This window comes from Coturnix japonica, chromosome 1 (assembly GCF_054131305.1).
Source record: "Coturnix japonica strain WE chromosome 1, WE-NBRP24, whole genome shotgun sequence".
In the NCBI taxonomy this organism is placed as follows: Eukaryota; Metazoa; Chordata; class Aves; order Galliformes; family Phasianidae; genus Coturnix; species Coturnix japonica.
Window position 1 is genome coordinate 72076391 of NC_140663.1, and position 60948 is coordinate 72137338.

At 40.1% G+C, this 60948-nt stretch overlaps 2 protein-coding genes across 7 annotated transcripts; one reads left to right on the plus strand and one right to left on the minus strand.

The window, feature by feature from the left end:
* Window positions 1-14752: 14752 nt before the first annotated feature.
* On the plus strand, window positions 14753-58833 carry WARS2 (tryptophanyl tRNA synthetase 2, mitochondrial). Of its 6 annotated transcripts, none has more exons than XM_015874134.3 (6): window positions 16623-16751; window positions 34397-34654; window positions 49133-49213; window positions 50983-51068; window positions 53349-53467; window positions 55163-58833. In XM_015874134.3, the coding sequence occupies exons 1-6, from the start codon at window positions 16698-16700 to the stop codon at window positions 55609-55611; spliced, it is 1047 nt and encodes a 348-aa protein (XP_015729620.2). In that variant the 5' UTR covers window positions 16623-16697; the 3' UTR covers window positions 55612-58833. The 6 variants fall into 6 exon arrangements, with proteins under 6 accessions (XP_085400923.1, XP_085400916.1, XP_015729620.2 ...); XM_015874142.3 differs by lacking the exon at window positions 16623-16751 and adding an exon at window positions 31299-31508; XM_085544797.1 differs by lacking the exon at window positions 50983-51068 and having other exon boundaries at window positions 14753-16751.
* LOC146762525 (heat shock transcription factor, Y-linked-like) lies at window positions 42937-44229 on the minus strand. Its single transcript, XM_085510487.1, has 2 exons — window positions 43729-44229; window positions 42937-43092 (listed from the first exon to the last, which is right to left on the minus strand). Exons 1-2 carry the CDS (start codon window positions 44227-44229, stop codon window positions 42937-42939), a joined length of 657 nt encoding a protein of 218 aa, XP_085366613.1.
* Window positions 58834-60948: the final 2115 nt, after the last annotated feature.

Below are 60948 nucleotides of genomic sequence, written 5' to 3' on the forward strand. Positions count from 1 at the left end.
GGGAAAGAGAATTAAAAAGCTAAACATTTAGCAAAGTGGCTGTACTAAGAGGAAGGAAAGGCAGAGGAACATAAGTACTATCAGAGTTTTTCAGACAGTTCTTTCTAAGCTGTGTATGGGAGCACTGATGCAGAATCAGGGGCAGAATACTTGTATTTCTAGTACGTGTGTGTCTGCTGTGAGCCCCAGCTACCTGAAGTCTGCGTGGCAGCTCCTCCTCCAGCAGGCTGAGAATAAGGATACTCAGTTCCCTATGAGTTCAATCCTCCTTGTCCACACAGCCACCACAGACTGACCAGAGCAACCTGGGTGCACTGTCACTTTTTGTACTGTTAGCATTACAATTTGCTTGCCCCCCTTGACTGATGAGACAGTGGCTGCCAAAGGGACAGGTATAGGCAGGGCCTAATTCAATTTGTGATGTTGAAGATCCGTTCTTTTTGTTTGGAGACTCTAATAGGCCTGCCTGATTGATGGAGTCTAATTCATGTAGCTATCGCAAGGTTGCCTCAGTAATGTCTATCCTCGATCAATATGGCTGTGACAGTCTCTGCTTCCCTTCATGTGTGGAGCAGCTGCCCTTGTTTTCTAAGGATGTGGGGTGGAACTGACACAATTAAAGGTCATCCTCCATCTGGGGAGAGAAAGTTCTGGTCTACAGTGAAGCACAGGGGCTGGTTTCCATTTTGTTAGAGTTATGTAATCTCTAAATAAAAAATAATTCCGTTGTTCACTACAAGATCTCATTGCCTAATGCTCCCTAGAAATGGCTGCCAGATTCCTGTAGGAATGTAGCATGTACACAGCATTTTAAAATATACGCAGTTGGAGAGTTCTTTAAATTGTAAATAAAAAGCATTGTTTTATGGAAATAAGTCCACTTTTCCAACTGCAAAAAATGTTAGTGCCTGGCTTTCAGAGGTTCTATACTCCAAGTGAAGCCAAAGGCAGCTGCTTTTGGTTTCGTGCAGCCTCTCCTGCTATTAACAGTCCAGGTTAATAGCAGGCATGTTAGGTGCAGGTGAGCGAGACATGGAAATAAAAGAAAGATGTAAAGGATACACACTGAAGAAAAACTAAACATCCAAGACTTTAAAGAAAAGCATCAACAACAATAATTTGCCCCTTCAGATTTCATAGTTTTAGATTCATAATCTAGCTGAAATATGTTGCAAAGCCTGAACCCACAAGTTTTGAGCTTATCCATTCAAATGCGTATGCCTAAGAGGCATACATATGATAACATACATACATACAAAAACTACACTTCTACACAGGATTGGAAGAGTGCAACCTTTCTTACTTTGGATAACAAAATTTAACTAAGTGTTATCAGTCTATTCTTGCATTCATCAAAATGCACTAACATTCAACAAAATGGCCAGGTTGCAATGTTGCTCCCTTATTCTTCATATTTGATTGTTAAACCCAGACTCACATCTTGAGGACCAACTATTTTCCTTTACTCAGATGAGTACCTTTTAACTTACACTGATATCTTTCTGAGTCTGAGGAACCAGGACAGCTTAAAGCAGGGGTCATCCATGCACAAAATAAAGGTTGTATTTCACTTCTTTGAGGTGTTAAAGAGGGGAAACTGATGGCCCTTCAGAAATCCAGGGCCAGGTGAAATGCAAAGCCAGCAAAAATAAATGTTACTGCACTGAGCTCAACTTGTCCAGAGTAGAATGGGTCAAAAGAAACAAGCCATTGTCCAATTTCAATTCAGTTTGTTGATCTATACTCAACTAATACGTTTAACTAATGCGTGTTAATATAAATTACTGAGCATTGTTGAAAGACAAATCTGGTCCCATCAGAGCTGGTTTTAATTAGTTTTCAGCGTATATCTTTGTTTCATTTTGTACATATCCAGCATATAGCATCTGCGGATATTCATCATCACTTAAGGTATCTAAATTCATAAACCAATAAAATCATGGTTTTTTTAGTGGAGAATTATGTGCATCTTATTGTATGCGTCTCACAATATCTGACATTCTCCTGCTCAACTGCAGAAAGTCACAAGAGGCTTTTTGGAAGGAAACAAGCACAAAAGAAGAATGGCAGACAGACTGGAGTCTGTCAAAGACCTACACAGACGTCTGCTACTAAAAAAAAAAATCCTTCATCTGGCTCTAATCTTATTAACAAAATGCACTTTTTCTTAGGCCAAAATAATGCAACAGTGTCAACAAGACACTGAACCTGCACTAGGTAGGCTGCCTGTGTATTCAGAATCCTTTGCTGGCAAAGATTCACTGATAGAAAGGAAAACAGTCATCTGTTTCCTCTCTTCAGCAACAGAGATAATTACGCTGTTGACTTTACCGGGGTTTGCAAGGAAAAGTTAAGATCTAGCTACAGGTAAAGATGCATGGAGGCTTTTATTGTTACATCCATTGTGCCTGGCTGTCTTTTATTTTAAAGTGAACGCATAAAAAGCGAAAGAAATAGATGGCTTGGGCTCTGATGAAAAGGGGCTTAGAGGTGCTGAGGATAAGGAGTAAACATCCTTGCTGAACAAACTATGGTAGGACCAAGAGATAGAAGAAAGAAAACACAACTGAACATATTTCAAAGGGATTAAATAGAGGTCAAACATAAAACTGTGATTTACAGTAGTTTCTTCAGGATCAAAGAAGTTCCCCCTCCTGACCCAGGGCACATTTGTACCTGTGTCCATCCTGTCAAGGAGGTGACTTTCACACTTTTCTGTCAACATCTTTCTAGTGCATGGATATCATGTCCAAAATGTCTTCACATAAGAATTTGAGACAGGTACAGTATACTTCAGTAGTGGGGAATCTGTTAATAATGCAAACATCTCTAGTTTTATGCAGCCTCTCTCTGCATATGAAGGACACATCCAGGAAATAAATATCAACCAACATGGTGATCCTGAAACAGAAAACTGAAGGAATCTTAGGATAAGAAAACTGCCCCAAGTTTAGGATTTAATTCCCCTGTTTCTTCCCTTGTGAAAAACTCATCTTACTTTCCTGCAAACTCCAATACATGAAACATTCAAATTCAGGGTCTTTTACAAGACCTTCTGCAAGAGAACATACTGCCCTTCCAAATGAAAGAATCTCATCAGCATTTGTTCCCCCACTATTACGCTTAACTCTAAGCACATTTAGACAACATGATGCTTAAAATGCCAGGGATTCTTCAAGCTTCAAGCATGAAGGAGTTTCCGTGGCATGTAGCATTACCTACACAGTGATAAAACAGTGGGAAATTTTGGGAATGGGGAAAGAGAAAAAGAGCATCCTTAGATCTTAACATCATTTCCCATTAAGGTACGAGAAAAAAAAAAAAAGAAAAAAAAAAAGGTAACATTAAGTCACATGGAGCAGTAGTTGAAAAACACTGATTATTTGTATTCCTAAAAATAATTTCTTGAAGACATGCTATGTTCCTTAGAATTTCACATATGTAGTTTACAGCACAGCATGTATAAATTGCTTTTCTTTCCCATATCCTTTAGAAGAGGTCCTTGGATTCCCAGAAATCTGTGGATCAGATGTTAAAAATCACTGAATGAGGACACCACACTTAATTGGGAAAGATGAGAAACACAATGGATTAAAGATACAGAAAATAAAGTTAAGGTGACCCAGTTGTGTAACAGTTTGGTAATCACCAGGTTTACTTTCACATCAAGGATTGCTTGTTTCTATGTATGTGTTCTTACTTATTAACCCAGGGAAATTGATTAGTAATTGCTAGCCTTTGGGTATAGGCCAGAGGGTCCAGTAATTCCCTCTTCAGGCATGCGAGCCCATTGGAATGGTGATAACTGGGATCAGTTTTTGCTTGTTTGTAACACACTTTGCCTTGTTACACCTAAAGTTAGGAAAGGCTAAAATGCTTAGAGGCTATTTTGGCCTTTTACACCTAGAACTCACGGATATCTAAAGTGATGTGCATGTGCAAGAACCTTGAAGTTGCTGTAAGTGCAGCATTGTAAGCACAGCTCTGCTTGCACACCACTTGATATTAGACATTCTCAGCAGCTAGCAGTCATAGCCAGGAAAATTCATTTTCCTTGCAACACTGAATACTCAACCCCTCACCTTATTTACTGGAAAGGCCACAATAAGGAAAATAGGCTATGGCTACAGAAGAGAACAAAAGCATGTGGCTCTCGACAAACAAATTACCAAGACAGTCAGTGTCCAGCAGTATAGAGGGAAATTTCAAGAGTCTTTAGACAGCTGTACAGTGATCGTTAATGAAAAGGAAAGCAAACTTTTCAAAGTGAAAATATGCCCAGATCTGCCCCTGTCCATTAAAGAAGCAGAAGACATGAGCATCAGTTTTTAATGAAGCAGAGCCTGAAAGGAATTTCACATATGTTAGGTGATGTAAGAAGCATTCTGTCACAGAACAAAAGTGTTTTAGCCATGTCTCACTGCATGAATCAAACTACTAGAAATACAGTAAGAATCCAAATGTGGAAGGTATCTCATCATTTAAGTTTGTTGAAACAAAGCATGCATTTAGTTGATGCTTGAGTTCTCATTTATATGCATCTGTATTTGCATGGACAGCATATTCCTAGACTGGATTTGTCAAAGAGCATCCTTTTATTGAAACTTCTTAGCATCACAATGTAAACTTCACCAACCAAGATCAGTGTGATTCATTTACCCACACTGCAAGTATGATGCTTTAAAAGCAAGTAAAGAATCTATGGTTTACGATCTTTACTGCAGCATTTCAGCATCTTGTACTCCAGCATGTTGCATCCTTTAGGAACATCCACTTCTGATATACTGGACTCAAAATGAGACAGTTTATCTTAAGGGGAAAACAGAACAAAACAAAGTGCAGAGGCCAGAGAAACAATTTGCCCAGTTTAATTATGGACATTTACTTCTCCGTTCTGACAAAGGATGAAGTATCCAATACATTGATTGCACTGTCACTATAGGAGACTTCCCTGTCTGATTAAAAGCACAGGTGATTGTATAAGTTGCAAGAGACAGACGTTTCCAGCTGGGTCTTAAACTCTCTGGAGACACAATATTAGGAATCAAAAGTACTGAAGACATGGCCCCTAGCTCGAATGGAAGCTGCTCAGTGCTGCAGCACAGCATTCCCATGAATAGCTGACTGTAGGTGTGCCTTTCCTTTGCTCATGCAAACAACTGGAAGCTCTCCCAGAGCACAATATTAGCAAACGGCAAAACAAAACCAAAACCAAAACAAAACCTAATTAAAGAGTTTATGGAAGGTGAAAACAAAGCGTGAGCACAGTGCAGGTACACATTTCTCTTTCATACAGACCTCCGGTGGCCACACAGTGTTCACACCCCAGCATCTGACCCAGACTTACAGCCTTATCCAGAACTCGGGGAAGACTGAACACCAAAGCTCTGTTATTGCTACAGCTCTGATGGATGTGTTAGACCATGTCACCAGCAACCTGACAGTCCTGTTCCCCACAGGCATCCCATCTTCCAGCACCCGAAGGGTGAAAGGCAACTGCCATTCACTCCAATAGCAGCTGGAGAAGCCACAGCAAAAGAGTGTGTAAAGACACTCTGTGTAAAGAGTGTCAAAAGTGAAAGCCTCAGGGGCGAAGAGGGAAAGAAATGACGTCACTGTAATGGAAGCCTTTTCTACTTGTCTGTCTGTCTGTCAGCAAGGACTTCTGAGTCAATAAATACCAGTCAGAATGCACAATTCCTGCTGACCTGCAGTCCCCCCTTCATCTCTGGAGAAAATAAACATGGGTTGTGGGTGCTGAGCAGCTCTGCCTTCTTCAGAGCTTCCATTGTATTTGTGTTTGTGGTGTTTCAGCCAGCAGCACCAGGCAGCGTCCATTTGGTAGTCCCAGGAACTTGGAGGAATTCCCCAGTTATTATGAGATTATCCCTTCACTGCAAAATAAACGATTCTTCACCAATTCCATCTCAGGGGTGTTCTCTCACAGATGTTTGGGAGTCAGGAGGGGTCAGGACAGGAGGGACTTGACTTGATGTATAAATCCTCCTTGTGCAAGCTGAAGTTCCCAGAACAATGCCCTTCACTGTCCAAAGCATTCATGGAGCAGCACCAGGAGCTGCCTCTAGAAAACCCAAACCCTACATGCCTGGAAACTCAAAATGAAACATCAGATGCCATACCCCAGTGTTCCTGGTAGAAAGTGTTCTGCTTTGTGTTTCCCTCCCTGCCTAATTTCCAATCTACACATAGAGCAATTTGTCCTATCAGTAGCTGTAGTTGTTAAAATGCTGATAAAAAAAACCCAGCATCCCCTATGCTAGCTACTTGCCTAGGGAAACAGAGACACAGAAATGTCTTTGTTACTCAGCTTACTAGAAAGCTGCCATTTCATATGTGGTCTGACCACCAAAAGGGGGATGTAACATACTTCATCCATGAGTTTTACAGGTACTTGATGACAGTAGAGTGACTCAAATGCTTCTGTATTGTATTCCACTTCCATCATTTGGACACTAGTAGTGATAGACCCATCCAGCTCTGTTCTCTAAGACCGTGGTGCTGCTTGCTGCTAGCCCCATTCCCAGTTTCTAGTTCCAGATTTTCTGTATTTTGTTCTTTGGAGCTTAAAGCACACTAACAGCTGTTTTTACACAATGCCTGGAAAACATCTAATAAATTGTGACTTTCCATCAGCAACTTATTCAAGACTATTTTCTCCTTCTTCCCCCCACTCTCTCCAAATACTTAGTTAAAAGCATAAGACTTAGAGATATTTTTATCTTGAGGTTCTGGATCATTTATTTGCCTCTTCAGACTTCAAGAAATAATTACTACTGACAATTTCTGACATTTGAGAAAATAGAGGATTTTCTTTAGAAAAGAACAGGTTGTACAAATATTCTAGCATGCTTGAGGTTGCCTGTCTTCTGAAGTATTTATGCCATTCTAAAAGCCAGAATTTGTTTCCTGTGTTTTCATACAGAGAGCTGTTGTTTACAAGGCAGTCTTACCAGCCTGAGAAACCATTCAAACATAATGCCACAAGCCTGAAGATGAGTTAGTATGAAGGTGAGACATGCTTCACCAAATATAGGGCAGAGACCCAACAGGTCACAAGGGTGGAGAAGATGTGCATGAGACTGTGTGGCATAAGGTGTTCAAAAGAAATTTTTGGAGGAAAGTGCAGGACAGCAATCAGGTGCTAAGAGCTACACCGCAGGACACCACAGTAAGTGGAGCTTTGTGGTCAGAGACCCTGATTCCCACAGCTCTGGAGCCCAGTCATGCTCTAGAAATCAAGCTAATGCTTTATAAATCATTTGCAATTGCAGCTATAGAAATAACTGTGAGAACGTGAACCAAGAGTAAACCACTGTAGCAATGAAGAGCCTCCTTACATCTGGAAACAATAGTTATCACTTCACCTTCTTCAAGCATTTCAGTCACAGCCTCATGAATTCATTTACTCTTCAGCAGTGGAATCTGGCACTTTCCCATAATGTGAAAATTCAGTATTTTATCAATAGTTGTGGTAAGATATCTGTTATCAGTTTTTGACCAGCGCAAAGCCAGAGAGCAGGCTCTTCATGGCAGGTGAGGCAGTCCTGACACACGGCAGCAGCAAGGCTGAAAACTGTGATCTGATAAGATGTTGAAGCCATCTACAAGATAACTGCTTCCCAGGCACATACCAGAAAAAGAGTGTGCTGGACCATACTTCTTGAAGCAATACTTCATTAAGCAGGGCCCTGACAATAGAGATAGATCGCCTGGAGACATTGTGAGGCCAAAAAAAGATAAAAGCTTTCTTAAAAGAATGGTTGAAAATATTCATTGCCATATTGTGATGATGACTATTTTCAGCAGCGATGGGCCACAGCTGCACATGTTTGTGTGAAGAAAGGAAGATGAGAATGAAAGGATGTTTTTTATATCATTACAGTTTGGCCCCATCTCACTATATCATACACAGAAGCTGGCTCAGCAAAGGCTGTGTTCTTTTGAATCCTCTTAGCTTGGAGAGAGCTAAGGTAAATAGTTGTTAATTAATTTCATTTAAGCCATTAATGAGATTCTGAATCTAACTTGCTTCACAGCAGGATAGGTTCTGGCCCATATGCTTCTCTAGGTCTCTGTATTCTATAAATAATACTGTATTAAGAAAAAATTAATGTGCAAAGTGAAACATTCAGATGTTAAGGATCATCAGCAACAAATCAGACCTTCTTTCAGGCCTATCTATGAGCTACCCTACAGTCTTTAATTATATATTCACGTAACAGTTTTCCACTGGATCAGTGCTGCAGATACTTTGCATTTGAGATCTTTTTTTTATACTTGTAGGTGGTTCACATCTTACTGCACATAAACCAAGCTCTACTCTGAAGCCTGCATCACTAATTATTATTTTCCTGTCATAAGGATTATTCTCCTGTAATATTCCATTTTGAAACTGCCAACTTGAATTACCTACAGCGTGCTCTATTTTAGTTAATAAGCATTTGAAGTATGTGTCGCTCTTCTATCATGTTTCCAGTCCTACCCATAAGCCCTTACTTGAATATAGGACTGTTCCAATGTCCTTTTTTTCCCGGTATTTTAGTCCCAGCTCCTTACCTCAGCAGTCTTCCCCCATGTTCTGTCAGATGAACACTGAAAACAGAGCAGATGCAGCAGTGCTGTTCATCTCCTGTGACCTGAGACAGCAAGGCCAGACTATGTACTCCAACAGTTCTGGTAGGAGAGAAGATTGCATTTCACTCCTGGGTTTGAGAATACAAAGCCATCCTTCAGGGAATATGCATTTCTAACATCTTTGTGCAAAGCGAGTCCTTCTGAGGCTCATAACTTGAGTAAACGTAGGGAAATTTTCACAGAAATAAGCAAGCACACATTCCTGACATCAGAGGGATCCCCGCCCAACTGCTGATCAAAACCCATGTCTTTCATCAAAATTAGGTGGGGATTATGAATTCTTTCTAATATCCCCTCCAGGTTTTTTATTTTGTATATGAGAATAAAGTCTCCCTAATTTTTCCCTGAAAACCTGATTAATTATCCTTCTTCCTTTCTCAACGGAAGGGAAAAAGAAGGATGCGAGGCAGAGACATCAATCTCCTACATGGGAAATTTCAGCCCAGTTGTTTCAAATGTAGTGAAGTTCAAACTTAACTGAAACCAAGCTATTATAAAAATGTCACACAAATTTTCAACATACTTATTTATAAACGTTTACTTTTATGTAAGTTTCCTCAAAACATTTTATTTCTGCTAAGTGGGAAACAAAACTCTGTTTTCCAACTATACTGACTAGAAGGTACAGAAAGATCTTGCAAAAAAAATCTTGTAAAAAAACTTGTTAATAATTCTTCCTGTGTCACACTGAAAATGTTTGGTTCTGAGCAACCTCTTCCACTGATTTCCCACAGCCAGCCCACAGTCATTATAAAAGCAAATTTTTTTCCAGGAGACCTTCTTGTCCCAATTTACGTGACATGGATAAAAACAGTCAAAGGACAGATTTGATTTTGTTTAGAAGCATTTAAAAGCCGTAAGTCTAAGCACACCCAAGCATTGTTCAGGTTTTCTTCAGGGAGCCTCCCTTAGACCTAAATTTAATATCAGGACAGCCAGGTTGAAGGTAAAAAGTAGTTGCTGGAACTGCTCAGCAGCAAAGAGACAGAAACCCGCTTCCATGTAAACATTAAAACCGGACAAGACAGAGCAGTACTGCAGGGTGCCCAATACAAATTATCAGGGGATCATGAAAAGATCCAACCTATCAGCCTGAAGTCTTGCCTTCCTCTCCTCCTGCCAGCAGCTGACCTACCTGCCCAAGCACCACTGCCACTCACACTCCACTCCTTGCCCTGCCACCATGGCACCTCAGTCTCTACCTAGGGTAGGCATTTTACATCCCCCAGCTTGTACTGATAGCAGGGGTTGTCATGATCCAGGTGCAAGACCTTGCACTTGGATGTAATCTCATAAGGTTCACCTAGGCCAACTGCTTGAGCCTGTCTAGGTCTCTCTGGATGGCATCCTATCCCCAGGTGTGTCAACACCACACAGCTTGGCATTATCTGCAAAGTTGCTGAGGGTGCACTTGATCCCTGTTGATGTTACCAATGAAGATACTTAAGAGCATCAGCCCTAGTACTGACCCCTGAGGGACACCACTTGTCTCTGAGCTCCATGTGGACATTGAGCCATTGACCACCACTCTCTGGGTACAATCTCACAACTACTTCCTTGTCCATCTAACAGGTTATATCTGTCAAATCCATCTCTGTCCAACTTGGAAAGAAGGATATCATGAGGGACTGTGTCCAAGGTCTTAGTGAAGTCCAGACAGATAATATCAGTGGTTCTTACCTTGTTTACTTATGTCCCTGACTCCTGTGATGCTATTAGCTCTGACTCATATTTGTATCAATCCTAGCACCAGGGTTGAGGCCTGATTAGGAAACTGAATTTCTTTCTCTTCAAAAAGGGAAGAGAAGAAGGTAGTTTTTTTGACCTGAGTAAGGTGCTTATAAGGGAGCTGGCTCGGCTGCTTTGGTGGTACCTGTTTTGTGGACAAACAAATGACCTCAGTTTCCAAGGCTGTCAATCTGGAGTCATCAAACATCAGCACCAAATTAATAAAAATCTATTTAAAAAGTGAATTAAAAAAAAACATGTAAGGAGTGCTAACTAGCCAGCAATCTGGAGCTTGAAGACCAAGATCAGATGGTGGAGAGGGAGCAGGGGGTCTCTTTCTCACCTAGGTAATGATTATACGAGCCCCATAAGGACATAGTTAAATCAAGTATTAAGAAGACTGCACTTAAGAGGGGGAAAATATGTCAATCACACTTTGCCTTTGACAAAAGGAAATTCCTTGAAACTGAGAATGGGGAGAGAGAGGGAGGGAGAGTGTCTCGTCATGTGGGTGGCCAGGAAACTGGAGGCCAGAAAAGTATGAGAGAGAGAAGGGTAAGAGACAGGGGGAGGAAAAAAAACCACCAGACTGAATTCTAATCCAAATGCTGTGAGGCGTTCACACCAGGCCTTGTGAGAATATTAACAAGGTTACAGGAGAGGGGCCTTTAGCCTCGGGAATTATTAGTGAATATGGAATTATATTTGCACAAACACAACCAGATGCAAGTAGCTAAATGCTCTGCAGATGTGAAAGGAGACGGAGTGTGTTCCAAATGGGCAGCAGCTTCACGTGTTTTAACCCTCCATCATGACGCCTTGTTGCCTGCCTGAGAGGGCTAATTTTGTGAAATGGCAATGGTACAGGAGAGACAGGGTCTTCCGTTTCATCAGAAATTCAAACTAGGGGATACCTTAGAGATTAATCTCTTCCAGAGCCACAAGCATCTCCCAGCTGACCGTCACACTGAAGAATACGTACTTGAAACATACTTTTTATCTCTTTGTGCTTTATCTGAGAGATTCATTTCCTCCAGGTTTTCATGTTCCCTCCATTTTGCCATGTCATTTTCCAAAATCTCTCTCCATCCTCTCTTTCTGGTTTTCCTCACTGTTCTGTTTTCTCTGTTTTCGTTGTCCAACTTCATCATGGCCTGAGCAGTCAGCCAGTCCTCAAAACATAGCAGGCTGTTTCCTTTAGAATGAGAAATTGATTACAAGAGCCAGGTATTTCTTTGAAGTAATCCTGTTTTACTACAAACAAAGTCCCACTTCTTGAAATATGGCAAGATGCAATAAGAACCCATGGCTTTGCTCATGATCCAGTTCTGCTTGCAGTCTGCATGTTGCACTAAATGCTCCCTCCTCTGGCTTTCTTTCAAGGCCATTGTGTATTCACTTCATTTCTTGTATCACGATTTTTGTTTTGCTCCCAGTTTTCTCCTGCTTTTCACTGTTTTAGTCACTCTAATTCATTCAGTGTTTACTTTGGGCACGGCCTCCCCAGTTTAAATTAAACGCTAAACACAGGGACACCTGCTTGTTCCTTCACATAGCTGGCAAGTAAGGCAGTAAGCACACCTAGCAACCTCTCTAGGGTCGATGGCTGGTCCTAATTCAGAAAGCTCAGCTTCCAGCAACACACTGTTAGGTGTATCACACTAGTAGATCTCAGTGTTTCAGTTGAGAATGCAGCTTCATCATTCTAGATGAATAACTTGTTCTAAACAATAACAGCCTCTGCTCTGAAAAGGAGAGAATACATACTGAGTCTTTAAATATAAACATTACCAGTTTAAATACAAAACAACAGAAATAGCCATAGACCTTAAGTGTATAATGGTCTTCAGTATAACTATGGCAGGGTTAAGACTTGTGTTCAAGAGGAAATTCCCAGCTATGAAGAAAAATGTCTGCTCATCCTATAAAAGTAAAGGTATGAAACTAGGGAGAAATGGATACTTACGCAGGTGGGATTTTAACAGATTGCATTAACAGATTACTTGGTTGAGTACGCTACTATGATTTTAATGACTTTAAGAGTTTGAACTTCTACTAAATAGCACCTTGCCTATTTCTGTGAATCACAATGCTATGCTTTTTTTCCTCTGCTGTGTGTAATCTCATTTTCCCTCCCAGCAGGGCCTGGAGGCTGCTCAGAGGCCAAGGCCCTCCATCAACATGGCTGCCACTCCCCGGTGCTGTGGACAGGCGGCAAGCAGCAATGAGCCTCAGCTGGTGGCCACGCTGAGAAAGCTCTTTCCCATTGTTCCCAACAAGGTCTGTGTTTTATGAAGCCTTACAGTATGGCCAGTCACCATCTCCCCCAAGGGCGATGGCAGTTTTTGTTTCACGGAGAACAATGAACGATGATGGGCAGCCTAAAAACAATTCTGCATGTGGAAAAAACAACAACAACAACAAAAATAACAGTGAGTGTGGCCATTCATAATGAGCATCTGTGAGGAAATAGCCTATTGTGCCAGACTCTCTATGGAGAAGCAGAGAGGGAGGTGGGAGGCAGCATGCTTGTTTGCCACAGTGAATGGGAGGCCAGGAGCACCATCCTTGGAGGAGAGATGGAGAGGAAAAACGGGCACGTGCTGAAGGATGGCTCCAGGATCACAGCACTGTGGGCAAAATACTGGTGCTAGGGTCTGTCTATCTGCCTGTCTGTCTACCTATCATCTATCTGTCTGTCTATTTTATTATTTGATGTTACCCAGTTGAATTTCTTTGTTTTTCAGAGATACTGTAACAAATTTGCCTGCAGCCTTCTTAGCGTCTCAAAATACACTTGGCCATGCCACATTAATATTGGGATATTTTGGTCTCTCACCACAGTCTAATTTTTAAGATAGACATAAGATGATCAGTGAAGTGTATACTGAGCAAAATGGATGTTAAATCACTACCAGTTCAACAGGTGTTAAGTCTCTTAGTTAAGTAATTAGTGTATTCATTAACAGCGTGGAAGAAAAAATGAGGGCGCAGCTAGTAAAGTTTGCGGATGATGCACATGAATGATAAACAGGACTGAGAAACAGCTTGTTATACACAGATGGATTCTTTCGTAAGGAAGGGAACTATCAAGAAGCGTGTCAAGTCACACACCTGAAAACAAAAACGTTGTAAGTCACTTACAGGTTGGAACACTGTGGAAACCACGAACAGAAAGTGGTAGACATGCAGGAAGAAGAGCTTATTAGCTCTTAATAATGTTACTTATTGTTCCAGCAATCTATGCATTATCTGCAAACTTTCTTAGCAACATCTCTCTGATGTTTTATATTTGTTTTTCTAACGCAGACCGTTGGAAGCAGGCAAATTATATCGAGTATTGCCATAGTATTGCGGCACATTTTGGTACTTAATGTGAAGAAAAGAGGCTGAAAAAATATGAAGATCAGGGAGCTAAAAGTGACTTAAAATATGTAACGCCTATTTTATGATGACAGTTCTGAAAAAAAAAATACTATGCCACTTGCTTAAGGAAAAAGATATATTCTTCAGTTATAATGGGAGAGGATTTATGAAAGTAAAAAGCAACAAAGCTTAAAAAACAACCAAGTTCTACAATCTAAAATTGGAAAGTGAAGTTACACCAATTCAGACTGTTGGAAATAGGGCATACGTTTTAGAAATGGGAACAATTTATACAAATATATGGTAGGTTTCACATCGATGACTTTTTAGAAGTATCTGACGCCTAATGACCCCTGATTTAAATGTGAATTGGGTTGATCAGATCTCTTCATATTCTACTTTCCCAATATCCTTATTCCAGAATCAGTCTAAGGGACTAATTTCATTTTCTTTGTAGCATCTAATGAAACTTTTGGATAGATATATTAAGACACAGGAAAATTCTGTTCTGCTAATTGCCATTGTTACAATAGCAGCTTGGAGATTCTCTTACCTTAATAAACAGAGTTACAAAGGAGAGCTTCAGAATGTGTGTCTACAATTTCCAAGGCTGACTGCTTAAAAGATTCTTTTTTGACAGATAATTAGCTAACTCTGCCATGTTGGTTTAAAACTTTTAAGTATGCTTCATTTCTCTGTTAATTCTAGTAATAATAGTTGCAGTCTTAAGAGTCATCTGGGCAGTATTCACATTGAATGAATATTGGCATACAAAGGTTTTGACAGGAGAGCATTTATGTATGAGATAGGAAGGTCTTGTGGCACCATCTAAACCAATAAATTTCCTTTTTTCTTTTCCCAGTGCTAAATTCCTACGGGAATATCAGGTAATATGAGAGCTTACTGTATATCTGACCCCCTGTGGATCTTGCAACATCTTTTCTAGTCTTGTGTTCTTTCAAAGCAGACAGATACATTATGATGATACATTAGCACTATTTTTTTCTTTATGAAGTTCGTTGACAGAGGCTTTTTTTCTTCCTGTGGATCTTATTTAATTTATGGAGGACAAGAGCATTCATTTTCCATTTCTAATAACAGTTCCTAAGAACACTATCTAGACAAGCAATATTTGCATACAAAACTTAGGTATTAAAAGTACTGGTTGCATTAAAATATGTTAAGCATTCGGTTATTCTCTCAGATGTAGAATAAAATAGATCTCTGCTGGGAACGATGACTGAAGGTCTCCTCAGACATTCAGGCTTGATTAACCACCAGAAACAATAGCAGATTTGGGTTTTCTAGTTACTGTGGTAAACCAACCTTGTCTATAAACTCCTTATTGCTGCAAACTAAAGGTGTGTGTCTGGGGAGGGCAAGCTTTTCCCCTTGATGTTCCAGGACATGGAAATACAATCCTTTTTCAGACACAGATGTTTGCAATAGAAAACTTTCACTCTGCTCTCTTCTGTTTTTAATCTGCTCATGACAGGAAACACAGATTCAAAATGAATGTAAAGAACACAGCCACCATAACTGACGATAATACAAAAGAACATGTAGGAAAGATTTCTTTTTCCCCAATACATCACAGGAAGAAAAGGTTTTCAGATTTCAGAAGATTCTAGATGTTTTTGTTTCCGAGTGGCTACCAGTACAATGTTTTTCCACGAACTTCACAGAAAATAGTTTTCTGCAATGTTATGATACTATCAGCAGATTCAGCACACAAAGGATAATATCTCTTCATTCACTCTGCCAGATCTTCAGCACATGCAAATGGTTGTCCAGCTAAAGCTTTGTTGAGCAGGCAGGTTTATAAAACTGAAAAGACTCTTCTATAGCATATGTAAAATGAAAAAGGTCAGAGTAATGGATTCATCCAGGCTTTCCAAAATTTCAAAGATGTGCTTTTAACCACACCAACCTACATGTCTGAGATGAAGGGGGGGGGGGGGGGGGGGGGGGAGTTTGGTATAGAAATGTGGGACTGGACTCCTTGTGCTTCTTATCTGCCTGTTCCAACTTCACCTCTGATTCTGTTTTCTTTGGATTCCACCCTATCTGGCTCGGTTCTGGCTGAAGAATAAAAAAAAAAAACATCTGAATTCAGGTTTTTATTCTGGTTTCAGGATTTTTTTAAATATATTTTCTTTTAGCATACTCTATTTATTGGAATAAACTGAGTGGTAGCCAGGTTTCTGCTGTTACTTGTATCAAGGGCAAATTTCAAATATGAATTATTCAGTATATTCTAGACCACCGGTGACCCTACTGAGCAGGGTAAAGCAAGGTTTGCTGTAGAAGTACACCACAGAATTACACTAAAACACCACCCAATTAAAATTTGACATGTACTTTTGGAAAGCTATCAGCTAATCAGCCCTTAGTATATTATATGTGTGCTTCTCTAAGCTTAATTAGAATGCTTTGTGGTATCCTTATCAAAGATACTAAAAAGGCTAATACTAAAAGTATTGCCTTTGTACAGCTACATGTATTAGCTCAAATTCTAATAACCTTGAAATCTAATATCTCATATCTATGATCTGTACCTTCATTCTTCATCCTGCTATCACTGAAACCCACAAAGCTTTTGTCTTCACCTGATATATTGGTTGATAATACGACTATAGCGTTTCTACTTGGGTGTTGCAAAGCTTTCCCCTTGGTATTACAAACACGCAAAGTAGATACTTGATGCTTTATATTGTAGCACCGTATCAGGAAATAAACGTAAGTTACGACCTAAAGAACCGTAAAAGATACCGCTTTAACATGAAAAAAAGCGCTTTTAATCGCCTGCAGGGCCCTGCCCACAATCTGCCCCTCAGACCCTGCGCATGCGTACGTTATCCAAGCACCACACTAGGACCCCAAGCGCATGCGCCGGCCTTTCCACACTTCAGGCCCTATTCACCCCCCCGCCCTTTTCCGCCTTCGCCATGGGGACACCGGGCGGCGCGATCCGAGCCCTGCACCGAGGGACCCTCGCTCAGGTACCGGCCTGCCAAGCTGCCCGCAGCCCGGGCCGCCAGGGGCATTCGCAGCCTCTCAGGCTGTGAGCTCGCAGCACGGACCCTCCGCCATCAGCCCACCATGAGGCCGGCCCTCCTCCGGGCTCGCTTTGCTCATGCGCGGGGGCAAAGGGGCGGTGCGGCCTCTCCCGGCAGCCCGCCTCCAGCCTGGGGGTGTGGGTTACTGTGGGGTTTTACACATGGAGGTGGGATGTGGGAAGGGGATGAGCCTGAGAGGGAGCCCTGGAGGTATCTTGCTTACTTTGCTTGCACTCTGTCGATGGTCTTGGGTCTCTCCGGCTCTGGAGTGCGGCATTGGTCTTTCCGTGTTCGGCAGAGCAATACCTCCGGTTGTCAGTGTACCCAAAGGCAACGAGTTCGTTTCTAATCCAGCACGCACATGGAATATTGGTGTCTGAGCATTACTTAGAGGATGGGTGTCAGCCCTCCCATCTTGGTATTGCACGGCTCTGGGGAAGCGTAGCAGTGCTCGACTCCAACAGAGTCTGTTTGTGAATGGGTTTTGAAGAAATTATTTCAAACTAAAAGAGGGGAGACTTAGATTGGACGTAAGGAAAAAGCTTTTTGCAATAGGTGCGGTGAGGCAATGGAATGGGTTTCCCAGAGAGGTGGTGGATGTCACTCAGGGTTGGGCTGGACCTTGAGCAACCTGATGTAGCTGTAGGTGTCCCCATTCATTGCAGAGGCCTTAGATTAGGTGATCCTTAAAGGCCCCTTCCAATTCACATGATTCTATGACTCTGGGCTTAACTTTCTTAGTGCATTTTGAGTGTAACCATAAGGAATTTTTTTCTTCCACCTATATTAATTTGGTATATAGGAGTAACTGATTTATTTGGGAAAAGAGCAACCGATCGCATTGATCGCATTTGGAGAGATTCCCCAAGCAATCATCCAGATATACAGGAATGCATCCAATGAACATGTAATTTGGAGACATCCTCCTTCACAAAGTTTGCCATCTATGAGCTATTTGCTTTAGCAGTCTGATTCTTTATGCAGCTTGTTGTCTGACGTTACAGTGAGTGGAAGAATTAATGTATTAAAATAATCTCATGGGTAATCATGTTGTTGCCTCATCTCAGGGAATATTTGTTTTCTCTTGCTGGACATTTGGCTTTTTCATGAAAATCATGTATCATTTAATCCTGACTGATATTCTGTGTGTCCAAAATGGAACACTTCATCTAGAATCGCTGTCAGGGTGGATGCATTTCAGGTTACTTGTGAGGACAAGTAGGAAAAGTGGAAGATGAAATATGACTTTCATTTTCTCATTGCTGATGCATCTGTGGTTTTGCAGTGAGTGCATCTATTACTCTCAATCATAAAACTGTAATTCTGAAAACTTCAAGTGAAAAACACAGTAATATACAACAAGGTTGTGTAGACTTGGTAAGTCTGAGTAAGTTACAAGTTGCAGGGATGTATGAATTATTTCTGAATTAGCATTGTTAAGGTTACACTTCAGAAATGAGAGCGCATTTCAGTTGCTTATTGACACAGTTAATAGTATGCAAATACCCTTGACTGCCCTATTTTGAAAGGATTTGTCTGTGATGGATGGAAAAAAGAACCTGTTATCCCATAGAAAACTTCCATATTCACAGAATCACAGAATGACCCGGGTTGGAAGGGACCTCAAGGATCATGTAGTTCCAACCCCCCTGCCTGGCAGGGCCACCAAACATACACCTTTACTAGATCAGGTTGCCCAGGGCCCCGTCCAACCTGGTCTTGAACACCTCCAAGGACGGGGCATCCACAACCTCCCTGGGCAGCCTGTTCCAGGGCCTAACCACTCTCCTAGTGAAGAACTTCCCCCTAACATCCAACCTAAATCTTCCCTCTTTCAACTTAAATCCATTTCCCCTTGTCCTGCTGTTATCAGCTCTTTTTTGAGAGTATACTCCCCTCCTGGATATAGGTTCCCTTCAGGTACTGAAAGGCTGCAATGAGGTCACCCTGCAGCCTTTTTTTCTCCAGGCTGAACAAGCCCAGCTCCCTCAGCCTGTCCTCATAGGGGAGGTGCTCCAGTCCTTTGATCATCTTCGTGGCCCTCCTCTGGACCCTTTCCAACAGCTCTATGTCTTTCTTGTACTGAGGGCTCCATACCTGGACACAGTACTCCAGATGGGGCCTCACAAGAGCAGAGTAAAGAAGGAGAATCACTTACCTGTCCCTGCTGACCACCCCTCTCCTGATGGAGCCCAGGATACCATTTGCCTTCCGAGCTGCAAGTGTGCACTGCTGGCTCCTGTTAAGTTTCTCGTCCATCAGGACCCCCAGGTCCTTCTCTGCTGAGCTGCTCTGAGAGCAGCTTCCATAAGTAGTATTTCACTTAGTAACTGAAGGCTTTCTATGGTTTACTGGAGGTTACTGTAGTTGAGAAATGAGGTTTTCACATATATTTTAGATTTTTGTTGTTTCAAAAATGGGTTACGTGTAAGACTACCTTGAAGAGTCTTGACGTGGGATACTCCATAAGCTTGTTAGTTGTTTCCATTCCTTTAGCTGTTTTGATTTTACATAAATCTTCCTAGGTTTGTAACGCTTCCAGTTTTGAATAGTGTCCCTGTAACTTGCCAAAGCAAGCAAATGCAGGTCTTGCAAAGATGCCTCAAATGAATCTTCATTTTTAGAAAAGGAACTCCAAAGCTGCATGTAAAGTAGTAAAAATGTTTATGTGTCTTTCCAACTACTGGTCATAGCTCTTTGGGATCTACTCTGTATCCTAGCAGATAACCTCTCCTGCTGTCATTCCTCTAGCAAAGGCTTCTACATAGTAGACAAACATGCTCAGAGCAGACTTGGCTTTGTGATAGCCATTCTCTCTGACTTGAATTTCTTCTCTAGCTCTAAGCAGCTCATCAGGATTCTTATCACCTGTTTGCTGTTATCTAATTTACATGTGGTTTCTGTGCGAGAATGTACTTCCTTTGTATTACCCTTTAAATCTTTTAATTTAAAAGCCAAGAAGCTCAAAGTTAGTGCTGTGTTACTATTTGTCCCCAGACACTCCCTCAAACAGCAGTGGAATTTTAAATTGCTTTTCTGTTTTCAAATTTGCAAGCCCAGTATGCTGTGGGCTTTTGTCATTTTCCTCTCACTATAAGTGCCCTCTTATGGCTATCTGGATTGAATTGCACTCTATTATGAAGGAAGAAAAACTGTCTTCCTAATTTATGCTGTTCCTATTGCCAGACTTCGGTGTAGTTCAACTATTGACAGCTTGGAATGCAACATGTATTTGCTGTGTTCAAATTTGAAGCTGGAAATGTGTTTGTCTTCAAGTTTCAGCAGTATGTACTTATTGTCGCCCTTAAAGATTTGATGTTTTAAGCTTTTGGCAGTCCAGTCATAGTTATTAGAAAATACAATTTCTGTGATTTCAGCTGTGTTTCTCTGCAGTGTGCAGTTCATCAGGCTGGATTTATCTGGCTGTGGAACAATTTCTCAACCTAGTATATATTTCTATGTATTTCTACTACGAAACTAGAATGTGCAACTAGTATATGTGGCTAAGAAGAAAATACCATATGTTGCAAAGACTAATTATAGTTTGAGTAGCTTGAACTCTAAGGCCTTTTCAAATCCCTTGATTTACTTTTCATCACTGAGAAGTCATTTCATCAAGGTTGTTTCTTTGATAAGGCGCTCTTAAAAATAGTAACTAACAGCTACATCAAGGAATTACAGGTAAAATTCTTAGAAATCCAAATAGACTGTCGCTAGGAAAATTTAATGTAAGGTAAGTCAGTCGGGTGTTGGTGTATGACCACATATCACATGAAGTAGCAGAGATTTAGTGCTATCAGCAAAGCTCTAGTTGTTGCTATCAATGTGTGTGCAAAATCGCATCAAATCAAAAGAAATGGCCAATGGATCAAATCTAAAAGGATCTTTAGACCTTCATTCCTAACCATAATGGCTATTGATGAAAAAAAATTGAAGTATGTGAATGACATAAGCATATGAACTGTATGCATACTTAGGGAAGAAGGTCTCATTTGTCAACGGTACTGCCAATGCCTGTGGCTAATTGACAATATTTTTGTACAGGTGTGAACTTAAGCCATTGAACAGTTCTCTCTTTTATTCCCTATATCCCACAGTGGCCTTCTAATTTAGTCAGAGATAAGTCCAGTACGTGTTGTACATGACTCCTTCATGTACTGGCACCATTTGACATTTTGATCTACGTTAATCTTGCTACAGAGTGTGTTTGAAACATACAATTTAATGCTGATGTTAACTAGCAAAGTCGAAGAGTTAGTTGGTCTTGCTTTTAATTATAGGTTCTCATGCTTCAGTAGCTGGCATTCCAGGCTCTCAGCTGGATTTATAGAATCACAGAATGGTTTAGACTGAAAAGGACCTTAGAGCCCATCCAATTCCGCTCTCCTGCCACCCATTATATAAGGCACTAAAATGCCTTTTTTCAGATCACAGATTTTATCTTTAATATTTTTATCTATAGCACCATACGGGTTATAGAGAAAGGCAGTAACTGAAATCACCACATTCTCTTTGAGGGCAGGAAAGATTGAATTCAAAACTGAAGTGTGATACAGCATAATTTTTAATATCATTCAGAATTTTTCAGAATGAAATGCAGTCTATTTAAAGGCATTCCCATCTTGAATTTGTTGCTGTCACAAGGGGGTCGCTTATCCATTGAGGAAATGAGTCCCCAGATGCATGTAACAAGCTGTACTTGTACACAGGTTACTGCAGCAGATCAGCTTCAGAACAAAGAAGAACTTCATCGAAGAAGAAGTTGTACTCAGGTTGATGGATGAGCGGAGAGCTGAAGTGCCCACCTTGGTTTTGTGGTTGTGACAGTCCCTGGTGTAGCATCTGTTTCTTCTGGAAGCCTGGAGGCAGTGAAGTGCTTTTGATTGAGAAAAAGAGTAGTAAACACCCATGCTGTATCCTGGAGTCCAGTATGAGGCTGTTCAATATGTTGTGATCTATGGGGTTATTGGAAAGATCTAAGAGACCCGAGGAATGCCTTCCAAATAGAAGTTATTCTATGTGGACTCATGCACAGAAATTGCTACTTTTTCCAGTCTTATTTCCCATTTTCCTGACTTGTAAACTGTTGATTGTTGCTGATGGGCACAGATATTTGGAGTTCAGTTACTCAGTTTCTCCTAAAACCACCTGGATTTAGCAACATGTTTCAACCTCTGGTTTAAATCTTCAGCATCTCCTATCCCATTTGGAAAGGAAGTCTTTCCTAATCATTTGTTTTTATTTTAATCAATAGGTAGCTTGTACTGAATCTCCTTGTGTTCAGTTTTGGGCACCTCAGTACAAAAAGTACATGGAGGTACTGGAGCAGGTCCAGAGAAGGGCAGTGAGGCTTGTGAAGGGCTTGGAAAATCAGCCCTATGAGGAGATGCTGAGGGAGCTGGGGCTGTTTAGTCTGGGGAAAAGGAGGCTGAGGGGAGACCTTATTGCTCTCTTCCAGAATCTGAAAGGTGCTTACAGTGAGAGTGGGCAAGACTCTTCTCACTGCTGACAGGATGATGGGAAATGGCCTCAAGTTGCACCAGGGTACATTTATTTTGGACGTTAGGAAACACTTCTTTACAGAAAAGGTTGTTAAGCACTGGAATAGGTTCCCCAGGAAGGTGGTTGGAGTCACTGTCCCTGGATGTGTTCAAGAGCCATTTGGATGTGGTGCTCAGAGATGATTTAGCAGAGGGTTGTTAGAGTTAGGGTACTATGGTTAGGCTGTGGTTGGACTTGATATTTAACATCTTTTCCAACCTGAGTGATTCTATGATTCTAGGAAAACTGACTTATCTTTCAGATAGTATTGGAAGTGTTCTGTCTGCTAGAGTGAAATATTGAGGTTGTGTGCCATTTTCAGAGTGAAGGGAAGTTGGTATGCAATGAGCATTTTTTGGGTCTACACTGGATTGGAGAGAACTCAGATTTCCACACAAAGCTATTAGGAATATCAATTGTAGAGAGACTTTTCCTAATTTGCCTTGCTTAATTCTTTGTCTGTAGTAGATTTGGCTACTGTTATAGCTGCACAGGAGAGAGCCCCCCATTGTAGACAGAAATGAAGGATCTTTGAGGAGTGAACAGGCCCTATTCATTTCCAGAATGGAGTTCTAGCAACAAAGTCTGGCAAATGTAGAATGTTTTAGCAGGAAACGGCCCTTTATTCTTGTGTCTTGGCAGAGCTTGGGTTGAGTCCCACCATTCTTTCCCCCTCTGGCTCTTGCTTTGAGTCTCTTGTTTTTGTTTTATTTTCTCTTGAGAGACTTCTGTTTTTATTAACTTGTTTTTGCAGAGTGACTTTAATGAAAGATGCTACACTGGCAGTCCTGGATGTTGAAGTTGTGCATAAATTTTTCTGGTGTATATTGGACGAATGTTTCGTTAATTATACAGCCTGTGGTGGATCACCTCTGTCTCTAGATCACAAACAGGGTATCTTATTTTAATGCTGTTTCTTTGGTGGATAGAATTTCCATTTACTAATAGGGCAAGTGCTGTTCTAGACCTTCAACAATTACTTTTTCCATGACACAAACTGTGGTTTATCCTGGGACTCTAGGGTTCGATGAACAAACATTTTTGTGGAGTGAAATCAAACTACAGCAGATTCAGATGCTGAAGAAAAGTCCAAAACATTAAGTCAGTTAAGTCACCTTAGATTTGCTTATTTATTTACTGAGTTCCACAGCTTGGAGCTGTCATAGACAGTGCAGAGTATAAAGCTGACCTCATAGTTTCAGTGATGTCTGCACGATGTCTGAATAAAGAGATAGTGTTATGTGCATAGACTACTGAGAGAGGTTTTCTCACGTACTGTAGATTGCACATGGGTTATGGTGTGACAAACTACCAGTGTGATGATTATACCTTGGTCTTCGTAGTGTTATCCTCACAGTTTAGACACTTAAGTGTTGATCTTGCTTGAAAGGCTGTTTGCCAGCCTTCAAAAAATTTGAGTTTCTAGTATCTTCTCCTTTTGCCAGGTGTGTAGTTTGACATTTGCCACGTAGCTGTGCCTTGGAAACAATATTTCAATGTCTTCATGTTGGTAGGACTCAAGACTTCCAAGCCATCTCATCAAAGAATAATATAACACATATTATTTTATATATATATATATATATATTTATATATATATATATATATATATATATATATTTATATTTATATTTATATTTATATATATATATATATAAATAAAAATATATATATATATTTTATATATATATATATATATCACATAACAACTATTTCAGATGCTTTTTTTTCTTGCTTGTAGATACTCTTAATATTTCTGGCAGCAAGATTGCTAAACGGCCTGATTTGAGCTTATACAACAGCAGAAACAGCTCTTTCAGGGATTCTTCCTTAATCCTAGAAGGTCTCATGGGCATTCTATTTTCTGCTAACCAGCATTGCTTTTTACATTAACATCAGCAAAGAATTACAGGGAGTTACAAACTTTTGATGACAGAACCACATTATTCTATCCTTCCTAAACGTAATCTTTTTATAGCCACATCAAAGTTCCTTTCAAAGGTGGTCTTTGACTTCTGCTTGAATTGGGTTATCCATTTACAAATATTTTTCTTGAAATCACATACTTGCCAAGATGTGGAAAGACTTTAGTTAATAGGCATCCATAGGGTGCTTTCCTTTTGCATGGAAGAACAAAACAGATTCAGACATTTCAAAGCCTCTTTGTTGCTTATGCAAGGGGAATGAAGGGTTCAGCCCCCTGAATTCCTAGCTGAATCTCATTTTGCATCTCTGCTGGCAACAAATTAGCCCATATAATTGCTACCACCAAGGATGCGTACACTTCTTATTCTCTATACGTTTATACCGTTGTTTTCTTTGTTCTGTGTTAAGAATATATCCAGATTTGACATCGCTGTGGAGTTAAAGCAATGTCAGCACTTTGCGTATTCATCAAGCATTGAGCCAGATCAGAACAACCAAAGGTGGCATCTCTCTTTACAGCATCTTTTTTACGATTGGCCATGAAATGTGGGTTGTAAGTCTGTGGTAGGATACATACAAGAACTTGAAGAAGTGTTACACATCTCTGGGATATCTGCAGTACAAACAGTCTACTTAATTTACACTGATGTACAAAGAGTATGTTTGAATTGGAGAGTTGGCAATTTGTTTGGTTTCCTATGGGCCAGTTTGAGCAATGCATTTTAAGTTAGCAGGGGAGATCACATCTTTAAAACAAAGGGGTGTCACACAGACTTGGGGATCTTTGCACTTGATATTTCTGGGCTCATGGTGCATCACAAGTTGGACTGTGACTACAGTATGCTACAGCATGGTTGGTGTGTGCTGCAGCTATTCTGATCTCAAAGGCTATGTCATGCAAACTTCTATGCGCTGTTGTACTGCTACAAGTCTTTATTTCTATTGCTTTTGTTTTACATTCTTTAAATGGTTCATTTTAGGTTGGATGTTAGGGGGAAGTTCTTCAGTAGGAGAGTGGTTAGGCCCTGGAACAGGCTGCCCAGGGAGGTTGTGGATGCCCCGTCCTTGGAGGTGTTCAAGGCCAGGTTGGACGGGGCCCTGGGCAACCTGATCTAGTAAATGTGTATGTTTGGTGGCCCTGCCAGGCGGGGGGGTTGGAACTACATGATCCTTGAGGTCCCTTCCAACCCGGGTCATTCTGTGATTCAGTGATGACCAAGAGCAGACTGTTTTTTAAACAGTATTTGATTGTACTAGTGACAAAAAAATGCTAGTGCACATTGGATGTCAGTCCTTCAAGTGATCAGATGATTTTAAGCCATTTGGATACTACTGTGATCAAAACCATAAAACTTCTCAGTTTTCCCTGAGAGGGAAGCATTTAGTTATGGGGATATTCTTTAGCTTTTTTCTTTGTAAGACTGCAATGGTTTTAATAATTAAAATGGTTTTGTCTATTAGAAGCAGATCAACATTTCATATATCTAATAGCCTGTATTTATAAATACAATATGACCTTTCATTTTGATTATGATGCCTGTCTCTTACAGCAAGTCAAGTGTTAATTCTTGACTGGTTGTTATCACTTTTATTCTATTAAAGCAGCACACATTTCTGAATATGGGTGTCTGTTAGACTACAAGCAGTAAATGTTAACTGGTATTTGGCATCTTGCAACAACATACAGTGTTTTTTCAAGGCATTTCAGTGTTTTGCTGCTACTTGTGACAAGCCCTTAATTCTCAAGCTTTGTTAAATGTGAGTAGAAAGACTTAAAGCTTGAACTACCATGATATTTAGCCTATCTAAGTAGAACTCCCTAGCTCCTTCGTCATTAAACTTCAACATTCGCCATCCCTATATAAAATAGGAGGATTGTAAAAGGCCCATCTAGAAGTGATTTGGGGCTTCTTCTGGATCAAAGTTAAAATGAGCTGCCCCTGCATTTTTATCAACATACCTCGTGTAGTATTGAATTTTTCTTACCACAACTTAAGCTCATTTTTTTCTCATCCTATTAACCATGATCCCGAAAGTAATATGTTTAATACTGCATATTCAGGGCTTGCTTAAGATCTTGCCTACCTTTGTTCTTCCTTTCATTAAACCTCAGTTCTTTTAAGCTTTCCTCCTTAGTCTTATTTCTGAGGTCTCTCGTTAGACTTGATCGCAATGATGTGGCCTTATTTATTTATTTTTTCTGATTGTCAGCAAGTTGAATCTGAGTCAGCAGTGTGCCCTGGCAGCCTGAAGGGCCAACTATACCCTGTGGTGCATCAGGCCCAGCACTGTTAGCTGGGCAGGGAAAGTGATTGTCCCAGTCTGTGCTGTGCGGCCTCACTTAAGCACTGAGTGCAGCTTTAGGTATCACAACATAAGAAAGACATAAAATTATTAGAAAGCATCCAGAGGAGTTGTAGGGCACAGCACCCAAAGAAATAGGACTATAATCAAGCATTGTCCTTGCTGAGGAAGACTTTGAGGGTGAGACTGCTGACAGCAGTTGGTGATGTAACCAACGTACACTGAGCCAATTGCTCATAGAACTTTCCTGTTCTGCCATTGACGAACTCCATTTCTTATCCTCAGACCTCCATGGCCAGCTCTTCTGTAGGCTCAGCATCCCCCCAGCAGGAGTTTGTGTCACCTGCTGAACTCGATGCTGGAGGGAAGGCTCTCTGAGTGCCCTGGGCCCAGATGTACCCGCTGTGGAGCAGCGGTGGGAGCTGTGCTGTGGGCAGTCAGTCCTTGTGCCTGCCAGTACAGCTGCTGCGAGCACGTTGAGCGGCACGTGGGGCTCATAAAGGCAAATGGGAGAATATGGCTGTGGGACCCAGCGTACCACATGAAAGGATCTCTTTGCTTAGTCATCTTTAACGAGGCAGCATGAGAGGGCAGCCTAACCCCAACGCAGTTACGCTGCACTCTTTTGCTAGCCCTAGAGGGCAGAGTTAAATTTATGGAGTGGGGTTAGTTTATGCTGTAAATGTTTCTCCATTAAATGTGTTTCTCATTTTAAATATAAATATTAAAATCTTGCTTGTGTTTAAATATAAATACGTTTGACATTCACGAAAAGGGTACCAGGCAGTGCTCTTTAAATCTTAAATTTGTTCGGTTTCTGAGCGCTGATTTAATCCCTTCTTAGAAGATACTCATCTGAAAAACTTGGCCTGGCATAAATATGTTTTCTTTCTGATTTAGTGTTAGCTCTTTAATCCCTGATTTTAAGAATTAAGCATGATGAAATGGCATTTGTACCGGATGAATTTGATGTATTGCATTAAGAGATCGAGATAAATACATTTTAACAGCTTCTGCACCACGCTTGTGGAGAAGTAATTGCTTAAGAGGCAATAAACCAAGAAAAGCCTGTAGTATGTAGAAGTTGTAAGGCTCCCATTTTAATTTTTTTTTCCCATCTCTAATAACATTAACGCTTAAATTGACCCAATTAGGTTTTAAAATATATGTTTTAACCAGTAAAATCCGACTCTTCTGGGTCCCCCTGCTTTTTGCTGCCTAATAGCTGGCTGTAGACAGGTTGTTGCTATGCCAAGATTAACAGGCTGGTGTATCGCTTCAGAAACGAGAGCTTTGAAGTTGCAAAGTATTAATGAGAGGAATAAAAAATCCTAGACAGATGCAAGAGTTGCAGTAGTTGGGAACTTGTGTCAGCCAAAAGAATTTCTTTTGTCTCCGAGGCCGAGGCGAGCTTTTCATTTTTGTTTCTTTTCCTCCTTTTTGATCCCTGTTGGGAGGATCTTCATGTTTGAAATTTGGAAATACCTAATTTGTGTGTTTTTACTCGCGTCTGCGTTTACTTAATACCGCTCTTTCTTCCCTCTGACTTTCACGTTTGCTTTTCCTCTGCCAACTTTGAACTTGCTTCAGCTCAGGAGAATGAGAGCTAAATGAACCGCCGCGGATAAAACTATAACAAGAAGAGCAACGTCTGCGAGTGATCCTTTGCTGTTTCCTGAGTCGTTCCAGCCTCATTAATCAGTGCTCGGCGCTGAGGCGGCTGTGTAGCGTGTTATGTCGCCGGCACAGCAGCTTCTCCGTCCCTTTCCCCCACCCCCTGCGTGCCTACCCAGTGGGGAAAACTAGAGAGGGAAGCCATCAATCTTGCCTGTCGTTTGTGTCAGCAGTGATTCTCCTCTCCACTTCCTGTTCTTGCCGTCCTGCCCACCACCTGTGTTTAGAATTAGCTCGGATGCTCTGGGCTGCGCTTGGCTCTTCACCTGTTCTGCCCCGACAGCGTGGCTATCAAAATAAAGCAGGGGGCTAAATGCTATAGCATGTGAATGGACACCATTCACAGCAGGGTGGGTTGCAGAGGGATTTCTGTTGCAGCTGTTGTTGTATTACAGCTATTGTAATGCTACCATTGTCTTCTGTCATAGTGAAGTTTATAGGCCTGAAATCTCTTGCTTCTGTTTCAGCTCAAAGGTGAGCTTGTGAGCAGATTTATTTTTTTAATTAAACTAAATAGAAAATATTTATTAAATACATTATATAGCTACAGAGGTGTATCTCCCATCAGTTGGCATGCTGGGCTTTATGAACAGAGACTAAAGAAATCAGTTACTTAAAAACTTTGTCCTTACCTTCAGTTACCTGGAGTGAACAATTAGCAGAAGATTCTTGAGGAGTTGATTTGTATCTCTCTACATCTGTCCAGTCAGGGGTCCTGAAGATGTCCATCTCCCCCCTCATTGAGTACCAGTGGACTGAAAAGCTGAGATGTATTGCCTCTATTGTTCTGGGTTGGAAATAATGTCATAATCTCACAGTCTGTTGTATTTCCCTATACTGAATGAAAAGAAGAAAGTAGTCCTATCAGCAGCTTTCTCTTATCTCCTTGAATGGATACTAGCTTTTTAACCTTTTAAAATAAGGAAAAGGTGAAAGTAACATGAGCTTACCTTATCATTGTAGCTGTGTCCTCATCTGATGTCATTTCAAGTGTGCGATGGCAATATTTATGTGGACTTATAAAGAAGCGAGTCTTAACCCATGTGAATGCTTTTACTTGATTTTATTGCGTAACTCCTTTGAGAAGCAGATGAACTGATTCTATGTTAACTATGAGAAGTTATGACTGATTCTACAGCATGTGTGAGAAGAAATTGTCTGTTGACCATGCCAGATAGGTATATCTAACTTCAATCCAGCTCTCTTAGAATTCCTCAAGCTAAACCTGACAGGTGTAGCCAAGATAGTAAGAACTAGCTTACAAAAATTTTGTTCATCTGCTTGAATCTTTTCAGTCTGATTCTCAGCACTTTCACAGGCTTGAATTGTTTTCTTCTTTCAGATGGGTGCAGTTTGAGGCTTCCCAATCTGTAATTCCATCATTAAACCACTGGATTTTGTGTCCGTGCTTTGTACGATGACAGTTCATGTTTGTCTGGGTCTTATCCTGAGCAATTAAAAAAATAACAATAAATTCTTCCTGGTGGAGGATCTTAAAAATAATAAGTAAAAAAAAAAAATAATAATTAAATCAAATTAATAACTTCCTATAATTTTAAAAGAGACAGAGGTAGCTTCTTATACTAATAAACAAAAGAAGAATTGCCCTTTTAAGCATTGCAGATGTGGTGCTGAGCTCATGGAAAGAGCCCTTTATCGTCATGGTCAGTGACAGAATGAAATGTTTGCAGTGATGAACTCATCTATTGCTTTCCAGTTGTTCTTTAGTTTGGTTAAAAACAATTATAGGCTGTGGTTAGTTGTATATTTCCGTGCTTGTTTCTGAAATAACTTCTAAGCTCTTTTCAGGGTCTGCAATGTTTAATTCCAAAGAAAGGCTTGTTTCCACAGGTTCTTTTAAAGAGATGACAAAGTATTTAAGTATGAATTTTTGAGTTTGTAAATGTTTCACGTGGGCAATCTAACTTTTTTAAAGGTATTCTGTAACTGTCATATTGTCTAGATATCAAGTATGAATACATCTGAATAACATGCATTTGGATTGTACAGATGTCTAAATTAGAGGCTATTAACAAAGTAAATTTGAGTCAGCTGAAAGTCATGGAATGAAATTGAGAAACTTTTTGTCAAACTTCTTCTACAGCTGCAAATAGTTTAAGGAGCGTATGACATCCTGCTCTGGAGGTTGCAAAAAGCTTTTAAACACAATTGGAAAAGCAATGTCTGCAGCTACTAGCATCCAAAGCACTGCATGGCTGCACTGAGTGGTTGTGCTGCTGGGCTGCTTGAAGGGCTTGGAAATGTCTCTGTGGGCTCATCAAGAGAGGCCCGTCTCTGCTTTCTAAGGTGTGCAGCTCAGCCTGGAGAAGGAAAGGGGGATTTACTAGAATTGTGGAAGGGATTTTGCTGAGTTCACGAGTTCTGGCACTCTTGCCTGATACATACAGGGAATGAGGATGGATTTGACGGCCAAAGTGAGGCCTTGGCTCCTTACTGCAGCATGGCCTATTGAGAAAAGCTGAGCTTTGATCCAAGACAGCAGGACTGGAGTTTGAAGCAACCATCTTTTCCAGTATGGCCTTTTGCTTTCAAAATAGGTGTTGGGCATTTGGGCTGTTATGCTCTGGGACAGGAAAACAATGCTTAGTCCTGGTAGTTCAAGAGCATTTCCATATTGCAGGTTTTCCAATAAAAGGAGCTCCGATAAAGAGGAGCAGCTCATTACCTAGTGAAGAAGTAAGAGAACACGTGAACTTTAATAAGTTTTAGGCCAGACTTAGTTTAGAAACACTGCTGGGAAAATCACTGGTGTTTGGAGCTGTCATGCAGAAGTCTTACTGAGAGAAAACAAGTAATACATGTTAAAACACTTGTTGGATACTATGCTTTTGACAGGATTGTGTGTTAACATAAAGCACTAGTGGAATAGGTGTGCACACCATACAGTTAAACAGCAGGCTCACCCTGTACTCACTACAGATATCTGAATGAGTGCCTGTCGGCTGAAACTTCATGTCTTGTGGCTTTCACTCTGCCCCTTTGGGAACTCTTCACTCCTTTTGTTTTCATCCTTTTCCAGCTTCGGTGCACATAGCTCCCATCTCTTGACATAGCGGCTCTGCTGAAGCACATTCCAGTGCTATGATTTCATGGTACCAGGCAGCCCTCCCCTGCCACGCTGCTCAGCTGCCCGCTGCTTCTCACGGGATGAACAAACAGCGAACGTAAACTCTCTCCAAAGGAGCAATGTTCTCTGTATATTTTTAGTGCTAGAAATTCAAGATTCATTTAAGGGTGGGTATTTTTTAATATAGACTTCTGCTAACGCAATTTGCTGAACATCTCATGTTTTATGTTGTTGAAGAGAATCAAAGGAGTTAAAGATGAAAGACTCCTAGTCAACTGGTCCCTCAGCTGGGAGCCAGTATGGATTTGTTCTTTGTAGTGGATTTGCTAGAATAGCCTAGCTCAGGTTTTATTATTGGATTTACTTGTTCCTGCAAGTTCCATACTTTAAGTTTAAAAATTGCTGAGCTTTGACTTGCTATAATGCTTCTACTGTTTGTTTCTCGTGCTTGACTGATTATTTATTGCCCATGCACTGAACAAACCTTTTATAAGTGGTTGTTTACCATTTTTCACAGAGGCACCATTAAAATTGTTGTGTTTGCATTCACAGGTAGGCTGTTTCCTGGGTAGACAGAAAACTTTGTTCTGCGCTTATTTAAAACTGCATCCATTTTACATTGTGCATGGGTGTTTTCTTTCCTACTTGTAGCACCTTTTGGGAAGCATGTTTTGCAGACACTGAGGCTACAAGAGATCAGAGGCTGAAAGGCTTTGGGCCTGAGGACATTCATGGGTAGAGCTGCACTCCATGGTCTTAAAGTGCCAGCTGTGTTTGAGTCAAGGCATTGGCATGTAAGCAGACCCGTGCAGAGTGCACCATGAGCCCAGCTTTTTGGTACAGCAGACACTTACCCCAAGGGGTAGAGTTGTTTATGCTCTGGAGCAGGACGAGCTTCAGAGTCCCAAGGGAAGTGAAGCAATAACAAGGGGACATCTCACATTTGTCTAAGCTACTGTCAAAAGATGTGCAAGTTTCTGCACATCTTTTAACAAAGTCATCTAGATGTACTTTATTTGGTGTATATCCACAGTAGATTTCTACAATGTCATAAATTTTCTTCAGTATTCTAACAGTGCAGCTAGGAATCACTCTCTATAAAGTCACTGCAGTCAAGGCAGTAGTGACCTCCTTACTCAATGCCTCCTTACTGTGTTGCTGTGCCATGCCATCTGGGCAGCAGGGCATGAGGAAGAACAAGCAGGAGAAGAAAATACTAGGAGAACACAGGAGGCACAAAACTATGTGGAGAAGAAAATGAGAGGGGCTGTGAGCAGCTGTAGCTTGTGTAGAATAGCGTGGTTAAACAGGCATATAAAATGGCACTGGAAAGCAAGCAGCACTGTGGATAGAAAGGAAGGTGGGAAGGAGCATCAGGATTTGAGCTGAATGGAGACAGGAACATGAGAAGAGGGAAATGTGCCCTGAGAAACAGCCAGTTGTTCTGGGATCCCTGTGGGTCCAGAACACTATCTCAGTAATCATCTGTTTATATCTTGCTTTCTTTTCTGTGCTCTTATTCTCTTGGTGAACCACTGGAACATGGGAAGCGAAAGACAGATGTTATGCCTGTTTAAATACCTGTCGCATTGCTTCAGAACTGCTGTGTCCCTAACAGCATAGTTCTGAACCCTAGTGAATCCTGAGTTTCTACTAAGTTTCATTTCATTTACTCATGTTGGGCTTCTTTATGTCTCTTGTTCTGGGTGAGCACCTGGTCTCACCAACAGCAAGTTACCTGCAGTCCTTGGCCCAGGTCATAGCTTCTGCCAGTGACAAATGGGCTGCTACAGGTTCATAGGTAAACAAGAGGTGTAAGGACTGCATATTATGCAATGTGGAGAAAAGGAGTATGGTGGTCAAGGGCTGCATCATAAGAACTAGGAGTTAGAATTGCTATGGGAGGAAATGATGTGATTTTTTCAGAGTCTGTCTGAGTCAAAAAGAATTGAGGGAATGCAGTCAATTTGAAGTCCTGTTTTTAATAGTTAAAAATACTGATACTTGTCCTTGACCAGAGTCTGACAGTTTGTATTGTACAGCTTTGTAACTGGGACTGCCCGTTGAGGTTGCTGAGACCTTCGTGTATAAGTCGAGCAGTCTTGCATACTGTCATAACTTGGCATGTTACAAGCATTTTCTTATAAAACATTGCTGAATTACTTTCTGAATATGGTGGAATTCTTTGGAAAGGTCAGAAGGTAATTGATCATACAGTGACAGCTTAGGGCTCTGAGAAATGGTCAGATGGAGTGCAAAGATGCAGGAAAACAAACTTTCCAAGATGGTAATTGTCACTTAGCCAAGTGATACATTTTTTAAAAAAGCTTTTTAATCTTAGATCGCAGCCTCAGCTTTTTAATCCTTTTTCTTTCTCTTTTTTTTTATCCTGTGAACTCCCTTCAGATGTTCATATTTCACTGGTGCTGGTGTATCCATGTGATCCTAAGCTGTGCTAATGCTTCTTTACAGTGCCCTTTAGAAACTCTCTTGCTGCCAAGATGGGCAGTTTCAAGACTTTGGTCCTGACTTCTGAGTCAAGAAGTAGTTTTCTTTCAGGAACCATTCCAAATGTTCTTTGCAACCAACATAATAAGACTGCAGTGTTCATGGGAGTTAAGATGGCAATCGACTTGGATATTACATGTGTTTATAATAAAAATGTTCTCTTTGTTGTGATCTTAAGTATCAGTATCAGAGTGGACAATGTACTAAACAGAAACACAAAGCGGAAAAAAAAAGGTGGAAAAAAAGATAAATCTAACACGTGGTTTCTGAAACCTCGTGTTCACTGATCTCGTTTATAGCTGTGTTTGTTTGCATATGTAGTCTGATCTCTTAAAATTGTGCTAATTGTTGGTCTCTGGGGTAGGATAGGATATTTTGACTGACTTTTTGCACTTACTTTTAGGCATCCATTGATAGGGCTTTCTAGAACATTGGGATGCAGAAAGAAGTCTAAGTAAGGCTTTGTTACTGACTTAAAATATAGAAGAGCCTTTAAGTGTATATATATATTTATGCTTCTGTTAATTTTACCACTGCTTTCTTACAGAATATGGTAATGGATCGAATTTTCTCCGGTATCCAACCAACTGGGACACCTCATCTTGGTAACTACCTTGGAGCTATTCAGAACTGGGTGAATCTGCAGGAAAGGTACAACTCAGTGTTATACAGCATTATGGACCTGCATTCCCTCACCATGCCCAAGGAACCAGCTGTCTTTCGACAAAACATACTGGACACCACTGCTGCCATCCTCGCCTGTGGGATTGACCCAAGGAAGTGCTTCCTGTTCCGACAGTCACTGGTTAGTGCTTGTTATGTTCAAATTGTTTCTGATTAAGTGGCTTTCCAGATACGTTAATGAATGAACATGGCATAATTACTAAATTCCTTTATCTTGTCTGTGTTCATGGTCTTAGGAAATCTTAGCTGAAACTACCATCAGGAAGTCTGTTTGGAGAGAAATAAGTTTTAAATTTCTCAGACAAAGTAAGATGCTTGTGCATGTGTGATGGATACCAGGTGCCCACCACAGTGTTCTCATTCTTCTTCCTCAACAGGACTACTAGCTGCTGTTGCACAACACTGAGTTTTCCCTTCTTAAATCTTCTCTCCCAGAGGAACACCCAGTGTCACTTATGGCTCAGCTTTGGATATTTTGTTCGAGTTCCTTTTGGAGAAACTGGGGCTGGCTCTGATCTAATGTGGGGCAGCTTCTGGCAGCCCCTCAGCCAACAAAACCTTACCATGCAAAACCAATACAGCATGTTTTGAATAACACACAGAAAAGACCTGATAAGCAGTAATTTAGCTCCATAGGTTTCACTTTGGTCACAAAAGGTTAATGTTTAAACACATAAACAGTCTGTACAACCATAAGGGCCAGTAAAACACGTCTTTGTTTTTGCACTGGCACTTACCACTCAATCTGCTAGCAGCACAGCATCTACTATGAGTGACTGGCAGATGTGTCATAGCTTCTGCTGTATCTTTAAACAGCCATCCAACTTGCAGTAGTACTGCAAAGGTGCTATACACATTTTATCAATGAGAGATAAAACCCAGCCATTACATTTCTCTTTTGAACATGGTTACAAACAGCTCTTTACCAACAGTTTACTGTTGTTGTTAAACTGCGAATGATAGTCATGACTCCATCTCCTTGACTGGATTTTGAATTGATGAAGACAGATCCACTTCATGCTTTGTTTTCTAACACAAAGGAAAAAGCAAATCTCCGTACATTAACACAGAATTCCTATGGAAGATGTGATTAATTTAACCTTTGTTCAAATCTGTTTGTCACTTTAAATTAAAAGTTTGAATTTTTACTTGGCTCTAATCTATCTTAATCTCATCTGTGTTGATGCTGACATTAACTGGAATCTCAGTATGAGTTACAAGCCAGTAAATAGTACAGTAAAAACCAGTCTGGATTGTTTTTTCTTGTTTTTTTTGTTTTTTTTTTTTTTTTTTTAAAGCAGCTGAACAATTCCTTTAGTTACTGAACTAACTGGTCAGTAACTAAAAACACAGCCTAGGACTCTTCAGTGTGAAAAACAGAAGAGAAATTATTTGCAGATTGTGGTTAGAGAGGAATGATATAAGGTTTATAAAACTGAAGGTGGTATGGAGAAAATAGATAAGGAAAACCTTTTTAACCATTGAAGCACATAAACTAACATATCAAACTGAAGTTATTGAATACAGTAATGAACAGGTGTCAAAATAAGTGAGCATCATCTTAATTCAGCACAAGCAGAAAAGTATTGCATTTCTTGAAGCCCGTAGTTAGGCTGTGGAACTTCTTGGCACAGGATGCAGTGCAGTCTGAAATGTATTCAGGAAAGGACTGAATGAATTAACTTCAAAAATCTGCTGGGCTCTTTTACGTACCCAAGGTGCCACTTCTGTAGAAAGTGCCACCAAAGTTGATTCTGTTTTATACTGTGGTGTGATGGCTTGTCTTTGTTAAATGTACTGCTTTTTCTCCTAATTTTTCTGGGCTTTCTTGTTTGTCCAGGTATGTTTTTTTCTTGTTATTTAATCTAAAGCATTACATATTTGCTTTCTATGGTTTGATGCTTTGAACCATGTTCTTAATAGTACTCACCACAAGTGTATCAGTACAGCTTTCAGAAGTGGCTGATTTTTGCAGACTTTTGTAAGCTTGTTGTCGTACTGCAAATAGAAGGACTATGCCAGTTGTTCATGAATCCAGATCATTCTGTTAGGTTCAGGCTGCAGTGAAGTTGCCTTCCTAAAAGTCTTGAAGCTATGTGTGGGGGTCAGGTATATACAGAGATGCACTTTGGCCTGTTACAATTGCATTAACGGGACCAGACATATCTCTGGAAGCAATTAAAAGGAATATCTGCATGTAGCTGCTGATGTGAGGAGAGGAGACAGGAACATTGCTGATGTGATAATTGCATTAGTATGATAAAGAAATAGTAAGCTATGGAGTGACATAATATTAAAATGACTGTTCTGCATAAAGTTGTGAGATAGGTTGTAGCTATTGCTAATTAAGAGTTTCTTGCTTGACTTTTTGATTGATAATTACTACTTTAAAAAGAAAAGAAAGATAGTTGCTCCTTTTCGGCAACTGTAGCAGTCCCTAAAGATGGTCTAAAAAAGAACTGATTTTGTTTACAAGCATTTGGCCTACGTGTAAAAACAAAATGAGCAAAACTGGCTGGATACTGACATGGCTGTGCTTTCAGAGGACAGCAAAAAAAATAAAGAAGAATTTAATCTGCAAATACAGAATTGTTTAACATATTTGGTGTGGTGTTCTATCAGTTCAACTCAGTATCAAAAAGAAGGAGATCCCAGTAGATTAGCATGTTACAGTTCTTGGTGTATTTTCTATTCTATCTTGAAAATTGTGCTTCTGTAGTTCACAGGGTGCTGCCACAGTTACGTCTGATTAAAACTTCAGTTCATTTTTCAACAAACCCTATGCAGTTATGCGATTATGAAATGCAAACTTGGTTTTAATCACTGAAACGAGCTACAAGTAATGACTGGAAGCACCCATCTTTGTTAGCAGTAAAAGCAGAATGAAGTTCTTGCACTGCAGAAATCTGCAGTAAGGGCAAGCTCCTATTAAGAGAATTGGTCGTACAGTTACTATTGCAAATTATCCTGCATCCTTTTATGTTCTCTGGATCAAACTGGGCAAGAATGGTCTAGAAATGCTGAAGAGAGTTTTTTGTTTTAGCTTACTCTTTCTGTTCTTGTTTCTTGTTTCTTGTGTTGCTTCCCTTGAATATGTTTGCCATATGTGAAAAAAATATTGATTATCTAGCTTCTCCAAAACCTTGTGCATTTGGTAAGGGTTTCACTGTCAGTAGCCTTTTATTTACAGCACAGTTTACGCAGATCAAATCTTTAATCCAGAGCTATTTGAAATAGCTCTAAGGATTTCCCATGTTTTATCATGATTTCCAATCCAAGCAGGAAACAAAAGGCTGAACAATATTAAACACAAATTGGGGATAAAAAAAGTATAATGAGAAGAGAGTGCTCTCAGTTTTACAGCAGATCCAGAAGGTACTGCAGTGGTGAGGATATAGGTTACCTTTGAGTCCCAGAACTGATTTCTCTAATGTCCATGCTTTGCAAGTAAGTGAGAGGAATGATTAGGTGATTTTTATATTACTTTGAAGGCATGTGGCATCTGTTCTTGTTCATCTTGTATACAGCTCGGTCATCTCCAAATGAAAATTAGCTACGTATGCTTCAGGATTTTGTAAATTACTGTTTTTCATGACACATGTAAACAGAAACTAAATAGCTGTCTGAATATTTGTCTATGTACATATACATATGTGTTCTGCGAATGCCTCATATACTTCATACTAATTTGATCTCCATCTTTTGGAAGCAGCAGCTAGAATGAACAAGTGATGAGAACTTGAAAGTATTTAGAAACTATGAAGACAATGGTGAATATTTAGGGTTGTGTTTGGAGCAGTGCTATCTGTGAAGAGCTATAAGCCAGCATATCTAGATAAAGAGTCTAAGAAAACATAATCATGGTATATGGTGAATACTAGAATGGCCTCCCAACAAGCAAAGCACCTTCATTACAATTTTCTTTCTCAATTACATTTTCCTAGGTGGGAAGACGAGTCATGGAAAAGAGACAATTTCTGTAAAAATTAAATCGCATATTTCAAAATTACAAATTCTGCTTTGGACCACAGCTGCCAGATATAAAACCCTCTTTCCTCTTGGAGAAAACAGTGTCAGGATACATACTGAATAGCTGCCTTCGTGTCTACCAGGCATGAAGGAGAAGTAACAGAATAATGACTTCTGCAACATATCCTGAGAATACTATAAAAAAGAAGAAATTTATTCCTTAAATTGTACCATAACTGATAAAAGCTGTAACAGTCTTCTTTCATAAAACATAGGATGTTTTATTAAAAACAAAAAGCAGAGTGAGGGGAAGAAAAGAAGGCAGTAAGCAATCTGCACACATGGTAAGCGTGTATGGTATAACCCATTTACTCTGATTTCTGGTGGATACAATACATGTTTAAGTTCATACCCATAACCATCTTGTGTCTCATCTGCTTCACAGTCAAAACAATTTTAGAATCTGCTGTTGCTTTAATGTGGTCTCAGACTGTTCTTCCTGTCCACCTACCTATCCTCATCAACACATGCTAAATATCCCAGGGGAAGCTAAAATTCCATCAGAGTTGATTGAGCAGACAGAAGTTGATATGCTGCCCTAATGCTTCTCTGAGAAGTCCTGCAAGTTTCTGGACAACATAACATTCAATTTCTGGGCGGAAAATTGCAGTTTTCAGCCATTTGGATGGGGTGATTTATTTTTCTAGTATAACAAACTGAGTATTCTTGCGATGTGCGAGCAAATTGAAGCAGTAACTCTGGGAGGTGGGAATTTGCCAATTTGTCTTAGCCTTAACTCCAAAAGCCAAAATACGACAGTTTAAATATGTGCGCTAACTGTTGTACTGCTATTATTTTCCAGAAACATCCATCTGCTTTGTATTGTGGGCAGAGTTTGAATGGATTCAGGATACTTCTTGTCCAATTTTCAGAGAGGCTTAAAAGCTTCCATTGCATCACAGCTTATAAATTCATTAAAGTCCATTTAATTTAGAATAATCCATTGAAAACTTCCTGTTATAAGAGGAAGTATGTAACTAATTTAGAAAATTATTCTGCTTTTCTCATATCTCCATTTTCTCATTCATAGGACTGGGCTAGACGTAACTAAAGCTCAGTGGGAAGAAATCATAGTTAAATTCTTTTTTTTTTTTTTTTTTTTTTTTTCTCTTTCAAATTTAATCTTCTTCCACTTCCTCTCTTCTCTCTTAGTTTACTTGGTTTATTTCTTGGAATCATAGAATCATAGAACTGCTCAGTTTAGGAAAGACCTTAAAGGTCATCAAGTCCAACTGCAACCTAACCTTACTACCCTAACTCTTAACAACCTTCTGCTGCTAAATCATGTCCCTGAGCACCACATCCAAATGGTTTTTAACCATTTTTAACCCTGGGAGTCTATTTCAGTGTTTAACAATCCTTTCTGTAAATAGGGTTATCCTGATATCCAACCTAAACTTCCCCTGGCCCAACCTGAAGCCATTAATCCCCTGTCACCAGTGAGAAGAGACCAACCCCACTCTCTTTGTAAGCATCTTTCAGGTATTGGAAGACAGCAATAGGGTCTCCCCTCAGCCTCCTCTCCCCAGACAAAACAGCCCCGGTTCCTTCAGTCACTCCTCATAGGGCTTATTTTCCAAGCCCTTCACAAGCCTTGCTGCCCTTCTTTGGGCCTGCTGCAGCACCTCAATGTCCTTTTTGTATTGAGGTGCCCCAGACTGAACACAGTACTTGAGGTGAAGCCTCACCATTGCCAAGTACGGGGGCAGGATGACTTCCCCTTTCCATCAGGCAGGTTTCCAGCCACTCCCCCCAAAACATGTAGGATTGCCTGAGCCTGTTGTGACCAAAATGTAGGACCTGACATTTGGCTGTACTGAAACTCATGCAGTTTACCTTGGCTCATCAATCCAGCCTATTCAGATCCATAATGTTGCTCTTTATACATTCCTGTCTCTACAAATCTTATAAACACATCAGACTGATTACTCAGACAGTATTGTTGGTTCAACGAAGAAGATGTTTCTGAAAATAAATTCATTTGGCAATGAACAAAGTGAGGAAAAAGGTTTTCTGGGCCAAGTAATTGTGTTCTGTCTGATTTTATAACTGTCTGACTCCAGCAGGGATATTCTTCAGATGTTTGGGACAGAAGAACCTGATCTTACTTTATGTCAATTTTAACCAAATATAAATGAGGATAAGTTATTACAGTGGTTGAAAGTAATAGTGACAGCTGTGACAACTAATTGATTTATCAGTAATAGCTTATCACCTCTCCCTCACAGCTTGATATATTTCTTAGCTTATACTCTTTAAGACAGGTGTTGCCTTTGTAACTGTGAATTTATTCCACGCTAAAATTATTTCTTTGAACGGAAATTTGGGATGCCATGTCATATTTTCTATCATGTAGGTTTTTTTCCATCATGTAAGTTTCTCAGTGGGTGCTTCAGTTGTTGTGTGCCTTTGGTTCAAGAGCAGCCTAATTTGTCTTTTTCATGGCTCCTTTATGCTCCTTAACTGCACAATATAAAGGTGCATTACCAATTGTTTTGAACATACTGCTTTCAGCATTAGGCATTAATAAAATCTTATCTCTTCTTCTAGAAAACAAATGTGGGGAGCACTTCCTTATAAAAGACCTCTTTAATTTTTTGGGAGCACTAATTGGTATGTCATGGAGTGATAAAAATCCTTAAAAGATGTTTCCTTTCTTTTGAAGTTTAGGTCATGTTCTGTCCTCTGTCCACACTTCTTTTAGTACACAGGTATCCAGATTACCTCCCCAGACCTGTTTGTTTGTCTTCCATGCTGTCAAGAAGAGATCTTTGAAGCTCTGTGCAAATTTCAAGTATAGCTCTTAGTGAGGTTATGCTGTTGCAATGTAACAGATATGAGGCAACTTTGAAGTCCCTTACAGAGAAGGACTTAAGTTGAAATTTAAGGAAATCTGTATTCAAAATGAAAGAATGAATCTCTGCAGGAAGGCACTTCAGCTTCTGACGCACAACTTTCTGATGCCCACACTCAGAAATGAGTAAAAGCTAAGCAGGAACGGGCAGGCTGCAGATATGCCCAGGGGCCTTATCCAGAATCAGGTGAAAATTAGTAGGGGAGTGCTTGTTAAGAACTTTTGTAGTTACATCCTTTAACCAGATTCTCTAGATTTCACCCTAAGTACTGAATCATCTTCTGGAACAGTCCTTCTTACCAACTCTTGTTGAGTGGTCTCATTTGTACCTTGTTTACACTCAGTGCTAGGCAGCCGTTGAAGAGTCACAAACCAACCCTATAGCAGACTGTGCTGGTAACATCACCTGGGCCTGGATGGAAGTTAAATGATCGCATGGAATGCAGAGTACTTAACAACTACTAGAGTTTTTCCTAGGAATGGAGAACAAGTATCAAATATCAATTTATAAAGCCAAGAAGCCATAAAGATGCACCAGGAATCCAAGGCAAGTACAGTCCTCAATAGGATTATCTTATAAGCTTTTCTTCACTCGCAAATCACCACACTCCTAAGCAAAACTACCAGACAAGAGCATAAGATGGGGAAAAAAAACAACCATATGAATTACATTGGAATGATGAATGTTAGATTTTATTCTTCTACACAGTAAAGACTACACATTATCAAGTTGAAGTACGTCACTTAATTTCCAGCTAAACTCCACAGTACCAGTCCAAGACTGGAAAATAAAATAGAAATGTTTTTTGTGTTAACAGTGAAATGTCTACTGCAACCAGCTAACTGGATTTCTACTTTTAATGAAAGCTAAACAGCAAAAGAGAAAGCATTGCAGAAAAGGCAATTTGTTAGCAAAAGTTCTTAGTGCTAGTAACTGGACTATATCCATCATTTGAACAAGACTTAATCACACTTTCCTTTGATGAAGAATCCTTCCTCTAGATGTAGAAGGCTACCAATGCAAAAACAAAGTCTATATCACATCAAGACGTTATTCTGCTTAATGGTATCACATCAAATTCGACTTCTGGCTTCATGAGCCAAAGTATAAAAATAGCAGCCCTCATAATAGCTAACCTTGCTTGCATTTTTGCATGACTCAGATTGGTAGGTATAAGGGCAGTGCCAGTTGCAGACATGCTGCTCACAGGATCAGCAAAGGCCCCACACTCTTGGACATAAGAAGAGTAACTGAAGAAACAGGACAGGATAATGGAAAAACAGTCTAAACATTTATTGTATAAACTACCCCATCTACAAAGTACTATTCACATCGGCAGTGCTTCCTGGAGCATCAGTCGTAGGGACATCCAACTCTATCACCTCCAGCTCTGCTATCTGGTCCCAGCCCTGGTGAAGGTCCTCTTGGTACTAGAGATGTGCCATTTGCAAGAAGCAGCAGGAGCAGCATCCTGGGTGGTAACAGGGAGCTCACTGCCTGCCAAAGCAGCAGCACCTGACTACATCTCCAGCAGTCTTCTCTGTGGGCCCTCCCTCAAATCCTGAGCTGGTGAGGATGCAGCTGGTCTTCTCCTTCTAACACCAACACTCCTCTTGAATCTTTTCTGCCGCAGGAGATAATCCCTCTTGAAATAGGGGTTATAGTAGCAGAGTAACTGCAAATCACAAAAGGAAAGGGTTCATTACCACAGTTCCATGACTGGAAAAACAAAGATGCAATAACTAATAATTAGAATCTTGAGAGACTGAGATGGAGGACTCTCGGGCAATTCAGACAGAAATATGTGAGTTTGAAAGTTTATGGTATTGTTAAGTACATAGTTCTCTCCAAAATTACTGCCTCCTATTTATTTCTGTGGAAACTACAACAGCTGCTAAGTGCCCAGTAGTGTAATTTGATACAACAAGTTGTCAGCTACAAAACGTTCTTTGTCATTTCTCAGCACCCTTCTGAACCACCTCTCCATGCTCACATCCACTCCTTGTTCTCCATAAATGTTCAGCAGTCATCACTGTACGTCGATGGGTATCATTTCTTTCCACGTGAAAGAATTCAGTTCCGCCTCTGTCACCATGGGCCAACATATAACAGGACTCATTACATTCAGAGCAGCCCTGGTCACAGCCACCCTTGCTTGCATTTTTGCCATTTGCGAGCCACAGAGAAATGAAGGATTTTTGAAAGCGTAAGTGCCAAAATATCACCAGCCATCAGCCACCTCACTTTGGACTGACTGGCCACCAATCCCAATGTCCCAAGAGCTATTTGACATGTTGGGGGTACTACATACCTCACAAGGAGTGGAAATTGCTGCTCCCTCTGCTCCTGAGGCAGAGGTTGGAAAATCCCCTTCCGTGATGTAAAAGCCGTGGTGGTGAAGGTGATGAACAAAGCTTTTCATGCTGTCAACATCAAAGATTTTGAGAGGACCTGTCCTGGCCAGTACTTCCATTCTGAACAATGGTTCCTCGATCACTATGAAGTCTCCATCATCATCCCAGTGAATGGACTGGAAGTGATTGCTTTCAGTAACCTTCCAGAGACTTTTCAGAAAGTAGCAGGATGACAAGTCGTTGGCTTTGGCAGAGCACCTCTCAGAAAGGTCATGATGTCGTCTTTTGGCACATGGTTCCTCACGAGAAAATTCAGAAGCCTTTTCTTCTTGGGTCGGTCCTAAGGCAGCATTGTGGGCTGCTCTTTTACGATGGTTTCGTTGGGCAGCAGAAGCTGAGACTGCCGAGTTGGTGTTTTGGACAGAAACACCTGATGTTTCCGATGAAGGTGTCTCCATTTGAATTATTATTTTTTCACCTTGACAGAAATTCCTGTCTTCAACAGTTTCCTCAACCAGCAAGGTTGACCTGCGTCCAGTAGGAGGAAGCAGAATGGCACCCGTGCTGTGGGGAGTGGAACCTCCACAAACGTCCCCATGGTGACGTTTTGCTGCATCACAGTAACATCATAGACCAGAGAACGTTTGCTGGCAAAATGGGGAAGTGAGATACACGTTTATTAAGGAAATATGAGTTAAGAAATTGGTGCTACCCAAACCAACAGATAAGAAGATATCTTTATTATCCCCGAGGAGCATTATTTTAAATAAGGACTTCACTGGCTGTATACATATACGTATATACACACATACAGCCATCATAATAGTTACCCTTGCATGCATTTTTGAATAAATAACATTTAGAAATTTACAAAAAATAAAAAAGAACAAGGAAAAAGTCATTTTGTCACTGCACAGAACTTGAGTGTGTTCGCATCTTGACTACTGAGTTTATTTTAGTGTGTGCTCCTCAAGAAGGATGCGGTGCATGTGTGGCGATGCGGAAAAGGGAAATTAATGTGGCAGAGCGACAGAGCTGCACCCTTGAAATGAAAGGAAGATCTAGAATAGTTCAGAAGTAGAGAAGAAGGCTGATGCTATGGAGCAGGCAGTATAACAAGGTTCAAAAAGAGATTATGTGTTTATACAGGAAGTATGGATTCTAGTAGGACTAGGCCAGATAAATTAGCTTCTGATATTCCCAACTTATTATGGGTGCTGGTAGTGTGTGAGGGGAAGACACTTCAGGAAGCAATATGCTCATGTACTGTATAGACTAGATGTTGCTTTGCTTTGCTGTAATACAGTATGGTACTTCTTATATTCCTCTATGTTTCCATTGCATAGCGAAGGCCTTCAGTAGAATTTTCAATTGAATTAGGTGGTAGCAGGAGGCTAACTGAGTTTGTCCAGAAAAGTGGTTTGTCATAATTGTAATGCATTGCATTCCTTAGTGCTAGAAAGGGTTAACTGGGCCTGTAATTTTCTTGTATCGTATACATATTTTCTTCTTCCAGTTTCTTGGTATACAGTTATCCAAATCTAACTGGTGTTGTTCTGTGGCTCTAATTTAAACATTTAAACTGATGCACAGTGACTGACCAAATGCACCAATTACCTGCCCTTCTTGCCAAGTAAAACACAGCAGCTTAAACCATGATTTAGCCTGACAAATGATTTGTTGTTTAAGCCTAATACCTCTTTATTCACAGACTGACACACATTCAGTTACTGCAATCTGGGTGATAAATGTTTGCCCATTAGGCTTCAGTACTGATTTTTTTTCCAGCTGAAATCATTACCCTTCTGAGCACTCTTTTGTGTTTTCTCTCCTTTTTGTTAGCCTTTTTTTTTTTTTCCACAGTAATCAACACGCTTCTAGCCTTGCTTAGGAAAGGACTGTATTGTGTTTAAAGATAAGAAGTAAATATAACTTGCTTGAACACAGAACTGCAGATTTGACTGAACAAATGTTATTTAGATCACTTGGAGTTTTGGTAACTGGTGTAATGTCAAAGCCACTGATGCAATGAAATACACATGCAGGCTTGGCTGTGGGAGCAACAACTGCCAGAGAGGGATCAATGAGTGCATAGTTTTTAAAGGGAGTCCTTGTCAACACAAGTGCAACAGAGCACCATCTCCTCTCTATCCGTGACTAGAAGAAAGGAATCAGAAACCACTTTGAACCAGATGGTGATTCCTTCTAAAAGAAATAGAGGTCTGAGGTTAGAATTTCCAATTCGGCACAGTTTACTTCTTTGCGAAATGCACATTTGGTGCATCTTGATGCACTTTATCTTGTACACAGAAAATAGCAAGTCTTATAAGCATGGGGAAATTTATATTAAAACAATCACTGAGCTTTTGTCTTGATGTCAGATAGCTTTATGCAACATTGGCAACCAAAATAGTCTAATGACTGTTAGCCAGGAAATGACTAAATATAAGATGTGACAACAAAGGAATTGCAGTTAATAATGCTAATTTTTACTTGTTAACAAACACTTCTTACTGCCTTCCATCTGGAGCAAGCATGATGATTTGAACATCTTTGAGGTGGTTAGCATGCTCTTAAGCATCCAAACCTGCCAATATTGAAAGAAGGGAATAGAGCGTGTAAGCAAAGGAACAGAATATAGACCACCTAGTTCTTTTGATGATTATGTCAGATATAGCTAATTAGCAACAGAACAAAAGGGCTGAAAGTAAATTAGAAAACAGAGTATACATCAGCAGTGCTTGCCTGTTTTGCTAACCTTGAAATGAATATTGTAAAAGCTGAATAGTGTAAATAAAGGTTATTTCTTGGCACGTTTCTTGTCTCACCCTGTAAAATGTCTTCCTTTTTCTCTTAGAGAGTGGTCAGGCACTGGAATGGCTGCCCAGGGAGGTGGGTGAGTCACCGTCCCTGGCAGTGTTCAAGAGGTGTCTGGATGAGGAGCTACAAGATATCATTTAGTAGCTTGCTGTAGGAGTGGTAGTAGGAGGATGGTTGGACTAGGTGATGTTGTAGGTCCTTTCCAACCTTGCGATTCTATGATTCAGGAAGAGGGGAACATCCCCCTCTCTAATGGGATTCAGAAACAATTAAAATTCATCTGTTGTGGTGTTTTGTCCAATATGAATGCTAAATTAAGGGTTTGTTACACAGGATTGCGCTTGATTGTCCTTTTCTCTCATCTTTTTATCACAGAATCATAGAATGGCCTAAGTTGGAAAGGACCTCAAAGATATTCAGTTTCAACCCGCTTTTAAAACCACCCTTGCAGAAAGCAGAGGCCTGAGGCCTGGTCCTTCACTTTCACCTTCAAATGAGCATTTGTTTTGGTAGGACTGCAGAACTGCCAAGCCAATCTCTGTCATATCTGAAAAGTCATGGGTGTCAGGTGACATCCTTCATGACTGGAAGAAGTCACTCTCATTCTCAATAAAAGGAAAAAGGGAAACTACCTGGGAAACTAGAGGCTGGTAAGGAACACAGGGAACTACAGGCACATGTCTGTGTCTGGGAACACCATGGAGATAGTCTTTGATGATTTGGAAGATAAGTTAAAGCACTTACAAAACAAGGAGATGATCTATGACAGCCAGCACACCTTCAACAAGGGCAGATAGTGCTTCACCAACCTCAAAGCTTTCTACAAAGGCATTGGTGGACAAAGGGCAACTGAAGTTGCCTAACTGTATTTCTGCAAAACCTTTGATATGGTCCCATGCCACATCCTTATCTCTAAATTGAAGAGACATGAATTTGAAGGCTGGACTGTTTGGTGGATAAAGAATTGGATGGTTGCAGCTGCTAGATTCTGATAAATGGTTCTGTGTCCAGGTGTAGGTAAGTGATGAGTAGTGTTCCCCGTAGTTCTGTTTTGCTATCAGTACTCTTCAATTTCTTTGTCAGTGACATAGACTATGGGATGGGGTACACCCTCAGCAGGTTTGCTGATGACACCAAGCTGAGTGGTGCAGTTGACACAATAGAAGGAAGGGATGCCATCCAGAGGGACCTCAACAAGCTTGAAAAGTGGGCCCATGTGAACCTAATGAGATTCAACAAGCCAAGTACAGGATGTTGCTCTTGGGTCAGTGCAGTGCAGTCCCAGATACATGTACAGACTGAGAGCAGAACACGTGGAGAGCAGTGCTGTAAAGAAGGACTTGGGGATCCTGGTGGAACAAAAGCTTGACTTGAGCCAGCAGTGTGTACTTGCATCCTGGAAGGCCAAATCTATCCTGGGCTGCATGAAAAGAGGGATGGCCAGTGGGGAGAGGGAGGTGATTGTCCCCCTGTCCTCTGCCCTTCTGAGGCCTTGCCTACAGTACACTGCATCTAGACCTGGAGCCTCCAGCATGAGAAAGATGTGGAGCGTGTCCAGAGATGGGCCACAGAGATGATCAGAGGGCTGGAGCACTTCTCTTGTGAGGAAAGACTGTTGGAGATTTTTTTGTTTAGTTGGAGAAGAGAAGGTTCTGTAGTGGCCTCGTTGCATCCTTTCAGTACTTCAGGGGTTTTGTTCGTTTGTTTGTTTGTTTTAACTGGTTCTGATAGTGACAGGAGAAATGGAATAGCTTTAAACTAAAAGAGGGTAGAGTTTGTTTAGGTATTAGGAAGAATTTTTTTACTTAGAGGGCAATGAGGCACTAGCACAGGCTGCCCAGAGAAGCTAAGGATGCACCGCCCCTGGAGGTGTTTGAGGCCGTGTTGAATGTGGTCCTAGGCAACCTGATCTAGTGAGTGGCAATCCTTTCCATGGCAGGAGGGTTGGACCTGCATGTTATTCTTTTTCATCTGGTATTATAATTTCAGATATGCTGAAGTATAACACAGTTCAGCCAGAGAAATGGAGGTCTGACTTTAAATGGGACTTCTGGGCCTGTCCTTGGAGAGCACTACTGAGGCAGGCCAGGACAAGTAAAGGAAACAAGTACAAGTAGGTCTGTGGTGCAGAAGAAATGTAGTTTGGGTGGCTTTTGGGTTTTTCAGTAGATTCACACTGGAAATGAGAAAGGCAAAGACTTTGATTATCTGAAGATGTGAGGAAGCTGTGGCACAGTGACTAAAATGCAGTTAGTTTTTATGCAAGTTCAGATCTGTTACTATTGCTAAAGCAATTTATTTCTTTATTGTACTGTAAGTTGTCCGAATCAAGAGCCTTGCTCTGCTGCTAAATCTGTGCTGCATCCAGAACTTTCAGTAACTTTATCACTGCTGGCTTTGCTATACAAAAAGAAGAAAAAAATAAATAAAAATCCACACAAATAAATGATTTTCTGATCTCAGATATTATCTGTATTGATTTTGAGAAAGTGGGCATAAAAATGCAGAAGTTTAGAATATGTTTTGACTTTGTATTTTCAGGTTCCTGAGCACACAGAACTTGCCTGGATTCTTGGATGCCTAACTAATGTGCCACGATTACTACGTTTGCCTCAGTGGAAGGTATGAGCAGTTTATTAAGTTATAATAAAATATATGGGAATTCAATACAATTATTGTCCTTGAAATACTTGTTACTTGTTGAGTATAAGCTGTATGTTTGCTGTCCTTGGTTTAGGGTTAAGAATTCTCTAGTACAACAGTAAAAAGAAGAAAACACATCTTCTTGGGCAGAAACTTACAGTAGCTGTACCAAAATGGGAAGAGTTGTATAATCCATTTTATTAAACTGATTTACGTCAAATGTTTGGAGTTATTTTGATACTTGTTTAATAGTGCATAAAACTACAAGATATTGTAGTGGAAACTTTGAGCCATGTTGATTAAGGAGTTCCATAAAGGGAAGTGGCTGTTCTGTAAATCTTATGTCCCAAGAAATGTATGTTGGGGAGGAGTATAAAATTAAAATAGTAAAATTGTTCTCAATTATAAAGTTAATGACCCTTGATTGTTTGCTTTTATAAGTTTCATGCTCATCTTAATCTTGGTACTGTATCAGCATTACCGCATCAACTGCATAGGTACATTTAATTTCCTTGCATTTTATTTGGCATTTAGTAAGCAGAAAAAAACAAAAGGCAGGAGAGAGAAGTATCAAAAAAGGGGAAAAAATCCTTAAGAGCAGTTTGGCTTGCAGAGTTCAGAGCCGTCTTAAATACCTCCAGATGTTTTCTTTTTTCCTGTTTTTCTTCTTAATTAAATAAAAACAGTAAAACTTAAATACAGCAACCAGTGTTAATGCATGGCATAAATTAAAGCCAACCTTTTCAAACCCAAGGTTCTAAAGTTAAGCTCTTAAATCCTACTTCGACTGGATTGACTTTCCAAATCCGTAGGTAAGTGTTACAGGTGCTAGGCTTTGCACAGTAGGTTCCCTGAGTCCAGGCACTTGGGTTATAGAAGGAAGACAGGATCTGTATGATACGATGAGAAAAACTGAAAGGTATTTGTATAGTCTTAATGAAATAGTACAGATTTTAAGGGTTTTAGTGTAGTTAACTATTGTTAAAAGGTAGTTGTATTGTTGCTAGAACAGACTAAATTATCTAGAGCCAGAATATCTTGATTTAAGTGATCCATACCCTGTGGTGGTAAAGGACTTCAGGACAGTGAATGGACTGGGGCTACAGTGAGAACTAATGCAGAGAATGCTGGACCCTGCCTCTGAAGTTCTGGATTCTCCTCCTGGTTGTCACTGACCATTCTGGTGACTGTGATCACTATGTCTTGATCTCTTGTCAGGGAAATATAAGATACCTTTCTGTATCTTGATTATAAAATATTTCAGAAACTTACTGCCAAAAACAATATTTTAGAGGCAGGGGTTATCATTATAAAATTATATATAATATATATATATATATATATATAATACATATATATAATTTAAATTTTTAAAATATAAAGTATAAAATTTAAATTTAAAAAATACTATTTAAAACTATGTTTTTATAATAACCCAACCAGACTATATTGTATTTGTAATCATGCTGGTTAGTAAGGTTACAAAGAGAAAGAAAACATAAGCTTCTGTTCTCATGTTGCTACTGTATTAGAATAGTGTAGGAAAATACATAAATATAGAATATAAAACAAAAAGTACATATTCACAAGAAGCAGATTCTACATAGTGCACTTTCTCTAGAGTTACATGACGAATGAACACAGTAGCTGAACCTACACTTAAACTAGAGCTCTAATTAACTAAAATTGTAGACCTTGAAACTGTTAGCCAAAAGTGTGATTTCTCACTCTTTCTCTTTTCCAAACAGATGAAATGTGCCAGCCAGAATAATGATGGAAATGTCGGTTTGTTGACTTACCCTGTTCTTCAAGCAGCAGATATTCTGCTGTACAAGTAAGAGGCAGAAATGTGAGCCCACGGGCAATGTCTATTCAGCTGCCTTAAAGTGAATATTCATCAGGTCAACGTGCTAACTTATTAAGTGGAGGAGCTGGGTGTGATTAAATCGGAAAATTGGAAATGGATGACAGCTTTTTACTTTTGCAGTGGCTGGTTGAAATCTAGCTTGGGTTCAAAGCAACTCACACGGCTGTAAACTGAAAAAGCACGTCACCTCAGAGCAATTCCCGGGGAATTACAACACATCGATTTTAATGATACATATTGCATATACATACGTATTTGTACCTAAGTTTTTTAAAAAGATTAAGTGTACTTTATTTCATGCAGTATACTGTAAAAATACTTGAGCTGACTACATACACCCTATCTGATAGAGTTTGTAGTGTACCCTGTTGTATTTCATGATAGATTTTAACTGTCCTCAATAAGTTGTTAATCCCTCAAAAATGTATCTAGACAAATGTAATTCTCAGTTCTCATTAATGAAGGAAGACTAGTATGATACTTCTAATTTATGAGAATTTTATCTAAAAATAATCGTAAGTAAGCAAAAGGAAGAATCTGAACATTAAAATTATTTTTTGAACAGTGAGGCTTATTTGATTGTATTTTAAAGACATTAAAGTATTTTAAGTAGGCAGCTTTATTGTAAATTACCCTACTTTGGGTGTTTGAATTCAACCATGTATGTCCCTTCTGTCTCTAGTAAGATCATTTGATTCATCCTTCTTTAGTGAAGTCTGTGGTTTGTTTGCTACTACGTGTATTAACAGCAGGTTGTCCAAACAGAACGCAAAACAAGGAAGTGAAAGAGAAACAATACCTCTTTGAAGAAATTTCGCATAGTATGTTTAATAAGAAATGTTTAAATGTAAAAACATAATATAGGGAACAAGAGTCAGGGAGAAATGGAAACACAGGAAGAGAAGAGTAGTCACAAAGAATTAAGAGCAGGAGGAGGGGAAAAACAGTATGAATTCAGATGAACCAAGGATCAAAGAAAAAGGAAAACGGGCAGAAGGTAAATATGTGACAGAAAGGAACAAAAATAGCAACAGGACAGAAATATTTAAGAAAAGCAGCAAGGGGAAAGGCAAAGAATCATGCAGAGACATTTATAAAAACAATATGTTTTCTGCTTAGTGGCAAACTGTGAATATGGAACCATTTTGTCATATGGAAACATTTCTTTTGACCTGCTTAAAGTATATTGATTATGGTACCTTATTTTCTTTCTGTTAGTTGTAGGCCACTGTGATTTCCTATTGGCTACTGTAACTTTTTAGGTCGTCTTGCTGACTGTTTGATGGGGGATAAAGGTGGACAAAATGATTTCTAGATGTCTGCCCTGTAATTTGGAGTTAGAAGGAAGAAGTACCATGTTGAACTAAAATTTTCCAGGAACAGAAAAGATGCAAAGTGAACTTCTTTACACTGGAACATATCCAGGATTCAGAGCTGAATACCCTACAAGCTTTAGGAAAGAAAAAATCTGCTTGGAGGGAGGGGAGAGTAATCAAAAGCTGGCAAAACTTCAAGTCAGCTTAATCTAAAAGAATGGCATATTTTTAGCAAGTATGATTAACTGTGGGAAAGAATCACCAGGGGAAGTAATGGAATCTTCACCTCCTCATGTCCTCACTTGCAGATTGTGTTTTCCTCCAGAACTGCATTCACGCTACAGAGTTTAGTACAGGAGATCAAATGATCCTTTGATCCTAACAATCCTAGTCTAGGAAAGATAGCACTTGTGGGTAGAAATGCTGGCCCACATTATATAATTGTGAACCATGAGAAAGAGCCGCTCTCTTCTTTTCTTCCATTGGTAAATCCACAATACCGACTTCTCAACAATAGTTACATCTTATTGGAATATGACAAGGCAAGTTTGGACATTATGCCTGGCAGATCTTACTTGCTTTGTTCACAAAATCTAACACATGCTCTTTGATCTCTAAGGAGACAGCAGGAGATAGGACCAAAACCTTTCTTTGAGCTGAGTTTAATTATTTGCTCTTACCGATATCTTTACCATACACGTTTTTGTGAAAAGATATTTCTACCCTTGGAGATGTGCTTCAGTTCACCACAAAAAAAAGCAGATTCATGCTGGGATGAGTATGAGCAATCAGTTAAGGATCTTGTTCACACAGCACCTCTACCTAGCCAGCTGAGTATTCGGCTCATTCTGGCCCTTAATAATGGCAGAGTAACGTTTCAGTGGGACCAGAGAGCTTTGCTGAGTTTCCTGTATCTGTCTTTTATTAAAAGGTCGACACATGTTCCCGTTGGAGAAGATCAAGTCCTGCACCTGGAACTAGCCCAAGATATAGCACAACATTTTAACAAGAAATATGGAGAATTCTTTCCTGTGCCTAAAGCCATTTTGAGTAAGCCAATCGTTGTGTTTTTTTGTAGTTTATTTTTTTTTCCCTAAATTGCACTTCAAGTCTGAAGATAAATTTAAATATTGTGGAAATAATCTCCAGGACTAGGCAAAGATGAGACTGATGCTAAAAGAGGAGAAATGGACAAAGTGACAAGAAACAAGAGACTGTGAAATTGTACTCCCAAAATGGACATAAGGCGTTACAAATCCCTGGTAGAGGCATGTATGCAGCATCTATTATTTTAGTCAAGGGGGGACAGTTATGCACTGATCTGTCAGTCAGCCCTGCTGTTCAAGTTCTAGAGCTTTTAGTGAGGGACTCTATTCCATGTTGCTAGTTCAGGAGGTGTATAACGAGCAAGTCAAAAGACCTCCAGCAAGCAGAATTCTGCAGTGTCTGCGTAGTAGATATTTACATTAAGCATACTAAACAGCTTGTAGGTTTATTGTTACGGTGCACGGAAGTCTTATAACTGTGTTAATTTATTTCAGTGGATTTCAGTAAGGGTCTCTTACAGACCTCAGACTTCCCATTTTTTATCTTCAACTCAAAGAGACTTATAAGTAAAATCTTCTCAGCCATTTTTGAGCTACAAGGTCATAGGCCGGGGGGTGACGGGGAGTCAGATAGCGCAAATGGTGTGTTTGTTAAGAAACGTGAAAAATTGGGCAAGGAAGAAGCATTGCATCTTTGTTATAAGTAATGTAGAGGAATGCACAGCAGAGACCTTCGGCCCCAAAAGGGCAAGGAGCACTCAACTTAGAAAAGACAGACAGTAATAAACCTTTCTCAGTTTTCAGGCCTCTGTGACAAAACTGGTATTAGATCCAGTTAGACCCAGAGTGGGGCTTGTTGATTCCTGAGTTTTGCAAGCTCTGCAGTTTCTAATGAACAACTATATAGTAAATACTGTAAAGAGGAGATGAATATAGCCTATGCTACTGGTGAGGCTGTTTAACAGAAAATAAAAAGCTCAAATTGTAAAAAGTACTTTTCACTTTCCTCTTGAGAAGCATAAGTGAGCAAGCATACACAAACCAAGGAACTGTCCTCGATAAATTATGTGGTTAGGAAGCTGTTCACACTCACTAGATATAGACAGCTACATTGCCTGGGCTGCTTCAGATTTACAGGGAAGTGATAAGACTCCTCCAAAAGGTGTATCAGAACAGTGCCCCTTCTAGGGTCTCCTGAATTATTCTTTAAGTAGATTGTTGATCAGTCACTGAAGAATATGTGGTGAATTTAGTTGAATTTATTAGATGTCATAAAACATTTAGTGTGAATACTTTCAGAGGTACTTCTGTGTACTCTATGAATCATGTTTCTTGGTGAAAGACTGAAACAGTTTGGGTTGATTCTGTTAAATAAAAGACTTTGCAATATTCCCTTAATGTCATTATTCAATTTGGTGTATCTTAGGAGTTTGTACAATACCTATACTTGTTTTATCTAAACTGTGCCTTCCCTGTGATGGAGCTGATTATTGTTTAGTTAGGGAAAACTAGCTGTCTTTATTGATATTTGGGAGAGCTACCAAGAAATTTTGGGTGGTAAAGCTCCCTAAAATAAGGTGATTACCTCTTCTGGACTTCTTTTTACCAATGAATACCATACGTTATTAGCAATTACCATAATAAACAATTGTCTATATGTGTGCATAATTAATACTTTTTTTTTTTCTTTTTTTTTAAGGTACAACGAAGAAAATAAAATCCCTCAGAGATCCAGCGGTGAAGATGTCTAAGTCAGACCCACAGAAGTTAGCTACTGTTAACATAGCAGACAGCCCTGAGGAAATAGTGCTGAAATTCCGAAAGGCTGTGACTGACTTTACCTCTGAGGTGACTTACGACCCATCTAGACGCCCTGGTGTCTCCAACCTTGTGTCCATTCATGCTGCGGTAACGGGACTTAGCATAGAAGAAGTGCTGCACCAAGCTGTTGGTCTTGATACTGCTCACTACAAAATGGTGGTAGCAGAGTCAGTTATTCAAAAGTTTACACCTATCAGGAATGAAATCAAGAAACTCCAGGAAGACAAAGCCTATCTGATAAAGATTTTAGAGACTGGAGCAGAGAAAGCCAAAGAACTGGCTACCCCTGTCTATCAAGAAGTAAGAAGACTGGTGGGATTTCAGTAGAAACTGACAAGCAGTTGCAAGGACTTTTGTCACTTGCTCCTGGGACAGCTATTTTGTTTTAAACAGTTTGAAACAAAAACTTCTTTTTATTCCTCTGCAGAATCAAAGTAGAATAGCTAAGCTCTTTGCATCAAAAAAGGGTATGAAGCCAGTTCCTTCCAGTTGGACCAGCTCTGAACTTGTCAGGATGGTCAGAAGACAAGGGTGCAGGCAATCACAGTTATGAAGAAAATACACAAAGGCAGAATACAAGGTTGCCCAAATGGGGTTTTGGGTTTTTCCACAGACCACTACAAGAAGCTGGGGTATAGACAAGATGATATCTATCTTACAGATACTGATACCCATACTGTAGAACTCACTGTGGCTCCTAGTGATAGATGGCCTCTTTGGAAGTCTCTCCAAAGAATGCAGAGCAGATGTGAATTTCACGTATGCCAGCACTACCATCCTCCTGATTGATTCTGAAGTTCATTGTCAGAAAGCTACACAGGCTTTAACTCATCTTTTTCCACCTTCTTTTTGGTATAGCAGGGGAGCCCTGAGATTTTCAGTTCAGTTCAAGTCTAGGATTGCTTTGAAAAGGTTTAGTGAGAAAAGACACGTGGAAGAGATCTTATGCTGATCTGTATGTAATTCTATATAATTTGCAAAATTAATTATTTAAAAGTTGTGATGAGCTCATAGCCAGGATTATGGTAAAATATTTTATCAAAATGGAATTAAATAGATCTTTGTGAAACCTCACTGCTAAACCTCACCTTCCTGGGTGTCCTGACACAAGAGGAATTTGAAGGACAATAAAAAAATCATGTGGATGATCGTCTTTATATGTTGGAGAAGTTGCCAAGGGCAAGTCAGCCTACTGACTGCATTACAGCCACCTCCACTAAGAGGAAAAATTATTATTGTTATTACTATTATTGTCATTGGTGACTGAGAACAGAGGTCCCAATACGCTGACTAGACCCAGAAGACTGCTGCCCCCCTGGGGCCTGTATTAAAGATGTTACAAGAAAACTTCCTAGCCTAGTGCAGCCCCAGATTACTACTCATTATTGGTTTTCGATGTTGGCAACAGTTAAGCTGTGATGAGATCAGGAAATCAATCAAAAGGTTCTGCAGATTCTTGGGACAATTGGTTAAAGGTTTGGGAGTGCTGATAGTGTTTTTCTTTATCCATCCAGGTGCTTATATTGGAAGAAATATCCAGGCAGAGCTTATCAATGCATGGCTCTGAGGCTGGTGTCACTGGCAAAATTTTGGATTTTTTGATCACAGTATGGTCAGTGCAACACCAGGCCTGTGGTACTTAACAGGATGCACCATTTTCAGAGAGGGAGAATTGTTGTTTTGTTTTTTTTTTTCTGGGCTTATTGAAAGAACTTCAAGCCAGACTTGAAGATGAAAAGAGATGAAACGAGGCCTGCCAGTGATAAGCTGTGGGATGACATACCAAAGTTTGAAGGATGATGTGCTAGTGAGGTCCTGTGAGTGATGTGTCATGTTGAATGGTTATGGGCTTTTCATGAGGGGCAGGCAGGGCAGGAGAAGCAGTTTGTGGCACTGTATGTAATGGAACAGATTGGCTGTATTGAGCTTACAATTGGCAATGACATGATTGAGACCCTCTGGTTAAGTATTATGGGACAAGCAGGCAAGCAGATATCATTGTGGTACTCTGCTATCACCACCCAGCCCAGATGACAACGCTAATTAATTACTATGTAAAGAGTAGAAGGGTATTTCTAGATCAGCCACCATTGTGCTAATGGGTGACATCAGTTTGTTAGGTGTTAGCTGGGAGTACCACACAGTTGATACAAACAGGTCCATAAAATTCCTGAGACACCTTGATGGTAACTTTCTGAACACTGCAAACAAGGTCAGGTGATGTCAGGGTACTACAAGAGGTGCTGTTTACATCTGTAGAGAGAAAAATTTGTGCAGCCAAAGCTTATTTAGAGTTGAAGTTGGCCAGTGCTGTGCTGATGGCGGCTGCAGCTCCTCACAGGGAGCGGAGGGGCAGCGCTGAGCTCTGCTATGTGTGTGACAGCGACAGGGCCCGAGGGAACGGCATGGAGCTGTGCCAGGGGAGGGGCAGCTGGGGGTCAGGGACAGGGGCTGCACCACAGGGCGGTGGGCACAGAGTTCAAGGAGTGTTTGCACAATGCTTTCAGACATGGGAATTGAATTTTGGGTGGTCCTTTGGAGCCAAGAGTTGGATTTGATCTTTGAGGGTCTCTTCCATCTCAGGATACTCTTTGATCCTATGATTCTAGTACATGATAAGATGTAATGAAAGCCTTCATTGTCCTGTGCTAGCATATTTAATGGTGCTGTGTTTAAACTTTGAGAGTTTCATACTTTGTGAGCTCGTGCCTGTGTCATTTGTCATGGAGAACTGCAGTCTTATATGACTGAGTTGAAAAAATTGGGAATTTCTATGTAATGCAGATTTTAATAATTAAAGTTGTTTGGTTTTTAATGTACTTAATTAGCAGTTATATGATTCAGAAATAATTAGTTAATTTTGCAAAACAAGACATAGTGGTCTGAGCATCTGGAATCTGCACTGAGAGCTGTATTTGCTCATTAAGGATCTGAAGAAAGAGAACCACGAGGCAAATATTTGATAATGGTGGAGTTTCTAATGTTAGTCAGTGCAAGTGGAGCAGGGTGAATGGTGAGAATGAGGTAAAACACAGTGCAGTATTAACAAGTCCTCTAGAAATAACAAATGTATTCAAAAACAGTCTTTGATTTCAAAGTAACTGTAGCAGACTGCAACGGGGACACATTGCTGTGGTTACATAGGTATTTCATTAGACTTTTATCAGTGTTTCATAAGATATTAAAAAAAATATACCAGTCTGCATAGGAAACAAGGCAAAAAAAATAGGACACACCTCATGATTAGTATTATTGATTAATATCAAGATTAAAGCTTACTGGGTTTGTTTAACTGAATGCTTCAGTTAAAGTAAATCTCCACTTTTTAATGATTTTTTTCTTGCGCAAAAATTGTCAACCTCTGACTTCTGTACGTTGTGAGTCAAAGCATGTAACATTATGAAAAGCAAATACTCCTTTCCTGCTGTGATGCTTGGATTGGACCAAAGGCCTCACCTACAGTTGGTTCCTTAGGAGAAACTAGTACTGTACTTGTGAGATGCTGACGCAGAGAATCTTCAACAATAATGGATCTGATTTCTACCTCTTTTTTATTTGTTTTTTCTTTTTCTTTTCTTTTTTTTCCCCAGTAACAAAGACAGGAACATGCATTCAAAAGACAAACTGTAGTTTCACTTTCTTTTTATGCATACGTTGTTCAAATCATGTAACACCTAGGACTGGCATAAAACACATCTCATTTGCAGTGAAAAAAGAAGTGGCAGTATTCGTATGCCTTCAATACCATTTTAAAGGGTGTGTGTGTGTGAGTGTGTGAGACACCAACAAGCAATTCTGGCTTGATGCCTGAACTGCTCTGAACTATTGCACTTCTATAAAACTGTCAAGATTTTTCTGAACATTACAGAAATGGAGCAGTAATAACAGCTTCAGAAGGGCCCTTTGTTGGGTGTAAGGTCTTTCTACCTAGAATGTTTAGCAATGTTTCAATCTAATTCACTGTTTTTTCATTAACTTAGGAATGGATTGTGTGGGGTTTTTTTCTTCTCTTTCCCTTCTCAGTTGAACAAATCTTGCTTGCCAGTCTTATCTTCTTGGATTAAGGAAATATGCCTGTTTTTTCCTCTTCAGAAAAGTTAGACTTTTATAAAATGAATATGTTCACCTACAGATTGTTGGCTTAGCCTCTTTATTTTAGTAGCTCCTGTGCAGGATCTCTCAAAACAAAAGCTACATCTGACCGGTGCAGTAATCCCTACACTGCTAACAGTCACGATCATTAGAGTCCCCTGAGAGAAGACAGCTATAATGTAGTTGTTTGATGCCTATTTCAGTTTTCTGAGAGCATGGTTTTCTGGGAAGTTAACCATCTTGGCATTTGGCTGGACCTAACCTGGCTATCTCTTAGCATTCCTTGAGCCCTCTAAAGGAGTTTGTCAGGAAGAAGCTGAGCGTAAAGCAACATGCACTTACTACTATCAGTAAAAATTGTTTGATGCCAGCCTACTGTGATTGCTTTGTTCTGCTTCCCTCTTTTCCTCTTTAGAACATTTGTGTAAGCACACATTCTAGATGGTGTTCTGTGACAGTGTTTACTCCAGTAAAGCAGTGCAGATGAACTAAAACAGCTCTTCAGAGCAAAACTAATACTGCAGAAGGCCTGATGCTACATATTCTCAAAGAGACTTCCTTCACACTAGCTCTAGTCTTCTCCCACAGATTTACTGCTTAATTACAACTAGAGATCAGTAGGTGCACTCCTGCAATTCATTTTCTTGTTCAAGTTCATCCAATTCATGCTCCATGAAACCCCTCTGTAATGCCTGCTGGTGTGCAGTGAGTAGGGACAGTAAGAGTTTCCACAAAAGAACATTTCTGTTCCCAGTTACCTTGTTGGCATACATGGTCCCTGTGGAGCTGTGGAAATCAAGATAAGGCATTATCCCAAATTGGTTGTGAGGAAGAAATCAAATTACATCTTTCCTGATGGAAGAAAGAAGAGTTGAAAGTGAAAGAGGTATGCTTACACCCTGTGCTGTATGTGTTGCTCTGATAATATCTGTGGCCCTTCTCTGGACATGCTCCACATCTTTCTCATGCTTGGAGGCTCCAGGTCTAGATGCAGCGTACTCTAGGCAAGGCCTCACAAGGGCAGAGGACAGGGGACAATCACCTCCCTCTCCCCACTGGCCATCCCTCTTTTCATGCAGCCCAGGATGCAAGTACACACTGCTGGCTCAAGTCAAGCTTTTGTTCCACCAGGATCCCCAAGTCCTTATCAACAGGGCTGCTCTCCACGTGTTCTGCCCTCAGTCTGTATACATACCTGGGATTGCCCTGACCCAAGTACAACATCCTGTATTTGACCTTATTGAATCTCATTAGGTTCACATGGGCCCACTTTTCAAGCTTGTTGAAGTCCCTCTGGATGGCATCCCTTCCTTCTATTGTGTCAACTGCACCACTCAGCTGGGTGTCATCAGCAAACCTGCTGAGAGTGTACCCCATCCCATAGTCTATGTCACTGACAAAGAAATTGAAGAGTACTGATAGCAAGACGTAACCACAGGGAACACTACTCATCGCTTGCCTACACCTGGCCAGAGAACCACTTATCAGAATCTAGTGGCTGCAACCATCCAATTCTTTATCCACCAAACAGTCCACCCTTCAAATCCATGTCTTTCCAATTTAGAGATAAGG

Excerpts from the sequence above, each read along its gene's own strand:
- WARS2 (XM_015874134.3), top strand. The coding sequence starts at position 16,698 with ATGGGGACACCGGGCGGCGCGATCCGAGCCCTGCACCGAGGGACCCTC. Across the intron at positions 16,752-34,396 it reads ACCGAGGGACCCTCGCTCAG|AATATGGTAATGGATCGAAT; the intron begins GTACCGGCCTGC and ends GCTTTCTTACAG. Across the intron at positions 49,214-50,982 it reads TACGTTTGCCTCAGTGGAAG|ATGAAATGTGCCAGCCAGAA; the intron begins GTATGAGCAGTT and ends TTTTCCAAACAG.
- LOC146762525 (XM_085510487.1), bottom strand. The coding sequence starts at position 44,229 with ATGGAGACACCTTCATCGGAAACATCAGGTGTTTCTGTCCAAAACACC. Across the intron at positions 43,093-43,728 it reads CAATTTCCACTCCTTGTGAG|TTACTCTGCTACTATAACCC; the intron begins GTATGTAGTACC and ends TGTGATTTGCAG.